Genomic DNA, 72089 nt, shown 5'->3' with positions numbered 1-72089 from the left:
TAAGTTCCCTATCAAACTTATACATTAATGTATTTTATATATTATTTATAAATATTTCAGTCATTCTCTGTGTTGTATTTTTACTTTTTTGTAGGATCATTTGATGCATGAATCATTTTAACTTTAGTATATTTATCTATTTTATTATTTGATCACTTGTGTTTTTGGAGTCATATCTATGAAACCATTGCCTACACCAAGATAACAAAGACCTTCATCTATGCTTTATTCTGTGTTTTATCTTTTTAGCTCTTACATTTAAGTCCATGATCCAGTTTGAGTTAATTTTTGTTTATGATGTATATAATGTTCTAAATTTATTATTTCACATCTGGATGTCCAGCTATCCCAGGGCCATATGTGGAAATGAATGTTCTTTCCCAGCTGAATTGTCTTGGCATCTCTACTGAAAATCAGTTGAACAGAAATAGACTAACAAATTATTTCTAATTTGTTAATTGTTTGGGGAAGTGAGAGCTGTCTGAGCAGAACACACATCCATGCAATTCACATAAGAAGATTTCTTTTATGAAATGAAGATGATGAAGTTCTTGTGTCCCAGTTAATTGAATTTTCTAGTTGAATGTGGAAAACCATTCTTGTCAAATATTTTAAAGGATTTTTCTATTAATTCATTTCCTCCTTATTACCTTTTTTGTTTGTTTTCATTAAATGAATATTTACCTGAATTTTTTCTTCAAAATAAACAATGCTATTTCTATTTTTTCAAAACACCATTATGGAAAGGTATAGAAGATTAAAAAATCATAACGTTTAAGCTAAATATCTATTAGAAATATTGAACTGAAAAACTTCACTACTAACACATTAATCCTTTGGAGATATAATCCATCTATCTATCTATCATCTATCAATAGATCATTTTTCTTAAGTTACAGGAACAAAACTAAATTACCTAGTGCTCAGAATTATCTTCTATTTGATTATATGAAAAAGCCTCATATGGAGTGGTTATAAATTGTTACAGTAATTAATTACACAAAAGCTGCTCATTTACAAGTTCATTGAAAAACATGTAAAGTACATCTTTAGTTTAGGCCAAACTTCTTTCCACATGCTAAGGTATAGAAATAAAATTGATTTTTTTTGTGTTAGTTTATTTGATATCCTGTAACCTTGTTTAATTTAGGAATATTAGAAATTTTTGTATTACATAGAATTTTTCTCATAGATAATTATGCCATCTGCAAATAGGGACAGTCTTTTTTTTTTTCATTACAATCTATATGACCTTTTTCTTTTTTTTCTTTTCTTTTTTTTTTTTTTTTTTTTTTTCTATTTCTTGGGCCGCTCCCGTGGCACACGGAGGTTCCCAGGCCAGGGGCCAAACCGGAGCTGTAGCCACCAGCCTAGGCCAGAGCCACAGCAATGCTGGATCTGAGCCACGTCTGCAACCTACACCACAGCTCATGGCAACGCCGGATCGTCAACCCACTGAGCAAGGGCAGGGACCAAACCCGCAACCCCATAGTTCCCAGTCGGACTCGTCAACCACTGCGCCACGACGGGAACTCCTATATGACCTTTTTCTTTGGCTCTTTTTGGTTTACCACACAATCTACATTGTGCAATAATTCTAATACACCATTGAATAAGAATAGTGAGATCAGACACCATTGCTTTGTGCCTGTTCTCACATGGAACACCTTTGATCTTTTACGCTTAAGTAAAAGTAAAACGATAAGTGTATACTTTTATAAGTGTATACTATACAGTATACAGTAGGTTAATTGTAATTTTTGTTGCACTTTTCCAAGTTGATAGTATTTTTCTATTCCCTTTTTGTCAAAGTTTTCTATTATGAATTCATGTTGAGTTTTGTCAAATGCTTTGCCGCCATCAAGTGATGTAATCATGATTTTTTTCTTTTGCTTTTTATATGGTAGATTATACTGATTGATTTTCATAATCATCCCTGTATCCCTGGAATAAACCCCAGGAGTCCTGATATACAGTATAATTATTATGTATTAATTAATTATATTTTCTAATATTTTAAATATTTTTCCCTATTAATGTGAAGGATAACAATGTCAATTTTCTTTTTCCTTTCCTTCATTCTTCTGCCTCCTCTCCTCACTCTGCCCCTTCCTTTTCTTTCTTTTCTCTCATGATGTCTGGTTTTGTCTTCATAAAATAAGTTGGGAAGTATTCTTTTCTCTTTTTCTGTTTTCTAGAAGAGATGGTATATTTCTGAGGGTTAGGGTTACATTATACATGCTGCTGTTAATTATTTTGAAGGGTTAGTTATAATTCTACAGTGGACTTATCTGGGCCTGAATATTTCTTTTTTTGAGAAGTTTATTAATTATAAAATCTATGTATTTAATAGTTGTAGAGCTATTCATATTATTCATTTCACATAGAATGAAATGTGATGGTTAGTGAATTTGGAATGGTTTTGCATTTTGGCTAGATGTCTTATATGTGTAGAAGTGTTCCTAGTATTCCCCATTATTATTTTGATGTCTAAAATCTGTACCTCCTGTTTTATTTCTGATATTTGTAGTAGGTGTTCTCGCTCTTTTCACTTTGTCAGTATTAGCAGTACGTCAATTTTATTGACATTTTCAAAGATTGGACATTTTGTTTCATTCATATTCTCAACTGTTTTTTCTGTTTACAATTTCATTAATTTCTGTTCTCCTTATTAATTATTTTACTCTCCTGACTTTGGATTTGTTTTACTCTACTTTTTTTCTGAGGTATTAAAATGTAAGTTATAATGATTGATTGAAAACCTTTTCTCTTTTCCCATGTAAGCATTTATTGTTATAAATTTCCCTCTCAGCACAGCTGTAGCTGTGTATCAGTTCTTGATATGTTGTATTTTCATTGCCATTCAGTTCATGTACTTTTTTTTTTATTTCCCTCTGACTCATGGGTTATTTAGAAGTGAGCTTTTATGTTTCCAAGCATTTCATGATTTTTCTCTTATCTGTTTTGTTTGCTAATTTGAACAATTATTGAAAGAACATACACTCTGTATGGTATTATTTTAAAAAATGTGTTGATAATTGTTTTATGACCCCAAATATTGTCTAAGTTAGTGTGTCTCCATGGATACTTGAAAATAATGACTATTACACTGTTGTTGGGTAAGGTAAGTACTCTATAAATGCTGATTATAGCCTGTTGGTGGTAATATTTTTGAGCTCATCTCTAACTTTACACATTTTCTTTCTAATTGTCTTAGCTCAGGTTGAGAGAGAAATATTGAAGTTTCCAATATTGTGGAGTTGTCTGTTTTTCTTTCAGCCCTATCAATTTCTACTTTATATATTTGGCAGTTATGTTTAGCCATACATACACACTTAGAATTTCTATGTCTTTTTGTTGGATTAATCCTCTTATTTTGTAATGTTTTTCTCTATGACAGTTTTTTAGCTGAAGTGTGTTTCATCTGATATTACTATCACTGCCTCTGCTTTTCTTGATTAATATACAAGATATTTAATTTTCCACCTATGTATATTGTCACAGTTGAAGTAAATGTCTAGTACATTTCTAGTAAGGGTCAGATTTTTAATCAACTCTATCAATACCTTTCAATTGTGTTATTGAGAATATTTAAATTTAATATAATTATTGGTAAGGCTTAAATCTATCTTTTTTTTTCATTTTCTCTTTTCTCTACGTTTTCCGTTTCTATGTTTTCCCTTTTCTCTCTACCTATGGATTTTCTTGAACACTTTTTAGAATTCTGTTTGGATTTACTGTTGTTGTGTGTATATCTCATTTCATACTTATTTTAGTGGTTTCTCCAGGTATTACTACATGTGTTGACTTGTCACAGTTTATTGGTTCCAATCTTTTACAAGTTAAGGTGAAGTTAGAAAAGTTAACTATCATTATATCTGTTATTTTTCTCCATTTAGAATACAATTGTCTAAAATATCTCCTGTGCATACTAAGTTCTTTGGCTTTGATTGTCAAACATAATTTAGGATATAAAAAGAAGAAGAAAATGTATTTGCTCATAGTTTTACACTTTTCATTGTTTTCCTTCCTTTCTAATACTCCAAAATCCCTTCTCTCATCATTTTTCTTATTTTTAGAAAAATTCCTATCATTAATCTTTTAAGATAAGTCTGCTGACTGGCCAAATAAACCTTAGATTTCCTTGGTTTGATAATCTCTTTAATTCTACTTACTGCTCAAGGATATTTTTGCTAGATTCAAAATTCTGTATTGAAATTTATTTTCTCTCAGAAGTTAAAAATGTTTGTGTCATTACTTAGTGGGTGGCTACTATGCTTTCTGACAAGAAATTAGTTGATACTCAAATTATTTTCCTTCTGTAAATAATGTTTGTTTCTCTTCACTCCTTTTTTTGGCTTTGCTTTCAGGAGTTTAACTAGGAAGTGCCTTGGTGTGGACTGATTTTTGTTTATCTTTTTTGGAGCTTTCCCAGTTTATTGAATCTGTAGCTCTATATCTTTTGCCAAAGCTATAAAGTTCTCATTCATTATCTAAGCACTTTTTTTTTAACACTGCCATCTTTCTCATCTTCTAGAATGTGTTGACAGAATTTTAGAATTTTTTTTGTTATAGTCTCACAGGTACCTGAGCCTTTGATGTTGTCTTTTTATTTTTTCTTTTTTCTGTCTTTAGTCTTTTTAGGGCTGCACCCACAGCATAGTTCCCAGGCTAGGGGTCTAATCAGAGCTGCAGCTGCCAGCCTATGCTACAGCACAACAAAGCAGAATCCAAGCTGTGTCTATAACCTACACCAGAGCTCACAGAAATGCTGGATCCTTAACCTACTGAGCAAGGCCAGGGATCCAACCCACATCCTCATGGATACTAGTCAGGTTCTTTAACCACTGAGCCAAGACAGGAACTCCTGCTATTTTCTTTTTTTTAAGTCTAGTTTCCATTGTTCAGATTAGGTAATTTTTATTATCCTATCTTGCAGTTCACTAATTCTCCCCTCTCTGCCATCCACTCTGCTTTTGAGGCGATCTACTGAGTTTCATAATTTAGATATTATATTTTGCATACAAAAAAGAACTTATACCCATTCTCCTTAAACTTTTTCAAAAGGTTGAAGAATAAGGAACACTCTAAAAGACACTCTGTGATGCCACCATTACCCTAATTCCAAAACCAGACAAAGATACCACCAAAAAAGAAAATTATAGGCCAATATCTTTGACGAATATAGAGGTAAAAATTCTCAACACAATTTTAGCCATCCGAATCCAACAACATATAGAAAAGATCATATACCATGACCAGGTGGGATTGAATCCAGTTGCACAAGATGGTTAAACAAACACAAGTCAATCAACATCATACACCACATTAACAAAAGAAAAGTCAAAAACCACATGATCATCTCAATAGATGCAGAGAAAGCATTTGACAAAGTCCAATATCCATTCATGATAAAAACTCTTACAAAGGTGGGTATAGAGGGAACATACCTTAACATAATCAAAGCCATTTATGACAAACCCACAGCAAATATAATACTCAATGGAGAAAAGCTGAAATCCATTTCACTAAAGTCTTTAACAAGACATGGATGTCCACTCTCACCACTGTTACTGAAAAAAATACTGGAAGTCCTAGCCACAGCAATAAGACAAACAAAATAAAATAAAAAAAAATGCACCAAATAGGAAGTGAAGAGATAAAACTGTCACTGTATGCAGATGACATGATGCTATATATAGAAAACCCTAAGGACTCAACCCAAAAACTACTTGAACTGATTAATAAATGCAGCAAAGTAGCAGGATATAAGATTAACATTCAGAAATCAGTTACACTTCTGTATACTAAAAATGAAATATTAGAAAAGGAATACAAAAATACGATACCTTTTAAAATTGCACCCCCAAAAAACAAATACCTGGGAATATAACTGACCAAGGGGGTAAAGGACTTATATGCCAAGAACTATATTAATGAAGGAAATTAAAGAAGATGCAAAGAAATGGAAAAATAATCCATGCTCATGGGTTGGAAAAATCAATGTTGTAAAAATGACCATACTACCCAAAGCCATCTACAAATTCAATGCAATCCCTGTCAAATGACCCATGACATTTTTCGCATAACTAACAAACAATCCAAAAATTTACATGGAACCACAAAAGACCCAGAATTGCCAAAGCCATCCTGAGAAACAAAAACCAAGTAGGAGGCATCACTCTCCCAGACTTCAGGCAATATTGCAGAACCACAGGAATCAAGATAGTGTGGTACTGGTACCAAAACAGACATACAGACCAATGGAACAGAATAGAGAACCCGGAAATAAACCCAGGCACCTATGGTCAATTAATCTTTGACAAAGGAGGCAAGAACATAACATGAGTAAAAGATAGTCTTTTTAGCAAGCATTGCTGGGAATCTTGGACAGCTGCATGCAAAGCAATGAAATTAGAACACACCCTCACACCATGCACAAAAATAAACTCAAATTGGCTGAAAGACTTAAATATATGACAGGACACCATCAAACTCCTGGAAGAGAACATAGGCAAAACATTCTCTGACATCAACGTCATGAATATTTTCTCAGATCAGTCTCCCAAAGCAATAGAAATTAGAACAAAAATAAACCAGTGGGAGCTAATCAAACTGAAAATCTTTTGGACAGCAAAGTAAACCATAAAGAAAACAAAAAGACAACTTACAGAATGGGAGAAAATAGTTTCAAATGATGCAACCGACAAGGGTTTAATCTCTAGAATATACAAGCAACTTATACAACCCAACAGCAAAAAAGCCAATCACCCGATGGAAAAATGGGCAAAAGACCTGAATAGACTGTTCTCCAAGGAAGATATACAGATTACCAGCAAACACATGAAGAAATGCTCAACATCGCTGATTATAGGAGAAATGCAAATCAAAACTACCATGAGATACCACCTCACTCCAGTCAGAATGGCCACCATTAATAAATCCACAAATAACAAGTGCTGGAGGGGCTGTGGAGAAAAGGGAACCCTCTTGCACTGCTGGTGGGAATGTAAACTGGTACAGCCACTGTGGAGAACAGAATGGAGGTACCTTAGAAATGTATACATAGAACTACTATATGACCCAGCAATCACACTCTTGGGCATCTACCCAGACAAAGCTCTACTTAAAAGAGACACATGCACCTTCATGTTCATTGCAGCACTATTCACAATAGCCAGGACATGGAATCAACCCAAATGTCCATCGACAGATGATTGGATTCGGAAGATGTGGTATATATACACAATGGAATACTACTCAGCCATAAAAAAGGATGACATAATGCCATTTGCAGCAACATGGATGGAACTAGAGAATCTCATACTGAGTGAAATGAGTCAGAAAGTCAAAGACAAATACCATATGATATCACTTATAACTGGAATCTAATATCCAGCACAAATGAACATCTCCTCAGAAAAGAAAATCTTGGACTTGGAGAAAAGACTTGTGGCTGCCTGACGGAGGGGGAGGGAGTGGGAGGGATCGGGAGCTTGGGCTTATCAGATACAAGTTGGAATAGATTTACAAGGAGATCCTGCTGAATAGCATTGAGAACTATGTCTAAATACTCATATTGCAACAGAACAAATTGTGTGGGGGAAAAAGATGTATACATGTAAGGATAACTTGATCCCCTTGCTGTACAGTGGGGAAAAATAAAATCAAATAAATAAATAAATAAATAAAATAAAACCTGGACATCTTGGACATTATGATTTGAAACTCTGGGTACTATTTAACTGTCTGTTGTAGCTAGCTTCCTCGGACACTCGTCTTATAGAAGAAGAGAGGGTGTTGCCTTATTTCTGCCAGGTGTAGACAGAAATATATCCTCCCTCTTTTCCATTAACACCTGATAGAGGTCCTGTTAATGCTGGGTAGCATTGAGCAATGGACTTCTGCTGATAACATTCTGATGGGAAGAGGACCAGTGCTGTGCTATTGGCCTCCATGTGGTCCCCACTAACATGGCCTGGTAGCCTCATAACTGTTGGGCATAATAAAAGTCCTGACTTTACACTAAGTTTTCTCTGACTCTATCCCAGTGGGAAGGTGGAAGCTTGCCTCACTGATCCTGGTGGGTGGAAATTCCAGGCTTCCCTGGTGGTCTCTATTGACACAGGGGTGGGGGAGGTCCTCATTATTGTCCAGTGCCATGAATAGCCCTGCTCCTAACTTGTTTAATCTGTCAACATCCCAGCAGATATGGTGGGATTCCTCATTAGGGCCTGGTGAGGGTGGAAGTGTAGATTCTCCACTAGGCCTCTGCTGATATGGCGGGATGTATGGCATTCAGTTTTGTCTATAATGTTTGCCTGGAATCGATCCATTATTTTAAAAATGTTTTCTGTCTTGCTAGGCTGACATTTTCCTGATCTTTTTTAGACAGAGCTGGCTTTTGTTATGCCTTTTTTTTTTGCCTGCAATTATTGGCATTTGTGGTTTTGGATTTTTTCAGCTCCCAGTCTGGAATACTAAAACAAAAACAAACACAAACAAACAAAAAAATAGAGCTTATCATTGTATTTTATTTTTTGGATTCTGAAGTCTCTTTAGAGTCTACCTATATTTTCCTACCATCATTCAATCTTCCTTTTTTTCCTGTAATAGAAAATTCAAGGTCTTAAATTCTACTTAGCAGAAAGAACAGGGGGAAAAAATCATGTCCACTCCATCTTTCCAGAAGCAGACTAATCTGTGATTCCTTAATCCATTTTTACAGGAAACTATTAGTTTCCAATAATTTAAAAATTTATTCTTGCATTAATCCATTTTCCCCTAAACATTTTTCTCTTTATATTGCTTGGTTGATTTCTTATTTGAAACTTGAAAGGAGATGTTCACATTTTATTAAGGTTCAATTATATCTTTAGATAGGTGAGTGTGGCAAAATCATAGAACAATGGACTAAATTTTAAAGCTAGAACATCAACCTAAAGCTAATTTTTGGAAAGAGTAAATGAAGATTTGTCTGTTTTTAATATTCTATATGAATGTATAAGAATGTGCATGCATTTATAGCTCTACTATGTATATGTGCCATTCAAATTAAATTAACTGTTTTTATTGTATTTGATAACTTATTCATTACCTGATAATCTAAAGACATTAAACATCAGACCAGTTTCCCAAAAAAAACCATTGATTAAATAATTTTTTGTTATTTTTCACCATGGCAATCCCAGGACCTGGCACCATGCCTGGTACACCTGATATACTGAGAAATTTTTAATGAATGAATAAATAAAGTGACTGCCACCATTATTCTTAAAATATAGCCATGTTATGCTCGTATAATTCTGAATTATAAAATGTGCTTAGGACATTGTATTACAGGACACCTGGAGAAAGGGCTAAGAGCACAGAGTCAAGAAAATAGGGCTCTTGAATGGTAGAGGAAAAATGCTGTATCACAATTACAGAATAATGAGTTGTAAGTACCTCTCACATTCTGCCCCAGGTTCCTGATTAAAAAAAAAATCATGTTAATATCAATTATCTTTAAAGGATTTTTGAATCAGTTGAGGATCTATCAAAGTGTTTCAAATTTTCAGGGCAGAAATGGAAGAGGAGAGTCACCTCTTCCAGTTATAGTGTGAACTCTTGGAGCACACATTGCTGAGACACCAAAAAATCCAAAGTTTCTAACACATGACAGATGCTTAGTCAATGGTTACTGATTAAATACTAAGATTTTCTATTTAGATATCATGCTCAAGTTTCCCTTTCTGTAGTCAAAGAATTGCTTCTAAGAGATACTGTTTATCTCATCTTAGATAACACAGCGCATATCCAGTCCTGTAATTTCTAGAAGACCTTGCTTATCACCTCTCTAGACTATGAGATGGTGTGTGTTTCAGTGAAGTTTACTATTGTTTCTATGCAATAGATATACCTAGCTCAACATTAAATGCCAAATAAATGTTGCAGAAAAGTAGCAGTTAATGCTCCCTGGAATAAAAAAACAATCTAGAAATAAAAAAAATAAACAGGACTTGGATTCTAAGGAATATGCCTACCTTCTTTCTTTCTGATTTCCTCAATCTTAATTTGCCACATTAAACCAAAGCGGTTTTAAATAAATAGAATGGTCTCCTAGGCTCTCCAGTGGAATGCTCAGAAGAAATAAAGATGTACATTCTAGAGTAAGTAGGATATTGATTAAATTTCAGCATTTGCCATCCTGTGTTCCAAAATTAAAGGAAGAAGAGCAGTTAAATTCTAAGGCAAGATTTAATAGCAGATAAAGTAGAGAACTCCAGCCATTCATCATGGGAGTCTGAAAATTTATCATTGCTAAATACAGAATTGCAATATCACAATAGCCACAGAGTTAAGTTTGATTAAATAAACAAACAGAAATGATAATACATCAATATAAATACCAGCTAAAATAATGACAACCCCAGTACATTTAAATTTTACAAGTCATTTAATTCTAAAACATAAAATGTTTCAAATAGCTTGAATTGGTTGTGGTACCAATTCCAAAGTATGAAGGAGGGGGTAAGTGGGTTCCCACACACCATCAAGCAATTCTGAGGTACCAGCTGTTCGTCCTGTAATTCAACTCAATTTGGACCCTGTCTACCAGGAAATAGCATCAAATTTCACAAGGTAGTGCTTAAGTCTACAAGCCCCTGCTACTCCACCTGACCCCCGCCACTTCAGATACTAGTTGTAAGTTCTAGTTATTACTTGTGCTTTGGAGCAACTGGCTATAGATTGGAGGTTCCCATGATCCCTGCTTGGACATCAAACATCAATCAAAGTCCAACTACTGGCTATAATTCAGAGGTTCAATTAATTTGCTAGAGCAGTGTACAGAACTCAGAGGAACATTTACTTAGCAGATCATTGGTTTACTATCAAAGGATTTAACACGAAGAGACAGATGAAAGAGATGCATATGACAAGGTGTGGGGAGAAAAAAAATAATTTTCAGAGTTAAAAATGTTAATTTTACTTAAAAATTTAAGATGAATATGACAATGGAAGAAGGATGCTATTGAAGAAGAAGCATTTAACACATTTGTGCTGTGTGATTTTGGCCAAATTTTCCAACTTCTATGCTTTTCTGTATCAGTGTTTCTAAAAGGAGTGATAGTCATAGCATAGACTATTATAAGAATTAAATTAGGGTCAGTAGAACTGTTAGTTACTATCTTAGAGCTTTTCCTACTTATTTTTTCCCCAACTCTTTCATATTGTTTCCCTGGAAAACCTACTCTGAGATGGAGTTTATCATGAATAGATTGTATTGAAAAATGCCATCAGAATCATCACCTACAGCTCAGCAATGAGGGCTTGACAGGCAGATGTTGGGCTGTAGTGTAGTCTCAACAAACCATTCAGCTGACACCACAATGACTTCTGAAGCTGAGATGACTATTCAGAATTGTCCCATCTTGGGGTGGGGCCTGGGCATGACAACACCACTGGCCCAATTATTGGTTATGGGCTTGAAACAGCAAGGCACAACCTTTAAAGAGTGACACAGCTATTGAGAAAAATAGGATATGGCAAAAACTAGTTAGAACAATTTAGCCCCAAATGGCAGAAAATTTGACTTCCAGCGGACCTTGAGCCTCATTATGCACTCATTGTAATACATTAGCATCTAAGTGACAAACCCACAGATACCACTGCCATTCTGGGCCCAACCATAAAGAGATGGTTCCCCAGTTCCTGGAAATCACCTCTTCTCCTCCAAGTAGTTGAATTAATCCTCCTATTCATTATCCTATGAAACCACCCAGTCCATGAAAACTAACCACCCCTGTTCTGGGGCTACTTTCAAGCCTTTCGAGATGGACCACATCCTGGATGGCTATCGCTCTCAATAAACCTGCTTTCACTTTTCTAATACTCATCCTTGAATTCTTTCCTGCATGAAGCCAGCGACCTCTCTTTGGCAGCCCATCCAAGGTGCACACTCAAGACTGGAGGCAGGACTACCCTCTTGCTCCCCATTTTCTTACACCAGGCTTCCTAGGAATCGGGATGCCTTTGAGCAAGCCCATTCCTTTCAGCTGAGGACATCTCAGTAGAATTACAATTATAAGTACTTTAGTCATATGAAGGTCATCTCACCTCACCAGCATCACTAACACTCTTTCTGATACTGAAAGTAAAAGACTTGAGCATTCTTGTCATCTTTTACAGTCAAGACATGGTCACTGCTTACATCATTGAACAATAAGATATATTTTGAGAAAAGTACAGCCAAAGCCCTGAAAATCACATATAATCCAGGCCTCTCTTGAATTGTTTTTTCTTCTAGAATATATATATATCTCCTACTACAAAGCAATCCTCAACACACAGTGTAGTATTCCATTGGTTAGGAAATGTGACACAGTCTTTAGCCATTTTGGAAAACTCAGGTTATCTTTAACAGAAAGAACAGTACTTTATTTACTTAAAAATTGGCTCAGTGATATTACTTCATAAATACACATATTCACATCTCATTTTCATGATGATCTCATGGGTACAACTGTCAGAGAGCATTACGGAAACACTTTCATATCAGAAAAACAGCAAAACTCAGGAGACTCAGTATAAAATTATTTTTATTTTAAGTGTTATTACTTTTATAGCTACATGAATGCCTGTGGTGTTTTGTAGAAAATAAAATACATGATATAAACTAAATGTATACAAAATATGAGAAATGAAGAGCTTACACTGCAAAGACTAGACTAGAAATGGACTCTTTCTAGGATAGTGCTTATAAAATGAGGGTGATGCTGATTTCAGAGGTATAGGAAGAAAGGGGAAAACAGGTAACCTAGTTCTGAAGTTTGGATGGTGTTTAAACAGCAGATTTATCCAACCGTATACCAGCCATTTAGAGCGTGGGAAATAGTCAAGCCATGAAAATCAAATTCAGTCTATCAAATGTAAGAAATGAAATGTACATTTTTAAAAAAGTCTCCAACACAACATCAGTGTAAGACATCAAAGAAAATGAACACAAATTTATTTTTGTCCCATGCTGCCCCAAGTCTCCCCAGTCTCTACTGCTTTCCTCCCAAATCTCTTTAGAGACTGTTTTTCATTCTCTTCCCTCTTCTTTCTTGCCCACACAGCTATGACAGGGTCCTTTATGATTTACAACTTTTCACATTTTCAGTGTCATTTCTTGGTGACTCTTCCACTAATATGCTGCCCTCAAGACATATCAAACTCCTAATAGTTGCCTAAAGGATATTTGAAATTCTAAATTCTTATTTCAGAACACAAACACACTATCTACTCCTTGGCTTCCCTCATTCTTCTCTAAGAAGACACAACTGCGTATATTACTGGTTCATCTCAAAACATCTGCCATTTCAGAAGAGCTCTGCTCTCCCAGGCTTGGGTAGCAGCAGATTTATTCAACCATTCCTCCTCTTTGTTTTCATAGTGCACTGTTCTCACTCACTGTCATATGTCTGATTGTTGGGTCATGGTCATGGTCCATCTATTTATTCCAATCCCACAGGAGCCCAGCTCCTTTTCTGTAGGGCTTATCTTCTATCCCACAAGTCCACCCCCATGCCCTCCATGGCCTTAGCTATTGTCTATGTAGACATTCCTAAACACAAACCCAGTTCCTCTTCAAGTTGGCAAACCTCAGTTAATTATCCCAACTTTTGCTTTTTCCTCATCATGTAAACGTTATCATAAAGACTACTTTCCATTCTATGGACTAACAGGTCCATTCTTATTATTATTTGTTTTATTTTTATTTTTATTTTTATTTTTTACTGCACCCATGGCATATGGAAGTTCCTGGGCCAGGGGATCAAATCCTAGCCACAGTTGTGACCTACACTACATCTGCAGCAATGCTGGATTATTGACCCACTGGGACATAGGAGGAATTCCCCAGGTCCATTCTTAACCAAGAATTTCTATCTTGCCTGATCATCTGTTCTCCCCTCTAGAAATAGGACATCTTATTGCTCCCAGAAATAAGAATATGGTGCATAGTGATTATTCAGGAAGTACACAGTCACAAGCAGAGGATAGGAAGTGAAGCCAGGAATGAGAAAGGGGTAACAGTGAGTGACTTGGTGGGTGGGTGAGCTTAATCCTACAGAGAAACTTGAAGGTCACATTAATACATACCTTGCTAAGGGACAAATGAGCAAATGGACAAAAGTATTTATCTCCCCATAGATGTCTTTTTTTTTTGTCTTTTTAGAGCTGCATCCAAGGTACATGGAAGTTGCCAGGCTAGGGGTCAAATTGGAGCTGTAGCCACCAGACTATGCCACAGCCACATCAAGACCATATCTGAGCTGCATCTGCGACCTATTCCCCTCAATCCTTAACCCACTGAGCAAGGCCAGGGGTCTAGCTCATGTCCTCATTGATACGTTAATGTTAATGTTGAGCCATAATGGGAATTCCCATTCATTGTTTAAGGGCTCCTCTCAGAAGGACATTTATTTAGGTACAATATATGCAGATACAAGTTTTGTCAACCAGGAATCTACTAGGTGGGAGACAGATGTAAGACTGGACTTGGAACATATGTGAGGAGGACCAAGCGCCAGCCCTGTGTTTCTAACTGATAAAGCTCTATCAGGAGAGTGAAGTGAAGTCCATGTGCACCCTTGCACTTGAAGTTGTCCATCTCTAATTAGGAACATCAAAGATGTGTCTTGAAATTATTGTGTGTAAAGGGAAAATCACTAATATGGGCCTTGTGCTGATCGTAGTTGTTTTTCCTGCTAAATTTAGTTTATGAAGAAATACATATTTCAGACTAAAACTCAAATAGAACTAAGGTTTCACAGTGAAAAGGGGAATCTTTTGCCCAAACCCTCCCCATTCCATGGTCTCACTCCCTGAAGGTAATTAAAAATTAAATCTTATTTTCAGGCATATATCCTCATATAGCTAAATTTTATATGTATATATATATATATAATGAATTAGGTTATTTCTTGATTTATAAATATTAGATGACACATAGTATGGTACTTGAGGGTTTATATCTTGTCTAGAGCCATCTATATAGGCCATTTTCCCAATATTGTTACATGCAACTAATTTTTGTTAAATCACTATGGTTTATATTCTATAATTTGTATATAACACATATAATATATGGCTTAGTCAATAATTCTGTTAGTGAACTGTTTTTCTTATACACATGTCTAAATATTTTCTTTGCATTTATACACACCAATTTAGGAGTTCCTGTTGTGGCTCAGCAATAACAAACCTGACTAGTATCCATGAGGATGCAAGTTCAATCTCTGACATTGCCATGAGTTGTGATGTAGGGCAGCAGCTGTAGCTTTGATTTGACCCCTATCCCAGGAAATTCCATATGCTGTACATGTGGCCCTAAAAAAACAAAAAGAAAAAAAAAAGAGTTGATTTAAAATTTTCATTTGATTAGTTTTATCAGTATCTGTCACTTTTTTTTCTCTTTTTTTGATTTTATACTTTCAGATTCTGTATACTTTTTTCAGTTGCTCAAATATGAAAATAAGGCACTAGTTTCATTACCTAATCTCTGGGGTCTTTTACACAGTACCCCACCACCCTCTTTTTCCCATCAGGCCAACATCTCTCTGCACATCATACATACCCATCCTGGATTTTTCTTTTCCATGCTGCTGTGCAGGAGCCTTCTTTTCCTAAATTACCTATCTACAACTTTTTTTTTTTTTTTTGGTCACCACCATGGCGTGTATGAGTTCCCAGGCCAGGGAGAGAGGATAAAACCCACATCACAGTTGCAACCTTCACCACAGCTGCAGCAATGCTAGATCCTTAACCCATTGTGTCACACAGGAACTTCCTCTACAACTTTCAAAGTTTATTTCCTTGTTTTCTTAAAGTATCATTTCTAGTAGCTTCTTAAATAAAGATTGGTATACATATTTTTGAAAGCTTAGAATTTTGAAAATATATTTAATCTATCTTTAAGGTTAATATTTGGCCAAGAGCAGAATCCTACACTCAAGAATTTTCCTTGAAATTTCAGAACACGGTGTCATTGTTGAAGAACCTGATGCTATCTGCCTTAGAAATTTCTGCTTATATATGATAATTACTTGGGTAACTCAGTGGGTTCATATGACCTTGCACCTGTGACACTCAGGTTTATCATCAAAATTTGTTATCATACACAGAAACACACCCTTACAAATAAACTCACTTATAAGAATCATAGATACTTTGTATGAATAAGTGTCAGAAGGCAGTGTTTTGGGAAGGAATATTCAGAAACAATGATCACAGTAGTTAAGAGCTTGCATTCGTGGCTCCTCCACTTACTAGATGCATGAGCTTGGTAACTCACATCTCTGAGCTTGAGATTTATGAATTTTAAAATAAAAATAATTTTCAGCATTGTAGAATTTTTTCTTTCATTTTTTAAAGGTTAAGTCAATATTCAAAAATTACTTTTGCCCTCTAATTTAAGTGAGCCTATTTCACTTAAATGGATAAATTTGAATTTTTTTCAAGCTGGTGTCATAAAAAACTAAATTTATTTTGATATAGATATTTATTTTGACATTGATGTGCAAGCCAGCAATTATATGAAAAACAATTTATAAAACATGATAAAATACATTTTTAAAAAACATGCAATGTTTTCACCTCAAACAAAACACAAAAATCAATTGCTTGAAGCAAACCTCAGTAAACCTGATAGTTAAGTATACACAATTTGAAGTGGAAAATAAAACATAACACCAAAGAAAAATAATACAAGTCAAAATGGAGGAGCACATTCATTTCTCTCATTAAAAATCAAAGAAATTATTTCCTCCCTTTTATATAAGTAAATTAATATGTGTGGAAGAACAAAAAAAGCAATACATCATATTTCAATCAAAGGACTAGAAATGAAAGAACACAAATTAAGTCACTCATTATAATGTCAATTATTTGCATTAGACAACCAACTTTTAAATTATACCTTGCAACCATGGCTGGAAATTCCCTTCAGGTATGCAAATGTGCTCACAGTTAATTCCATTTCCCTAATACACAATCTAACACTTGTGGCTTTTCCCCTCTCTTTCTCCTTTGGCAGTTTAGGCCCACCTCCTGCATTTCCTAAGTAGTCATCTCACTATCAAGAAAGATTAAAGATTTAGACCAGCTGGTAATCCCATTATCTTGCTTGATAAAAGCAAAAGTAACTTTGGTCACTGCTAGAGAACTCCAGGGATTTATCACAAGTATAAAATCCAATTAATTTCAGTTTTTTCTTAGCAGTGATGTGGATTATTAGTTTATTCACTTGAATGCTTATATTTATCACTATTTTACTAGGGGATTTTCCACAATAGAAAGAAAGTGGATTTGATTTGATTTGACTTGGTTCAAGCTAAAATTACTTGGAATAACCTTGGTTTATGTGAATATATTCTGAAGATTTCCATATTACCATATGGAAAAAAGAAGACCAGACCATTCATTTTATTAAAATAAATGGGTTGGACTCACATTTTATTTTAGAAGTCTTCTTTCAAGACCTGAGCTAACAGGGTGTATTTTTCAGAACAAATCCAAAATTTACATGTTAAGGGGAAAAATACATTCTCCCATCTCCTATCAAGATTTCCCTTATAGGAGTTCCCATTGTAGTTCAGTGGTTAACAAATCCGACTAGGAACCATGAGGTTGCGAGTTCGATTCCTGGCCTTGCTTGGTGGGTTAAGGATCCATCGTTGCCATGCCATGAGCTGTGGTGTAGGTCGCAGATGCGGCTCGGATCCTGCATTGCTGTGGCTCTGGCATAGGCTGGCGGCTACAGCTCCGATTCGACCCCTAGCCTGGGAAACTCCATATGCCACAGGAATGGCCCAAGAAGTGGAAGAAAGACAGAAAAAAAAAAGGATTTCCCTTATACACACACACACACACAGTTCTCAAAATTTGAACAAATATTATGTGACTTAGTGAACAGGGATATATGGGCCAATTATCAAAGGCTTGGGTTTAAATAGCAAAGTCATAATGCTAAGGAGAGGTTTAGATAATGAGATAATATTTTGTAAGTTGCTAAACTTCCTAAGGGATGATAATTTCAATAAATGCTTACAATTATTATTACTTTACTAGCGTTATTCACAAATGACCCTATTTTTTTTATTGCCTTGGGGACATGCAATTGATAGATGAGAATTCTATATGGAATACAGGATATAATGTTTTAGGGTACTTTATGGTACTGTGTAAGTGAAAGTGAAAAATTGAAAACATGGGGCTTATTTCTAGCTGCTAAAAATAAGAGACAGACTTTACCTTTTTCTTCTTGTAGAATTTCTTTCTCTGTTATTTTCAAATTTATTTAAATCTTTTTAATGGCTAAGGGAGCCTTTTTTTGCTCTTTCTTTGTTTATTGTTGGAGTTATTACTTTTTATGTTTTATTTTTTATTGTAGTTGATTTCCAATATTTGTCAATTTCTGCTGTACAGCAAAGTGACCCAGACACGCATGTATATATACATATATATATATATATATATATTCCCTTTCTTATATTTTCTCCCATCATGTTCAATCAGAAGTGATTATATACATTTCACTATGCTATTCAGCAGGATCTCATTGCTTATCCGCTCCAAATGCTTTACAAAAGCTCTTTAAGAAAATGCTACCATCATTACTTTTTTCATAAGTATAAAAGAAAAAATGTGCAATAGACATTTGTTAAAATGATAAGACATATTTTTTTCAAGCTATAGCAGTAGGGGAGAGAGACTTCCAAGATAGAAATGAGTTAAATTCTGAATACAAAAAAAAAAAGATAGCTAAAGATTAGAGTCAACAAGCAAAGTGAGGGGGTAAGTGGATTAGAAGGAAAATTACTAATTAGAAATAAAAGGTAAGGATATCTTTGCTAAATGGGCCTAAAATGTATTATTGTTAAAGTCAAGACAAGACTGGGTGGAGGGTGAGACATAGTTGTAAAGAGGACTCATGAGAGTCTGACAAGAGATTGTTAAAAGAAGGAACGTTTGTCCTAGTTTCTACTATGTTGAATACTAACAAACTACCAACATTTTGTCTGAAGTGGGCAGATGTGGGAAGCAGAGAGTAAATTAGAATAGGGGTCTGGGAGAAAAAAAATAATTGCTGTTAATAGTCACCAAAATCAAAATATAAGAATTTTAAAGTTACATGTTACTTGGTTAGAACACATGAATATGTTAAAGATGACAAAAATTAAGAAAACAGTTACTTTAGTAAGTCCCTTAGGAATTATAAATATTTATTATAGCTGCATCTTAGTGTATATATACATATTCAACAATTCAAATTTAGTAGCATTTATTACCAGCTTGCCATATGAAGCAAGGTGCTATGCTAAAAATTTATAGCTCAGAAAATCAAATGAATCTATGTGTATTACTTCAAAAAATAGAATATACTGGCATATCTTGGAGGTATTTCTGGTTTGGGTTAAGACTATGCAATGAAGTGAATATCATGATTAATTGAGTCACACAATCTTTTTTTTTTTTTTTTTTTTTTTGGTTTCCAGTGCATATAAAATTAGGTTTATACTTCTATTAAGTGTGAAATGGCATTATGTCTAAAAATACAATGCATACATTAATTAAAAATACTTTATGGCCAAAAAATGCTTAGCATCACCTGAGCTTTGAACAAGTCATATTATTTTTGCTGGTAGAGGGCTTTATATACTGAAAGAATTACCAAAGTGTGACACAGAGACATGAATTAAGCAAATGTTGGAAAAATGGAGCCAATAGACTTTTGCATTCAGGTTGTCACAAAACTTCAATTTATTAAAAAAAAAAAAAAAAAAAAAAAAAAAAACAGTATCTACAAGCCAAAGTAAAACAAGGTATTCCTAGAATGAAAAGTCTGTATACTTTAAAATTCAAAGAATTGAAACCCAGATAAGATATGTAATCTTCCCAGCATAGCAGTACAAGTTATTTGACTAAATTCCATTATTTTTCTTCCAAGTAATTGCAAAAGATAGTTTATGTAATGAATATTGAATTAGTTTCTGTGGAGTGATGGAAAAACTGAAAAATCAGAATTCTCTTCCAGAACTTCTTAGAAAACAAAACAAAACAATAAACAACATGAAAATAGCCCTGTGCAAACTGGAAAGAAAAAAAATTCCAGAGACAAAGATGCAAGCATGCTTGTGCACAGCCTTCACCTCTACATCAGGATAACTTAAGAGACCTTAACAAGTTGTGACCTTAAATTGAATAAATGGCTAGTGTAAAATACACTTTTAGTTTGCATTCACTCTCTAATTTGCATGTGCCGTGAAAATAAGTGGCTGGCAAATGTTTTGGTAAAGGACTGGGTAACTTCATTTATACCTGCTAATTTTAGAATGAGAAAAAATTTGATTTAAATTGACACCTTTGCTGTGATCCATTTTCTCTATTGTAGTGTCTTTGTTCCTTTGTCATTTTATTTATTTATTTATTTATTTATTATTTATTTTGCTTTTTAGGGCAGTACCTGCAGCATATGGAATTTCACTGGCTAGGGCTGAATCAGAGGTGTAGATGCTAGCCTACACCACAACACAGAAATGCCAGATCTGAGCTGCATCTTTGACTTAACACCACAGCTCACAACAACACCAGACCCTTAACCCACTGAGCAGGGCCAGGGATCATACCTGCTATGTCTTCATGGATACTAGTGGGTTCATTACTGCTAAGCCACAACAGGAACTCCTCTGTTCCCTTTTCAAAAATCAGTTGTGTGAAGTTAAGTGAGCCATTTCTGGGCTCTTTATGTTGGTCCATTGATTTATTTGTCTGGTTTTAGTGTTAGGATAATGCTGGCCTCTGGCCTCATTGACACAGTTAGAAGTATTCTTTCTGCTTCTATCTTCTAGAAGAGATTCTAGAAAATTGGTATAGTTTCTTCCTTAAATATTTGATAGAACTCAGCAGTTAACCCATTGAGAATGGTGTTTCTGATTTTGGAAGATTATTAATTACTGATCACACTTCTTTAAAAGATATAGGCATATTCATATTTTCTACTTATGTGCGAATTTTGGCACTATGTGTCTTTCAAGGAATGGACTATTTAATCTATGTTGTCAAATTTGTGGGCAAAAAGTTGCTCACAGTATTTCTTTATTGTCTTTTTAATGTCCTTAGGGTCAATGGTGATGTCCTCTCTCTCATTTCTGAGATTTTATCACACATTATTTTGAAAATGAGAAAAATAAGACAAGGCTTTTCCCACCCCTACCCTGAAATGTTCTTGTGAATTTATCAGAAAACTTCTGCATTTTTGCATTTTTTTCTGTCTTTTTTTGTATGTGGGGTGGGGGGATGCCTGTGGCATATAGAAGTTCCCAGGCTAAAGCTTGAATTAGAGCTGCAGCTGCTGACCTTCACCACAGCCACAGCAATGCAGGATCTGAGCCACATCTGCAATCTATGCCACAGATCAGGGAAATGCTGGACCCTTAACCCACTGAATTAGCCCAGGGATCGAACCCATGTCCTCATGGATACTAGTGAGGTTTGTTATAACTGAGCCATAACAGGAACTCCCTTCATATTTTTCAGAACATCTGTCTATTACATTTATATTTCTACTTAAAACTGAGTACATTATGGTGGCCTGAGCTAAAAAGGTAGAAAGTGTTATACAGTTTCATAAAGAATTATTTTAATTCAGTTAATTCAATAAGCATTTATTCACACCATTCTTGACACTAGTAAGTGAAGAAAGAGATATAAATTAAAAAATTAAATTGTCAAAGATTTTACATGTAAATAGAAATAATTATAGTGCAAGAATGAAGTAGTAGGGGGTAGGGAGATCAAGATGGTAGAGCAGAAGGATCCTGAGCTCACCTCCTGTCTTGAACACATAAAAAAATGTGGTTACATGTGAAGAAACTCTAACTGAAACAAACTAGAGACAGATGAAAAGAAGGCTACAACTAAGGTTTCAAAGAAAGATTCACAGGAAGTTGGGTAGGAAGGGATGAGAAGCAATCAGATTAGAACCTGCACCCATGAAGAGGGACATAAAAAGGGAGGAGGATATCACAAGATTGCTGATAATCTCTGTTATTGAAGGGTTCAAGCCACATATTAGGTGACCCAGATATGATATTCAATACCAGGAAAACAATTTTCCTGAGTTTGAAAGCCAGTTGGACTGACATCAGGACTGTAAGAAACCTAGAACTCACTTATAGAGTGGGCACATGCTTGCTTACTCCCAAGAACAAGGCAGTAGAAGCAGAATGAAAACAGCCTGGGTTCTGGCTGGTTTCCTATGAAAACCCCAGCAAATGCCCAGCCTACACCTGGCTCCTGTCCCACCCTCTTGCTCCAACACAGTTCTGAATAGGGGAGAGGTGCTTGTGCCAAGCGGAGTGTGCATACCTCATGAGAAGGGAGCTGACCTGGATCGAGCTCTGCCTCTGAACAGGGAGAGAGTGACCATTGCAGACTAGGAACTGCATGGGACTCTGACTGGCTTGATGTTACTGTCTCAGGTGCACCCGGCCTGTGCCAGGTGCCTGCTCCAGCCCTTCTTGCCTTGGTGCTTTTCTTTATTGAGGCAGTGAGGCCACTGCCAGGGTAGTGCAGGCAGTAAGATGACATGGAACCAGCTCAAACCTAACCCTGAGTTTATGCTCCAGCAACTTGCACCCTGGCCCTAGCCCTGACAGAGTTGTAAATGCCATGGACCACAGGAGAAGTCCTGGATCACACCTGGCTCTGCCTCTAGCCCCTCCATCTCCAGCCCTAACCCTCACCAAAAGGTGGTAGTTGTCAGCCCACCCTGGAGGAAATGAGAATTGTGCTCACTGCAGATCTAAGTTTCCCTCCAAAGTCACATTGCTCACAGACTGCATAGGGCCACGACCACACAAGGACACCCCTACAAGACTGGGATAGGGAACTGTTTCATTTAATGTCATGGAGACAGAGAAAGTGTTAAAACTGAGAATATGAAAAAAATGAGAATACATAGAAATATATTTCAAATAAAAAGAACAAGAAAAAAATCCTTAAAAAAAAAACTAAAGAGACAGAAATTAATACTTTACCACGTAGAGTTCAAAGCACTAGTAATTAATTTATAACTGAACTTGGGGGGGGGAGATGAACATGGTGAGAATTTTAGTTAATAGAAAACTTGAAAATATAAGAAGAACCAGTCAGAGTTTAAGAATACAATAACAGAAGCGAAAACTACACTAGAAGGAATTAACATCAGATTAAGTGATATAGAAGCATGTACAAATGATATGGAATAATAGAAATTACCCAGTCAGAACAGCAAAAAGGAAAGCAATTTTTTTAAATGAGGATAAACTCTGGGACCATGTGGAATATATAAACTTACAATATAGGATTCTCAGAAGGAGAAAAGACAAAAAAAAAGGAGTATAAAATAAATTTTATGCAATTATGGCTGAAAATTTTCTGAAGGTGAGGAAGAAAACAGATTTCTGGGTCCAGAAAACATAGAGAATCCCAAAGAAGATGAAAGCAAAGAGATTCACACCAAGATAAACTACAATTAAAATGGCAAATTTAGAGAGTATTTTAGCAGCATCATGAGGGGGGGAAAAAGTGTTGTGTACAAAAAAAAAAAAAAAACCCATGAGCCTCTCAGTAAATTTTTTCTGCAGAAATTTGTAGGCCATAAAGGAGTGATATGACGTAGTTAAAGTGCTGAAAAGGACAGTCTACAACCTAGGATATTCTACACAATAGGTATATCATTCAAAATTGAAGAAGATGTAAATAACTTCTCAGACAAAAACAAATTAAAAGAGAACATCAATACTAAGCCATTCTTACAAGAAGTGATATAGAGTCTTATTTAAGTGGAAAAGAAGAGGCTATAAAAAGAAGTAAGAATTTATAAGAAATAAAAGATCCCACTAGTAAAGGAAAATGTTTAGCAAAGGCTATGGCTCAACCACTTAAAAAGTTAGCATAGAGAAAAAAAAAAGACAAAAATTTTAAAATCAACTGTACATAAAATAAACAGTAAGAAACAAGACAAGTATGCTCACTCTCACCACATTTATATAAAATAGTATTGAAATTCCTAGCTATAGCAATCAGACAAGAAAAATAAATCAAAGAATCCAAATTGGAAAAGAAGTAAAACTGTCACTATTTGCAGATGACATATTATATATAGAATACCCTAAATTCTCCAATAAAATAACTACTGGAATTAATAAAAATGAATTCAGTAAAGTTGTAAGATTAATGTGTAAAAATTTATTTTTATTCTATACAATAAGAAATAATCAGAAAGAAAAAGCAAGAAAATAATCCTTTTAAAAAATCACATCAAAAACTAAAATACATAGGAATAAACTTAACCAAGAAGATGAAGAACATATACTCTGAAAATGATAAAATACTGATGAAGTAAATTGAAAATTCTATAAAGAAATGGAAAGGTATCTCATGCTCATAGTTTGGAAAAATCAATATTTTTAAAATATCCAAACTACTCAAATAAATCTACAGATTTAATATAATCTCCATGAAAATGCCCATGTCATTTTTCAAGAAAAGTACAAAAAGCCCTAAAGTTTTTATGGCTCCACAAAAGACCATTAAAAGCCAAAGCAATATTGAGAGAAAAGAACAAAGCTGGACTTATCACACTCCCTGTGTTCAGACTATGCTGCAAAACTATGGTCATGAAAACAGTGTGGTCCTGGCACAAAAAGTAACATATGGTTCAATGAAACAAAATACAGTTCCTGGAAATAATTCCATGCACAGATGGTAAATTAGTCTATGACAAATTAGGCAAAAATATACAATGGGAAAAAAGTATCTTCAAAAATGGTATTGGAAAAACTGGACAGCCACATGTAAAAGAATGAAATTAGAATGTTTTCTCACACTGTATACAAAAATAAACCTGAAATGAATTAGTTAAATGTAAGATCAGAAATCATAAAACTTCTGGTAGGAAACATATACAGAAAATTTATTTTAGTTTTTTGTCTTTTTAGGGCCACACCCATGGCAAATGGAAGGTCCCAGGCTTCCTACAACTGCCAGCCTACACCACAGCCACAGCCGCAGTGACACAGGATCTGAGCCACTTCTGTGACCTACACCACAGCTCTTTGCAATGCTGGATCCTTAACCCACTAGGCGAGGTCAGGGATGGAACCCATGTCCTCATGGATACTAGTCGGTTTCGTTACCACTGAGCCATCATAGGAACTTCTACAGAACATTTTTTAAAATAAATCGTAGCAATAATTTTTGGATCTGTCTCCTCAGGCAAAGGAAATAAAAGCAGAAATATGTAAACAGGGCTTAATTAACCTTAAAAGATTTTGAACAGCAGAGAAAATCATCTACAAAATGAAATGAAAAACGATGGAATGGGAGAAAATATTTATAAATTATGTGACTTAAAATGGGGTTAATACAGTTCGTACAACTCAATATAAAATATAAAAAAAGAAACAACCCAATTTTAAAATGTACGGAAGACTTGAATAAGAATTTTGCAAAGAAGACATACAATGGCCAACAAAGACATGAAAAGATGTTCAAATCATCAGGTAAATGCAAATCAAAATCAAAATGCAATATCACCTCACACCTGTGAGAATAACTATTGTCAAAAAGACCACAAGTTACAAAGGTTGGCAAGATATGGAGAAAAGGGAACTCTCTTACACTGCTGGTGATAATATAAACTGGTCAACCACTATGGAAAACAATAGGGAGGATCCTCAAAAACTGAAAATTGAACTACCAAATGATACAACAAATGAAACAGAAGAAAGTTATATACACTATAACAGAACATAAAAGCCAAGAAAATTTAAGTGTTTTAATGAGTGTTTTGTGTGTATCCTGAAGAAATCAATGAGGAATATATAAAGAAAATTAAGTGACCCAGAGGAGAAAGTGAGAAGGTATAGATGCCATTTGCATATGTCCCAGAGTCAAGTTTTCATACACACATATAAAGTTGAATTTATGTTTTTGCTTTTTAAGGCCACACCTGCAGCATACGGAAGTTCCCAGGCTAGGGGTCAAATCAGAGCTACAGCTTCTGGTCTATGCCTCAACCAAGATTAATTGGGTATCTTAGCTACAACCTACACCATAGCTCATGGCAACACTGGACTCCCAACCCACTGATTGAGGCCAGGGATTGAACCTACATCCTCATGGATACTAGTTGGATTTGTTTCCACTGCACCCCAGTGGGAACTCCCTAAAATTCCATTTTATCACAGCGATCAACAACTGATATTTTTCAATGTCAATTCACAGGTGAGAAAAATGACAAAAGTGCTTTAGTCACACAGTTGGGAGGAGGTCGATTTAGGATTTGAATCAAGATCTATGATACTTTTCTTAAAATTCATTCTCTTCTCTGATGCCTGAAGGCTGTGTCAGTAGCCACTGTAATTGGAAGTCAAGTTTGCTAAGCAAGACTGAAATAAGTAAGACTTTTTCTTTGCTTTCTGACCGAGAGCTGGATTATATCTGTTGGGGCTGATACTCCTACAAAATTAGTATGATCAGTTTGTTAGAAATTCATGGCCTTGGTTGAGTTATGAATCCATCATTTTTGTGATTTACATTCCATCAAATAATTGGCCTCAAAGTCTTGCATAAACACTACCTAGGGGTTTGTGATGTGGCTCAGCAGGTTAAGAACCTGACATAGTGTTGGTAAAGATGTGGGTTAGATTTCTGGCCTTGCTCCATAGGTTAAGGATCCGATGTTGCTGTGCCTATGGGCATAGGCCAACAGCTTCAGCTCTGATTCAAACACTGGTCTGGGAACTTCCATATATTGCAGGCGCAGCCCTAAAAATCAAAAGCAAAAAACTACCTACAATAAGCACCTCTACAAAAATTCCTTTTACATTATGGACTCACATAAGTTAATGCAAAAAAGAGAATACTGACTTGTAAAATACTATGGTTGAGGTAATTTCAATAACTTATTGAATGGAACATGGTTCCTTTAGACATAAACAGACTCTGAAGTTTTTGCCTGAATCCTTGGCTCCAAATGAAATATCACACCAATGTAGCCTAGATCCATCAAAATAATAGATAATCTAAATAGAATTTCTATTGTTTTAGGAATAAAAATTTAATTTTTATTTATTTTACTATTATTTTGGGTGTTATGTATTTACTTTTTTCCATAATAAAATGTAAGTAAACAATAAACAAGGAAATGTATTATTAATATTCTATATTCTCCAAAAAATGCATATCGCTAAATTGCTTGCTTAGGTGTTTGATATAATTTATTTTCTTTACCCAGATATTATATTTTGAGGAAAACACATAACTACTTGGGGCCCATCAATGTGGTAATCCATGGATTTAGCCCCTCCTGTATCCTTTTCACATTTCACTAGATCTCTTACTTTTTTGTACCAAAAGACCGTGCTCACAGATTTCCTTCCGCTTTATTGAGATTCTGACCTGGTTCTGCAATTTTGTATCAGGGAGCTTTTCACTGTGAAACTGTATATCTTCATTCTTACCTCCTAACTAATGATGGTCTCAATTTGAAGTGAGTGGGAAGCATAATGGCTAAAAACAGCCTCAGGCCACATAAAGCTTATAGCTTACTTTTCAGAAATTGCTTAGCTTAGATCTTTATATACATTCTTTTAAATGCAAACCTCTTTTTATAAAACTACAGAAAATAGGAATCTGAGAAGCAACTATGCTACTGACATCTCCTGATCAGAAGGGCAAAGGCTTGTATACCAAGGACTTGTGCCCCTTTCTGAAGGTCACTTGGAAAAATTAGTGCTCACACAGTCTCCTGTTGCAAGGGCTGGCTTCACCCTCATAATCCATCAGATCAGAAACTGTGCAAATTACAAAGTCAGCCTGACACAGAAACTATCTCTTTAACTTCTGACCTGGAGAACGTCCCCAAATTGTTAACCATTGATAATGAAATTAGTACCCTCTTCTGTGCTCTTTCTCTTACACACACACACACACACACACACACACACACACTCACACACTTTCTCGAAACTAGACCTGTGTTGAAGACAAATAACGCATGGCAATGTATTTTATTCCCTAATTTTAAGAATTTCCAAATAATTAATAGTACTTAGTAGTAAGCAGTAATATTCACTACTATTAGGAAAATATAAATTACAGATATTCCTTGAAGCCATACCTTAATAAATGAAAACATATTTCTGCAACATTAAACAATTTTATAACATCATGTGAATATTCTTCTGTTAATAATATTCTCCTAATAATAAATAATAAAAACAAAAAAACTTCAATATTGAGCATTTATTTTGAGCTCAATTTGTACGAGGGAAATTCCCAGAGTCCATACTAATACCATAAATTACTGAAGTCATAAATGGTTGAAATTTATGATTGTCAGTAGAAACATAGTCTTACACAGTTGAGCTGATATCCTGCAGTTCATTTGGTGGAATACATTTAACCTGACTGAATGACTGAATTTGCTACTTATATTAATCAAAATTGATTTCCATTGAAATGGTTGAACCAGTGGCCTTGTGAAGTGAAACTGCCAAAAATAACTTTGTTAAGTGGTTCTTACCCTATAAACTCTATCTACCACCTAATTTACTCTTCATGACAGCCCATGTGGTAAACAGCAGTATTTCGCGTATGTGTTTGTGTGTCTGTCTGAGATAACCTCAGAGAAGTCATGTAACTCATGGGTACAAGTCTCTCCTTCCATTACACGACAATAATGATTCTTTCCAAGTTTCTGCTAACATGTTTTCTCAGTCCAGTCAGGATCATTCAGAGGTGCAGTAGGCAGTCTTGCTGGGGGAGAGTCAGCAATACTCAAACTCAAAAGGAGAGAGGCCCTTCTCTGTGTGACTGTGATGTGTATTCTATCCACATGCTTTCATTTGTGCAATAACTCTTTCATTCTTTTGATGGGTCTTGACAGAATGTCTTCTTTGTGTCAAACACGGTTTGCTGCTGGGGTTACAATGATGCATAAGATGCAAACCCTTATTTCAGGCTCATTAAAGTTTAGTCCATGAAATAGACAAACATGCATATTAATTAAAGCGGTGACCAACACTCCATGATAATAACAAGCCCATGATCATGAGTAGAGTCCCACAAACTGATGAGTTCTCCTCAAGAGAAGGCTGAAGGCTTCTAGATGCATAAATCAAAGTGTAAAGTAGCCAGCAGTTCAGGGAGAATATTATACCATGTACCCCTTTAAGTTCTTTGATGCACCTGACAGTAATTGAAGGTAAGGATAGGGGGAAAATATTATCAGAATTTATTTGAGAAATTTCTTTGAGAACTTCTATTTCTCTGATTTAGCATAGATAGCAGATCAGAATGTGGAAATACTGGGATTGTGCAAATTAGGAGGAACTGATGGTGAGCTGAAGTAAGGTAGGAATTATGTGAATTGGAGGAGAACCTATGAAGATGCGAGATATAATGATTAATATCTGAAGCAGGGGTGATTTGAATAGAGGACCAGGTAAGAATGCACCTCAGGTTTTCATAGGTCATGATGATGAATGAAAGAATGAAGGAAGAGTTGCCAGCTGTGTGAAGAATGTACATGTGTTGGGGGGTGGGTGAGAGGGAGACAGCACAGGATTCACTTTTTACACATCGAGCCTGTGCTGTCCATGAAATAGTTTAGGAAAGGTATTGAGTCACTAATGGGAGGTTGAGGTCATGAGTTCAGACTAAAGTTGTGAGTGCTGCCAACTTGTTGGTGGCTGTGAAAACAACCAGAGAAGTTGGATTCACCTAAAAAGAGTGTCTGTGGGAATGATTTCAGTTTTATTTTAAGGAATACAAAGAAGCACCTAAATAAATGTATTCATGTGTTTTGAAAATTTTTTATGGTGGACTTCAGAGATCAGGTGAAATTGAAGAAGGAAATTTTTCTATTTATCCAAAAAAAAAAAAAAGCATGCTATTGGTCAACAATTTCTTTAGTGAAATTGTATCAAAAATCAAATGTGGTGAGTGGTTGGGTTGAAAGGCAGTTGGTGATTAGGATATTTTTGACATATTTTATGTGATCTGTCTGGCTTTCATCCTCTCAAGTTTCATATGCAAAGCTCAGCATGCAGGCAGTCATGGCCTGTGGTACATGAATAGCTACTGGAAATTTAAATTTTGATTCCTAAGCACACTTTCCTAAATTTGCAATGTCAGGAAAATTAATTAGCCCTTCTGTATTTCATGATCTCTTCAGGAGATCATTAAATATAATAATTATTATCTCAGAGGGCCATTGTGAAGAAGAAATGAAGTAATATATGAGAAAGCACTTATAAATTCTAAAGATTTCTAAATAGCATGTACATTTGAAATTATCAGTAACATGTAGATAAATGTTATCCTTTAACACTCAGAGTTTTTTGGCTTTTTGTTTTTCTTTTGGCCCTACACAGGCATGTGGAAGTTCTGAGCCACAGAAGTGACAGCTCGGAATCCTTAACTACTAAGCTGCAAAGGAACTCCAAGTTTTGCTTTGCTTTCAGATCTCTTTGTTGTAGTTCTTTGTTTTCTGCTATTGCAATGGAGATGTAAAGATTAGTATTTTATTTCTATTTTAGTCCCTAATTTCTAAGCAGATTCCCATATGATAAAAGGAAGGAAAATATGCCATGATCCCAGTAGTACTGATAATACCACAAGCTATTACTGAAGTTCTGCTATTCAGTGAACAGGTAGAATGGATCTGATCTCTTCTTCCAGGTCTTTTTCATGTTGTCCTCAAGACTTAAACATTTTTAAATCAGGTACATTTGTCCGTGGCTGGGAGCCTGGTAAGGCTCAATAATAAGGGCAGCATTCAAATTCAGGAGATTTTATGCAAACAGTGTTGCCCTTTTCCAAGGCATCTGGGGCTGCAGTGTCTGGTGGCTTCCATTCAGCTGTCGTTTATATGTCATTGACATGTGTCCACTTTCTTCTATTTGTTAATTATCTTCTATTTGTTAATTATCCATAGTCTTCCCTCAATTATCATATGGGTATTCCTGAAAGATCTAGACAAATTATCAAAAGCATTTTTGTGTACTAATGTAATATAAAGTTAAGTCCTAAATTCAAATAATTATAAAATGGTTTTCATGTATGTGAATTTCTACTAAGACCTTGAAAAAGCTGTGTGTGTAGAAAAGATGTTTAGAGATTCACTGAAAGAAAAAATCACTTCTTTCTCAGAGCAGAGCTAGACCAGTTTTCTAGCCTCTTTTGCAGAAATAAGGTGTGCTTATTTTATTCAAGTTTAAAACAAACAAACAAACAAACAAACTTCTGTCTTGTGTATCATTCATGTTTCCTACAGGAAATAAATAATATGCTCACACTCAGTGATTGAAGGAGAATTTAATGATGTCACTGTAGAAGTGAAGGCAGGATATAAGATGGCATAAAGGATAAGATAGATCCAAGGGCTGGTAGCAGGGAGCTCACCAGACTCTATCAGCCCAGAAAAAGATGTATGCTATGAATTAGTCTCCAATTGAATTTTGATACTGGGGACAGTAGCCTTGTAACTTGGGGAATTTCTTAGGCAAATTCTCCAACCTCACCAAGAACTGATTAATTAGAAACTGCAGAGGTGAGACCCAGATTTTGTAATTTTAATAAGCCCTCCCCTTGACCACAATGCCAGCTAGAGTTTCAGAACCACTGCTGAAGAAATGTAGCCACATGCTGAAAGGGTTCTTGGAGAAAGGAAATCATCTATTGAAAGGACTATCCCACGATGCTGAGTTACTAACTACATACTTTTTTTGTCTAAGTTTCTGGAGTCTATTTTCAGCCTAAATAATGCAAGAGGGAGGCAGAGATGTACTTTGTTTTATGTAGCACTTTCCTTCAGCTTGCTAAACACCTAGAACCCCTGGCTTTGTTCAGTATTGTAAGAATAACCCCTGAATTTCAGAATGGGGGACTGAGGTGACTTTCCTTAGTAAGAATTTGTTTTAGGGACCAGTAAGAGCAAAGGCATTCAATTTAGTAGGAATGGCTTAGGTTTAGGGGAGAGAGGACAATTATAATCTTTGCCTTTCTACAAACATATTCACTAACCTGCTTGCATTTTTCCTCATACAGTCTTTGTTTCCTCCTATGGCAACAGGAGAAATATGCATTCTTCTTTCCAAGATTTTCTCTATTATCTCTTGTAATCCTCTGGGCTCCAAGCTACACTGTTGACTTCTAACAGGTTTAAATTTTACAGATTTCTTCTATCCTCCCTGGAGGTATGACCCATTAAATGGCCAAACCCTAAACCAAGAGGTAGCGGTATCTTTTTTGGCTATTCTACTTGGTGGTGCAGCAAAGTCACATTGCAAAAGGCATGAATGTATGATTTCATTATAAGGAAATGACACATAATTAAATATCATAATTCAATCTATTCCAGGTAATGTCATATCAATGACATATTTACAGGCTGAACAAAATGACCCAGGAGGGTCATCAGGCTCACTCATAAAATCCTGATGGGCCAAGTCCACTGGTTAATTCCCCATCCATTCCTTATTTGAGCTCGTATACACTTTTCGTGGTGGATCGATCTTGATTCTTGACAGTACTTGCCCTCCAGTAATGGCCATCATACCCTCTAGCTATGCTGCTCCATTTCTAGTTCTCTTTTTCAGTCTGTTCCTCTGGGTGCTCGTCCTTTTCTCCAATCTCAGGACCCTTCTGTTTTCTGCCCACATTCTCTCTCTCAGTGGTGTCTTTCAGTCACATGGCTTTAAGCGCCATGGGTGTCCCAATGTCTTCACAGTCCACATATTCAGCCCCTCCCCTGTGCCCCAGAAAGGAAAATGACTGCTTACAAGGCATCTCTGCCTGAATATCTAATGGGGATCTGACATTTGACATGGGAAAAAACAAACTGCCCCCCCCAAAAAAAAGTCCTGGTTGTCTTTCTGTCTTTGTTCCTAACACCATCATCCCCTCACTATTTCAGGTCAAAATCTAAGCATTCTCCTCTCCTGTGTTCAGTCTAATCATCACCATATCCAATTCAGCAAGTCCAGCATGACTCCCTCTGAATACTATGGAGCTGGACCATTTCTTATCATCCATTTGCTCCCCCTCAGCCCTTGCCTGTGGAAACTTCTCTCTAGCTGTGAGCCTCCCCCATTTCCCTCATACATACTGTGTGCAGAGGGGCTTTGGGACAAACATAACTTTGGTCTACAGACCATTTGCTCTCCCCTCTTCCTGGAATATCTTCTAAGTAGTCTTTATGTGGCTAGCTCCTTTTCAGCACCTGACTCTTAAGTCCTCAGGGACCATCCTTGGCCATACCAGATAAAGTAGAACCCTCCCTTCTCCACTTAAGAGCAGTCATATTACCCTGTTTTATTTTCCCAATGAGACCTCCCATTACCTGAATTTATTATTTACTTAATTGCTTATGTATTTTTTATCTACTTTTTATTGATTGGAATATGAGCATAGAAGTGACATGATTAAAAAAATAGCAAATCATGGACGGTGAACTGAATGAATGAAATAAAATATGTGCATTTTTATTTAAAATAACTCCACCCCATATAGGAATATTGGTTGAACTGGTCAGAGTCCCAAACCAAGAAAATAATAAAGACTTATACCTTTCCTATCTTTCCACTACTCTAAGCGATGCAATATAGTAAGCAATTTTAAGATTGGAAGTACATCTCTTGACAGTGCAATGATATATTGTTTTCATATGTTATCAGATAAACCCCTAATTTTTTCCTAAGAAATAACATTTTCTGTGTTAAATTGCAGTTTTTTTCAGAGAGGTAATACATAGGTTTGAAATTTTAATTAAATGAAGCAGAATTTAACAGAACAATACTTGACTCAGCAAATGTATTCGATGTTGACTCTAATCTCACAGAGTGTGAAGTTGTGAGTTGGCCAAAAGAAAAATGCATTTTGGAAATAGTGTATTGCAGTGATTATCATGTCAATCAAATCAGCAGGGGAGAAAGATGCAGCTTGATTGGTTTATTATCAGAAAAAAATATGTGCTATGTATGGAGATACTGTTTCCATTAGAGACTGCATCTTCTTGTGAAAATAAAAATAAAACAAGGTCACCATCATTCTCAAGTCACTGAAGGACAGCCAAACAAACCAACACAATCCCAAATTACAACAAAACCCAGAATACATTCTCTTGAACCTTTGTTCTTGTTCCACCTATTTGCACATTAAATATATCATTTGATTATTATATTCTGGTACAGAAGGAAATTGATTTATTGAATACCAGTTATGGGCTAGCTTAGAAAAATTACCATGTGAAATATTATTGTTGTATTTATCAGACAGTCATCAAGTGAGGGAGCTTGTGACTTCTATTTTCATACCGCATCAGCAAAATAACTGTTGGAGGCTTGCCAGATGTGCATGTGTACAGGCCATAGTGAATCAAAGAAACTAGATGGTGCTTGAAGAATGACACTAATCTAGGTTTGCAAAATATATAAGACTTTCCCAAACCCCTGGGGGAAAGGGAGTGAGACGGGGAATGTACATCACAGGAATGGCTGTTGAAAGCAAGTTGCCAAATACTCTAGGTGTCATCGATGGAAAGCCATTGACATTCTTGTTCTCATGACGAGAACCCTAAGGGAGTTGGAGGAAAGGGATTAATAGCCTTAAGCATAAACAATATAATCTTTCTCTGGAGGGTTAATCATTTATAGCATCTATGAATACAAAGGGTCTGTGCCTTGCATATCTGTAGCCTTGATCCGTAACATTGTAAATGACATATGTGATTCTATAAGTACAAGGAAGTAGAAAGTAGCAAGTAAAAATCATGACTTGGCTCAGAGGGTTGCTATTGCCTCTCGAAGGCAGTAGCCCCCTGATCCGTACCCTATTTCTTTGTCTCTTCTTTCTTAAATCTGCAGCACCACTGACTTTGGGACCTGAGTTTGGCACATATTATTATGAACCTGGCACCATGCTAAGCATCTTACAGGCATAACAGAACTGATCCCTTATGATAAACACATGTTGTACCACTCTTCTGAGACAACTAAAATTTCACAATATCAAGTACATCACTGTTATTTACAGAGATCAGAATTAAAACACAGGCCCACCCAAAACAGCCCTGTAGCATTGCCACGAGGCATTGGTGCTCTCTCCACAAAGCTCCCCAGCAAAGCACACCACAAAAACCCTCCATCCAGTGTGGTCATCTCCTTTTCAGGTTTCCTTTCCAATACTCCCTGAATCCTGGCTGCCAGTGAATGGAGTGGGTTTGTCAAACAACATGAAGTGTCTCAGATTTGGGATTGGAGTTGGGCATACTGAGAGGGGAGGAGAAGAAGCTGGTGGGAATGTGTGGCAGTAGAGTCTGATGAACCTCTACAGTGAGAACTGAGTCAGTTACAATCCCAGAACTCACTTTTTTCTGTGATAGAATACATTTATTTATAAAATAACAGTTTGAGAAATGTCTGTTGGCTGAATATGTTTCAGTCCTGAACGTATAATATGGAAAACACATACAATATTTTCTTTCTTCTCAAACTTGTGTTCACCAGGGACCAGAGCTCGGTCAGTCATATTGTGATTAATGCAGACAAAATAAGTTAAAATCTCCAATGTATATTTTCAAATTAATGTTAAAGACAATAGTCCAGGATGATGTTTAGCTTTTCATTTCAGATGAGATATAAGAAATAAGAATTAATTAGTGACTATAATGGAACCCAAGAAAATAATATGGTACATTTAAAAAGAAATCTGAGCATGGAGTTCTAAAATTTGACTTTGCATATGAGTTATCAAATTTACAGAGCATAAAAAGACTTTGTCTCTGAATTATCCAGGCAATTTAATCAAGCTTACTTACAAATCCTAAGAAATTCTGTGCATCCATTATAGATATATAATGTCCAGCATCATTTATCTCAATCTAATAGATATATCTGGCTGACACTGTGTACATTCCAATATGCACAATTTTTTTTTCATTTTTAAAGTTTAACTGATTAAGCTAAACTAAACCAAATTGTACAGTTGATTTACAATGTTGTGATAATTTCTGCTGTACAACAAAGTGATTCAGCTATACATATACACACATACATTCTCTTCAGGTTATCAGAGGATATTGGGTAGAGTTCCCTGTCCTTTATAGCAGGTCCCCCTTGCCTATCATTCCGTATACCTCAGTGTGCATGTGCCAATCCCAAACCCCAGTACATTCCCCCTCTACCTGTCCACTTTGGTAACCATAAGTTTGTTTTTAAAGTCTCTGAGTCTGTTTCTGTTCTGCAAAGGAGTTCATTTGTATCCTTTTTTAGATTTCACATATAAGTGATATCATATGATTGTTTCTCACTGGCTCACTTCACTCAGTATGATCATCTCTAGGTCCATCCCAATATGCACATGTCATGACACCATTTCCCACAAACCCAAGGGTAGGGTTTGGAGAAGAGGAAGAATCATTTGTGAACATAAGCAAATTTCTGGGTGGAAAAGGCCATGGCAGATGGGAGTGACAGGAAGAAAGTGTTGGAGTAGAACAGAAAGTCTTGGTGAGAAGGATGAAAAGTCAAAAGTCCATGTAATCTGATCAATGGAGGACACGGCCATCTGGAAGTTTCAAAACAGATAAAAGGCACCTAGAGAATGCCTACCTAGCAGACTTGATGACAAAGAGGCAGGTGATGGAGAGCTCAGTCTCTGTGGACAGAGGCTGAAATGAACTTGCTTAGGAACACGGATGACAAAAAAGATGACAGGAGGAGAGGTGGGGCTGGAAGACTGGCTATTAGGAGAAGGAGAATTTGAAGTAAAAGGCAATTTTGAGAGTAAGGGTTTGAGGATCAGGGAGAATGATGTGGCCAGTAACTGAAGGAAGATCTCTTCAAGAGACAGTCAGACCACATGCTCACACACAGATACACACATGTGTGTGAACACACAGAGTAATTTATTTTCCCAGATATAGTAGATGATGACCACATGCATGAAAACAGTGAGTTGACACTGACCCAAACATTCTTGTGAAGAAATACAGATTGTTATATATTTGGATATTTTTCCTTAAATTTGGAAATGTCTTTGATCATAAGTACCATATTCTGGACCAATGATTTAGTTTTGAAAAGTAACTTTCCCTTTTGGAATAAAAGCCATGTACAAGGTATCAATATTATTATTACTATAATTTTAAATATATTTCTTATAAATAATTGATGGTGGTTATTTACTCATCGTTGAATTAGAAATTAGAATTTCTATTCCTATGCTATCCAAAGATATGTGGAAAAAATCACAAGAACTTATGACTGAATGATTGTCTTAATATTCATAATATGGCCACTCCGTGTTTGAAATCCTCTAGAAGATCACATTAAAAATGGAGCACCAGCAATAACAGCAACTTAACAAAGCAACTAACAAAACATTCATTTTCTTGACAACTATAATGTCAGTTATAGTTAAACCTAAAAAAAAAAAAACAACAAAATACAAAAAACAGGGTTCTAATATTTTTTCTCAACAATTACCTCTCTGAAATTATGGCATAAAATCTAGAAACACAAAGAATATGTACATTCTAAATTATTTGGTAAGAATTTGGCCCAAACTAATGTCTAACTCCAAACCACTTATTTGTGATAAAACAGTGAAGAGAACACATTCTGTTGTCAGTTTTTGGTGCCTTTAACCTGAAGGTATAGAGGACAGCCACACTCAAATTCTTTTCTCCTGAACTATTTGCTAATACCACCCAGTATGTCATCCCATGAACTAAGAGGAACATGCAAAGGAACTTCTTACTGAGGTAATTAAATATTCAGTGGAAGGCAGGACTGTAGAAATTAGGATGTCTCACCATTAATTTGTCGAATGACTTTGAAAAAGTCTTTGGAACTTCATTTTTCTCACTATCAAAATGGAGCTAATAATAGTGCCTGAGTGTTAAAGGGTTTGGGGTACAGCCAATTAGGTCCATATGGGAGTCCAGCTCTTAGAAATATTACTGTTCTTATTATCACTAAGGAGCCATTTTTATTTTGTTCTCCTACAAATACGAGCTGCATATTTGCTTTTGGCAAACCAAGGCATAGGCCTGACGTTTCCTTACCAGGTTATTTCTGGTCTCCAGACATGGTTCACTTGGCATTTCTGACATTCTACCCCTGACAGAATGTAAAGAAAGAAGTGAATTTCAATAAAGAAGAGGATCTTCAACTAAATTTGATTCTATTCAATGGGAACTCTTCAAGAAGTGGCCACAAAATTACCTAAAGCCCTTGATCTTATGAGATTCTTCCTTTTATTGGGGGTGGGGTGGGGTGAGGAAGTAAGACTGGGAGGGCAGAAGCTTTGAATAAAAACCTTGAGCTTAGGATGCATCCAACAATTGGTGGACAGTTGTTAATTTAGTTGTGAATGGCTTGACCTCATATTCCCTGAACATATACTGGAAGAGGTTCGAAGGAGTGCGAAGTACAAAATCATGCAGGTAAAAAGCTTAAAGGGTGGCACAGAGCAGATTGAAGTTCCCAAACTTCAACACGCAGAAGAATCACCAGGATTCTTGGTGGCCAAGTAACAGTGGAGAGCTCATGTCCTGCCACGGGTACACTGACATTACAACTGTTTACAGGCTGCCAGAAAAGATTACAGCCAAAGATACAAAGAGGCTACATGGCAGATAGGAAGAGCAGAGATGGGATATACTCCAGACTTCTACTGCAGGGTGGGCAGCCTGCTGACGGAGCAATTACAAGGGCAGAGGCTCCCCAGCCCAGGTCCTGTACCAGGAAGACCAGTCTTCAGAAATTTGCTTATCTGGGGGACATCCAGAGAGCTATGGGAAATAGAGCCTCCACTCTTAAAGGGTGCACCCCATCCCACACTCTGGGATGTGGGGCAGAGCAGTCATTTGAAAAGAGACTGGGTCAGACCCACTGCCTCCTGGAGACAGAAAGGAGGAAACAACCATTTGTTCTGGGGACACAGACACTATCAGTAGCCACATTAGGGCTTATTCCATCACAAGACATTGATACTGGCCAGTGCCCTTTGGAATTCTCCCTCTAGTTAATTAGCACTGTCTGGAGGTCTGTCATTATCAGTACAGGGCAGCTCAAGCCAAGAACCTGGCCTGGCAGAGACACATTTCTGCCCACAAGCTCACTTAAGACCCTGTGAGCCACAGCTTCCCCAGGACCCATCCTTATTCACAGAGGGCCCATGACCTGGATCCACCCACCAGTGGGCAAGACTAGCCCTGGGACCCCAGGACCCTGCAGCCAGAGACTTCGTCACACGTTTCCTTCCACAGAGGGCCAGGACTAGCCCCAGAACAGCCTCACTGATGTGCGTGAAGATACCAGCCACAGGTCCTCTGGGCACTGAATTCACCCACCAGTGGGCATATACACTAACTCTGGGCCCCTCATGCCCTGTAGCCAGAGACTATGGGACCCAGCATAGCCAACCTTTAGCCTGGCAGTAGTCTAGGACTTGGCTTCACCCACCAGTGGCTGACACTAGCCACAGGACAGTGGTAGACCCATAATCTGCATGTCAGCAGTCTGGCACCAATCCCAGGTGCCCTTGACTCTGGCCCTGCCCATAAGCAGACCACCACCAGCTCTGGGACACCATGGGCTCCTCTCAGCAGTGGACATCATATGCTTCAGGACACCCAGAACCCACAGCCAGCCAGGTCAGGAAGCAGCCTTACCCACCATCACCAGTGGCCAACACAAGCTCCAGGAACCCTGGGATCTGCAACCAGAGACTCAGAGCATGGCCAGTGACAGACCCAGGACACTACCCTGGCCCTGACCCTGCACATCAGCTGTTCACACCATCTTTGAGATGACTTGGGACATAGCCCCACTCACTAGCAGGTGGAAACCTGCTCAGGAGCCGCCCAGACCCCATAGCCAGCTGTGCCAGGAACCACCAAGCAGCAAACAACACCACATACAGGACTTCCCATCCCAGCACCTGGCTCTGTCTAAACCGAGTCAGACAGTAAGGACAAGGGGCAACCATGGGCTCAGTGGTGGTTGGGGAGCTTCCTTGCTGTCAGAGTGCTTTCCTGAAACTATGTATTCCCACATGTGTACAGCCATTAAATGTGGTAATCAGATCAGGCCCCAGCCACGTGGGTGGGTACACAGGTGGAGGCACTGGCTGCAGGGAAGATGGCAGTGCAGGCCAGGGGTTGAATATGGGGCCTGACCCACCCAAATCCTTGTAGGGACCATGGCTGCTCCTGTCTGCTCCTGGGACTTCAGAGCCACCCTCCATGTGTGTATAGTGAAGAGGAAGCATGGGAAGGGTGTCAGACTGGCAGACTGCAAGTGTATCTGGACTGGGCTTGAGCAAACAGGTGGTGAGGGCTCAGCAGCAGAATCCCAGGCTGGCTCTTGGCACTCATGCAGCTGCAGAGGCCTGATCTGGCTGCAGTGTGTTTCTAGTCTCCAGTGCAGGTGGAGAAGGGAGCAGGGAAGAGCTTGGGGGCTGGCTTCAGTGATGCAAACATATGTGGGCTGAAGAATTTGAGATACATGGCACTGTGTCAGCTAAGAGCATCTCCAGTGCAAAATCTGCCCATGTATCTGCAGAGTGGGTCACTCTGGATGGGGACCACTCCCACTGCTTAGGGGCCATCAGCAGCCCCTGCTTTTCTTATTTCTAGCCATTTCTATACATCTCAGCTTTGCCCACCTGGGCAGGCTGAAACTGAAGGGGGATTTCATGTGCTGCTCACAATACTGGGGATCTTATATTTCTTTACTGGTGAAGTGAACTCTTTCGAGTTGGTCATTTCTTGGCACTGGGCCATGCTGGCTATGGACTGTGATGACACACACATTGAAGCTGTCTGCCTTCTTACCTTGTATGGTTATTCTCAGGGGTTTTCTTTTGCTGGCTTGCTCAATTTTCTTCAGTAGACCCCAAAGTCTCACAGAGATGTTTTTTTTTTTCATAGATGGTGGTCTAACTGTCGATCTTTTGGCAGGTCTGGTAGCTGGGATCTCCTATGTTATCATTGTGGTAACATCACTCCAGAAAATGACTTTTGAGTTAAAATAATGGGGATTTGATACTCATTTCTACCTTAGGTATTTCCCTTGGGTGAACTATCTTAGTCTCTCATCTTAAATTTCATTTTTTCATCACAAATATGGTACTACTATTCTTACATAAGTTGCTGTGAAAGTTAATGAGATAACAGCTGGAGTGCCTGGGGGAGTTCATGAACTTGACATTTAGTAATGGTGGCTAATGTTGTTATTATTAGTATTATTAGTATTATTATTACTAGTATTATTATTTTCAGTTAGCCTCATATTCATGCCATTCTTATTCTGCATTCTCGTTTGCACTCTGACTCCACCTATTTGTGTTCCTGAGCTAGACTCCTGGCAGACCTCATACTTTTAATCTCATCTGTTTTCAATTCCTAGTACACTCATTTTAAAACATATTTGGTGCGAGTAGTTATGTACTTAAGGATGGAAAGTGTGATGCCACTAACTTTCACGAGCAACTATGCTTAGAAAACATGCTTAGCATGCTCCCGTCATTTCCATTATTTGTTAAAAGGCTAGAAAGAGAAACTTTCCATTTCTTTGTTAGAAGAAGATACCAAATTTAGGTAAATTAATCAATGTTTACACTAATGCAGATAGAGGAGAGATAATAAAAAGGTGACATCTGACTTATGATTATAGGATATGACACAAATTCCTTAGGGATTTGTAGGTGTGTCTTAATCCAAGCCAACTCCATTGTTATTATTATTCCCTTGGATCACTGATGACCCAGGGATAAATCCAAATGTTTCTGTGCTTTAGAAAATGCTGATTTTTCCTGTTAGTATGTCTCTCCAACCCTTTCCCTGAATATCTTTTATTCTTTTAAGATACAGCTTTAAGAGAACCCTCTTTGGGAGTTCCTGCTGGGCACAAGGGGTTAAGAATCTTACTGCAGCAGCTTGGATTATTGCAAAGGTGCAGGTTCAATACCAGGCCCAGAACAGTGGGTTAAGGAGTAAACTGTATTCATAAACCTGTGTAAAATACACAAAATTGAAGCACAATGGGATCAGCAGCTTCTTGGGAGTGCTGGGACACAGGTTTGATTCCCAGCTCAGCACAGTCAGTTAAGGATCTGGCATTTCAATAGCTTGGGTGCAGGTCAAAACTGCAGCTCAGTATGATCCCTGGCCCTGGAACCTCATATGCTGTGGCGCTGCCAAAAAAGAAAAAAATACACGAAATTATTAATAATGACTATTGAGGCTCAGGGAGGTGAGTTGGGAAGAAGAGAAAGCTTGGAATATGCTGCTGGAGAGGAAGCACTTATGGCAGCTTTGGATATGCTACTGATATTTAGTTTTCCTTCTTTAAATTTTTATTGGGTTACTAAAAAACCCTTTCTGGGCACCTCTTTTTTTTGTGTGTGAAGAGTTTGGAAAGCCCTAGAATCTGCAGACTCTGCCTTCACTGGACCTTAGCTTCACCTGGTGCACAGGATGCCCTTGCTACATATTTCATCCTCTTAATTAATAATCAATTTATCCAGCCTGGGTGAAATAAAAATTGAATTGTATTTTTTTTCTCAACAACAAAAAAAATGGTTAATCTTTCTAGTTTGGGGGATACTGACTAGCTCAAACATCAAGAGCAGGAATTTATCAATATGGATGCCACACTGAGTTAGGAGAGTAGACATTGGTCTTTAATAAAACTGGTTTTATTTTTCTCTAAAGTACACATCTCTGTGGTAAATGGCAATGCATACATGTTAATAAATATACACATGCTTACAGGTCCATAAACACTTTTCACCTGCTAATTAATATATGGCTTCCTAGTAGTGGTCTGTGATTCTTGAATATCAAAATTAAATCCATTATTTTCATTAGTAAAGAGATCATGTTTTCAGATTAAGTTCAGTATGACAGCATACCTTTATCTTAGTGTATTTTGCCAATGCTGAGTTCTCTCTGAAAATAATGAGACATCTCCACATGGTAGTCTCCTGGGGAAGTGATTTGGCCCTAGTGAGAGGAAGAAAGTAAATAAGCTGCATGGATGATACTAGAAAAAGTCAAAGATTCAGCTCAACAGTATATTAATCTGAAGGTTCCTTTTTTCTCCTCATGCAAGCTTGTAATGATGATGTGGTGACTGATGGATTTATCATATTTTAATGGGATACTCCTTTTTTAAGCCTTCACTATTCTCTTCATTCCTGATGACTTCATGCTGAATTTCCATACAGTGTGCTTCATTATAATATGATATTTTGGTTCCTGGCACTTCTTGAGTAAATGGTAAGAAATCGAATTAGGAATGCTGAAGTTGAAGAGGAAAACTTAACTATTATTGTCTTGTGCCAAGCAATGTGAATTTTTTTTCTAAAGTAAGAAAGACTGACAGAATTAAGAGCTATAAATAATGAGAGAGAGAAAAACGAAAGAAGGCAATCGTTTGATGTTGGTTAAAAAGAAGTGCATTAGTGTGTTTATCCCAGGGCAGTTATACAAAATGAAGCTTGAAATAGATCACAATCCCTACAGCTAAAATTCAAACACATATTTCTATTCCCTCCTTAACTGCAGAAACCAATAATGTTCTCCAAGTTAGACCTAATATACTTTTCACTAAATTCAAATAATCAAAATTAATGTTGCAATTACTTGAAAAGGGAGAGTTATAAGAAGTTGGTGCAGGTATCATTAACACTGGAGTCATTTTTCCAGAAACAGTTATGGAGTTTTCATGTTGTGATGGTGATGAGTATTGTTAATGAGGTTGGACTTGACTGAAGAAAAAATATAACTGTAGGAAAAGCATGGTTTTACAAATGTCTTACATGTATCATGAAGTTTGGTGCTCTTACTCCTGGCATGGTATTATTGCAGTGGTGGTGAGTTTCTAGTTTCATTCACACCTTAGTGTCTCCACATTTAGACCACATCAACAAATACAAGGCATTGGAGTCTATACTATTCATCATTAGGCATCGTGGACCTCTCTAATGAGGCATAGCGCTATTCTCTATTGAGGTAAAATTCAATACTTCAAGTTTTGGCGACACAGGTAGCTGCTATCAGCTAATTATGTGTGGTAGTGAAATAAAATGCATTTGCTATCTAGAGCCTATACAGTAACTCCTTAAGGTCACACTGTGTAGTCTTTAACCTGTATAATGAGCTTCTGCGGATGATGATGTCGATGATAATGGTAATGATGGTGGTGATGAAGATAACAGTACCCATAGTTAATTGAAAATCTATATTATAACAGGTATTAAGTAAGCTGAAGGAATTACAAAAATAACTTACGATTGTTGTCCTTATGGAATAGGTAAATCTGACTAAAGAGAAATTATATATATGTATATAATTTAATTGTATCAAATATTATAAAGTAAAACTTTTCAAGTGACTAAAGAAATAGAAAATTATAAGACCTGCTATAAAGCACATAATGCTAATCTAAGATCTTAAATTGTCTAACAATAACTGTGATTAACCATACACATTCCTAGAAAGGCACAGCTATAAAAACTTACACGCAAAGAAATAGAAAATCTAAATTGATATATAACAAATAAGAAGATTAAATTGGCAATTTAATTAATTGCCATATGGAGTTCCCTGGCCAGGAATCAATCATAGCCATAATTGCCACCTAAGCCACATCTGTGGCAACAATGGAGCCTTAGCCCACTGTGCTCCCAAGACACTGCCAATCCTATTGGACAACACTGGGAACTCCTGAATTGACTATTTTAAAACTCTCCAGACTCAGATGATTTTTTTTGGTAATTTCTACCAAATTCAAAGGTGAATCAATGGCAATTTTCACAAATAGTTCCAAAAATTGGAAAAAGAGGATACACATCACAACTCAGTCTATAAAACAGTATAATTCTGTTATCAAATCCACAAAAGTGTAAGAAAACTACAGATCAATATTCCCTATAAATGTAGATGCAAAAATATTCTACAAAACAGTAGCAAACATAATCCAGGCAGCATGTTAAAAAAGATACACAATGTAATCAAGTAGGCTTTACCTCAAGTATGCAATGTTGGTTTAACATCTAAAAATCAGTCAACATCACAAATTATATCAGTATAATAAAGGACAAAGATAATACCATAATTGTCAAATAGATGAAAAAAATCATTTGACAAAATTGAAATTCAATAAACTAAAAATAGAAGAAAAACTTGATCAAATTGATAAAAGACCTCTATGAAAGACTCACAGACAATATTATATTTAGTGGTCTAAGTCAAAATATTTTATCCATATATGTCAGAAACAAGGTATCAACTCTCACTGCTTCTATTCAACACAGTCCTGGAGGTTCTATGCATAGTAATTAGGCAAGAAAAATGATTTTGAAAATGATTTAGATTGTAAAAAAAAAAAGTAAGTTAACTATTTGCAAGTGACATAATCTGTAAACAATAAAAAATTCTAAGTACAAAGAAACATTAGACCTAATAAATGAATTAATCCTGGTGCCAAAATGCAAGATCAATATACAAAATTAACTCTATATCTATATAACAGCAATTAACAGCCTAAAAATAAAATTAGGAATTCCTTTTGCAATAGTGTCAAAACTTATTTAGAAATATATTTAATAAAAGAAGTGCAAGTCTTGTGTACTAAATATCATATATCATTGTAGAAAGAAATTAAAGGAAATCTAAATAAATGAACAGAAATACTATGTCCATGGATTAGAATACTTCATATTGTTAAGAGTCAGAGAAACAGTAAAACAAATTTCCCCGAAATTTCATTCATAATACAGAAAAAATGCAACACTTTTGATTGCATTTAACGGGATCAGTAATACCTTGATATCAAGCTTATATATTTCATATATACAGATATATATATGAAAACTGGATAGTATATAAGAAATTTAGAGACATATTTCACATACAGAAGAAAAAAATTAGCCAAATATTAGCAGTTCAAACCCATGAATATATGTAACAAAAAATTCATTATAATTTAGTAGAGTTAAGCTGAGGGATTCAAGGCCAATTTAAAAACAAGCCACCACATTAAGAGATTAAAAAAGAAAAATCATATGATTATATTAAAATAGGTAGAAAACAACAATTAACAAAATCAACACACATTCATGACACAAAAATTAATGTTTTGGAAAGAAGGGATGTTCTTCAACCTCATAAAAATTGACATATGTTAAAAATATCTACCAACTAAAATCATGATTTTATATTAATGTCAGGTATAAGAGTAAACATTCTTGCTACTTTTTAGCATTAGAGGTTATAACCAATTTTATAAATAAAGGTACTCATATTGCAAGACAAGAAATGAAGCTCCATTCACAGCTAATACATTATTCGAGTAAAGACTAAGAAATTTATTTAAAATCTACTAGAAATATTAAGTGAATTTAGCAGATGTATAAATTGCCTATGTTGCATCACAAAATTAGCAGCTTAACAAGATACTTATTTTATTTCAGTTACTTTAGGTCAGAGGTACAGGAGGGTTAGGTTGACTTCACAAAGTTTAGCTGGGTCTTCTGCGTGCAGTTTTATGAAGCTGAAATTAAGGAGTCAGCCAAGACTGACTTTATCAATGTTTTATAAAGGGAGGCAGCCCCTTTATCATTCATGTGATTATTGGTAGTTTTCTTCTCCTGTAGTTGAAGGACTTCTTCAAAGCTGTCAAGGGAGTCAGCTAAAGATGAGTCAGCTAGCAAGTCTTATACCATCTCACCTAATCATGGGACTGGAACTTTTCCTTTTTGCCATATCCTATTTGTTAAAAGCAATTCACAGGGCCAACCTACATTAGAAAATCAAAAATCATTTTCAGCCTGTCTTCTCAAAAATCATACAGTTTGACAACTTAGATGAAATTGACCATTTCTTGATGTATACATACCAAACTCGCTAGAGAAGAAATAAACTAAGTAGTCCTGCATCTATTAAAGACATTGAACTTGTAGTTTCAAACTATTCCAACAGAAAACTCCCAGATTATATAGTCACTGAAAAATTCTACCAAATATTTAAGGAAAGAATACCATTAATTCTATATAAATTCTTTGAGAAAATAGACAAAAAGGTAAAATTTCCAAAATGTTTGAGGCCAGCAAAAAATTAGCACTAAATTACCACAAAAATATAACATAAGAAAAATTCAGGTCAATATTCTTCATTAATATAGATGAAAATAATTTAAATTAATATATTACAAATCAAGTCAAAGTATTTATAGAAATGATAATATGTAATAACCAAGCAGGACTTACTCCAAGAATGCAAGAGTTTCAATTTCAAAAATCAAACAATTTAATATTCTGCATTAGTGATTAAAAGAAAAATGTCATATAAGCATGTCAGTAAGTACAAAAAAAGACATTTGATAAAAGCCAGCACCTTATTACAACAAAACTTTTCAAAAATTAAAAATAGAAGAGGCTTTCCTTAATGCGATGAAGAGCATCTGCAGAAACTTACATCTAACACCATGCTGAATAATAGTGCAACATTAAATATTTTGCCTTATTGATCAGAATAAATGCAAGAATATCTGCTCTTAATACTTTATTTTACATTTGTCCTGAAGGTTCTGCTGTAATAAGATACAAGTTAAAAATAATAGGACAAATAATTGAAGGGGAAAAGTTTCTTTATTTTCAGATAACATGAATGTGTTCATAAAGATACATAACAATTGACAAAGAACCAATACAACTAATAAGCTAATTTAGGTCACAGGATACTGGACAATTAAATCACATCAATTGCATTTTCTAAATACTAGCATTCAAGTTTTGGAAATTTAATTCAAATGTGCATTTTAAAAGCATAAAAAATTTTAAATTCTGAGGAATAATTCTAACAAAACCTCCACTAGACATTTTTTTGCCAGAGATTCCCTCTATCAGTTTTACTAGTTTTCATACCAGTGTCAAGATGACTTTTAAATCTCAGCTCAACTGCCTCCTCTTCTAGGAAGACTTCCTTAATTCATCTCAATTACATTGGGTGCCACTTCATCGATAGAGTCTTATGATCAGAGCATCTGCCTCCTTCTATAACTGCTTTCTTGTCTGACTCCCCCACTACACTATCAAGTCCTTGAGGGCAGGAAATCTGCCTTATTTATCTCTGTATTCCTCTGCCCATCTTGGAGCATCACTGACACATCTAACACTGTAGTCAGAGAAAAACAGTTCAAAAGAGTGATATATATGTATATATTTCTCATATACATATTCATATTATATATATATATATGTGAATAACTTTGCTGTACACCTTAAACTAACCCAACATTGCAAATCAACTATACTTTAATATAAAATAAAAATTCAATTTAAAAAGAGCGGTGATGCACACACCCAAAAAAGTAGACGTTTAGGAAATGCATTCACTTACCTATAAGATTTTCAGTCATTCTATAAGTCAATTTATATGTATTTCTCTAAAGCCTCTTTTATAAAATACCCACCCTGAGGGCTCCATTCTCATAACCTGATAACCTCTTCAAGTTCTCACCTCCAAACACTATCACTTTGGGGATTAGGTTTCAACATATAAATTTGAGGGGGCAAAAGCATTCAGTCTACAGCAAGGGCTTACCATGGTTGTGCGTTGGTTCTTAATCATATTTGCTAATTTTACAAGATAATTCATACTTGGTTGTCTTCATCAAATCAGTGACCTATGGAGTGAAAATAACTAATAATGGATTAGATAAGAAGAAATTTTTGTGAATTTATTTAGTTTTGCTTTTGTCTCATTCTGCTTTATCTGCAAATTTTATATAAAACATATGCATTAAAAACTTGGATATTAATAAAAAAGACATTTTTCTATAAAACATGAATCTGACACACACAGTCACCATTAATACTACATTGTACAGTATTTCATATGTAATATGTGGCAGTGTATTATATATACAGTTACTTTTAATCAATTAATTTATCATGTAAGAATTTTCTTGTGCCATTAAGATATTACACTGATGTAAGAATTATTTGGCACTTACATTCTTCATAAAAAAATTCATGGTTATGAATTAGCATATACCTCTATCTTATTGTATAAGAATGCTTTAGAATATATTTCCAGATGTGAAATCAGCACATCCAGATTCAGAACATATTAAAGAGCTTTGATGCATATTGGTAAATGGATTCCAAGAGCTAATATAATGGCCTCTGGTATGACTATTTTCATTTAAGTCTATGAATCGATTCTTGTATTAACCTGGCATAGCTTCTGAGGAGCTCAATGATTTCAATACGGGATCATCATGACTCACTCTTAATTTGTTCATTTGAGTCATGTTGTGGGATATCAGAAAAATGCAGTGAACTCCTTCACTGCACGGAGGTTGGCAACTGCCACATGGTTCTTGGGAGGAGGTGTGGAGACCTGGTTCCTGGTTGTTGGTGAGGATGCAGTTCTTGTTCTAGATTTACTAAGGATGAAACTTGTGCAAATTACTTAACTTCTGGGAGACTTTTTCCCCATTTATTAGAAGTTTCGTCATCATTCATCCATCCATTAAGCCATTCACAAAATAATTTATTGAAAAGTATGTGTTGAGTTGCTTCTCTGCTCCAGGCACAGTCCTAGGCGCTAGGGGTAGAGTGGTAAACAAAACATTCAGATCTTCATTCATGGAGCTTACATTGCTTTGGAAGACTTGCTTTTTGGGCCCAGAGTTGAGGCATTTGGAAGTTCCCAGGCTAGGGGTCAAATCAGAGCTGCAGCTGCTGGCCTACGCCGTAGACACAGCAATGCAGAATCCGAGCCATATTTGTGATCTACACCATAGCTTATGGCAACACCAGATCCCTGAACCATTGAGCAAGGCCAGGAATAAAACCCACATCCTCGTGGATACTCTTCAGATTTGTTTCCGCTGAGCCACAATGGGAACTTCAAAGAAATTTTTGAAATGGGGGGGAGATAAAGAGGCCTGAGGTGCTTTTATAAATGGTAGTGAGGGAAGGTGTTGTGAAGGGGTTAGATCTACGTGAATGAGATGAGGAAATATGACTAAGGGCATATCTAGGGTATTTCCTTTCCCAGCTCTGGGATTTGTATTTTGCTATAGTTTGGGTTGCCAACTGAAGAAACTCTTGGAGCAAAGTGTTGTTTACTTAGATCACTGGCCTTTGTGAGAGACTCAGCATAAACTGGTGGAATTTTCTCTCAAGATATTCATTTTCCTTTCTCTGCTGGTGCCCCAAATTTCTGGAAAACAGCTAGATGAGTTAAATGAATAGTCACTGAAACTCATGTGTCTGAATTTAGTTTATCCACTGATGAGGATTTGATTTAGAGTAAGTGAGCTCTCCTTTTGTCATCTTATTTCTGACATCTGTATAATGGTGTCAGCGACCTCCATTTTTCATGATTGCTGTGGAGATTAAATGAAATATTAAGTGCTGGGCGCATGGTGAATGATAAAGGGGTGGTAGCCACTGTGATCGTTGCTATGAATGAACTGTCCCCAGTCTTTCTTTCTTATTGTGATCCCCCTGAGATCCTTTTTGGTCATGAAGAGACTGGGATTTGAAGCCCTGGACACTGTCCAGAGAAACCACCCCTTTCCCTTTTGACAGCACCAGTTTCAGGGGTGGTCATGGCCACCTGAGTGCCTGGGTGTCTCCTTCTTGATGCCACTACCACCCAAGACTGTCACATTCCCAGGAGGCCCTTACCCTTCATAATTACATCTTCCCTTGGTATTCCCATATACAACATCCATTTTTTTTTTTTTATGGCCACACCCTAACCCTTAACCCACTGAGTAACAAAGGGAACTCCTTCCAAACTTTTTTTTTAAATCCCGTGCTTCTTTCAAAATTGAGTACACAATGAATCATGGAATTAAGTGTTAAATGCATAAAAATGTTGAAAAGAACAAAAAAAACACAGGAAAAACAGGGGACAATCTTCTGGATCTAGGGCTATACAAAAATTCGATGCCAAAAGCTATGATTCATACAAGGAAAATTTATATTTTGTTGCATAAATCTTAAAATTAACCTTTGTGTAAGACTGTATTAAGAGAGAAAAAGACCAGCTATAGACTGGGAGAACATATTTACAAACCATGAATACAACAAAACACTAGAATCTAGAATACATAATGAACTTTTTTTTTTTAAGTACTTTTTACAGTCTTCTTTTTTTTCTTTTTATGGATGCACCTGCAGCATATGAACGTTGCCAGGCTAGGGGTCAAATCAGAGCTGCAGCTGCCGGCCTACACCACAGCAATGCAGATCTGAACCATATTTGTGATCTATATCATAGCTCACAGCAATCCCAGATCCTTAACCCATGGAGTAGGCCAGGGATCAAACCTGCATCTAGTTGGGTTCTTAACCTGCTGAACCACAACAGGAACTCCCATAATGAATTCTTAATACAAACTCCAGTTTAAAAAAAAAAAGTCTAACTAGAAGATGTGCAGAGGGACCTAAAATGCCATTTTACCAATGAGGTTGTACAGATGGCAAATAAACACAAGAAAAAAATATTCAACATAATTAGCTATTAAAGAAATGCAAATTGAAAGTATAATGAGATATAACCAAACGCCTGTAAGAATGGCCAAAATAAAACTTTTAAAAAGGTGTTAAAACAAACGAAGTATGTGAAGAAACAATCACTAATACATTGTCGGTGGGAAGGTAAAATGTTACAGCTGCTTTGCAAAACTGGCAGTTGCACAGAAAACTAAACATACTACTACAATAGGACCCAGCAATAGCAGTTCTGGGCATTTGTCCCAAAGAAATAAAGACTTATGTAAAACTTCCAAAATTTAAATGTCTAATTTATAGTTAAAACACTGGAATTTGCTCAGGCTGACAGCTTTACCTCTGCATATGCTTTCTGTCAGGATGCTTAAGAGTTCCTTCTTGCCACCTTTTGATCCTAATTATGGCCAGCTGTAAACTAATTAACCTCTCTGGGCATCTCCCAGGAGGGTAAAGTGCTTGGCAGCTGGGGCAATGGCTGCAGTGCAGCTGGGAATAAATGATAACAAGGCATATTGATTCCCCAGGCCTGCTACCCACGTGGGCATCTCCTTGCAGCCTTCTTGCTAGCAGAGATAACAAAAGCAATCAAGAGCAGAACCTTGATGACTGTGAGGGCTTCAACCTTCTCATTGTTTTAACTTTGTTCTGCAGTTTAGTATCTAAGCAGAGTGAATTGCAAATGAATGGAATGATGAATTATAAATAAGTGAATGAATGAACACGTGTGAGTGATAAAAATTCAAAGTCATGTTGTAAAATCAAGTAATCAACTCGAAGGTATTGTGTTTTAGTCATCTATCCTATTGCAAGGGCTCTTCTCGTCCTGGGTGGTTGGAGCTAAGTAGATACAAGGCATATAGTGAGGGCTGCCGCAAGAGGAACTAAAATCCAGTGGGTGGGATAAGAGCATCATTCCACTTACAAACTTGTAAACTTTCTCTGTTTTTTTTTTTTTTTTTTTTTAATGCTTTTTTGTCTGTTTTTGGCCATGCCCATGGCATGTGGAAGTTCCCAGGCCAGGGACTGAACCTGTACCACAGCAGAGAAAACACCAGATCCTTAACCCACTGAGCCACGAGGGAACTTCTTGTTGTTTTTTAATTTATGCTTTTCTCTGTTTCTGTGTGTGTCTGCCTATATGTATACATATAAATAAATGCATATGTTATATGTGAGTGTGTATTATATATATATATATATATAATATATATATGTGTGTATATATCTGTTTTCTTTCTAATTGGGGTTTCTCACCCAGCAGCTGCTTCTGGGAGGTCATGCTTTCTGTAACACTGCATATCCAGTGACCTTTATTAGGATTGTCCCATTAAATGTATTTAGACTGTACGGGTGGTTAAATAATTTTTTAAAGAATTCCCTTTCTACCGAATGTAAGAAATGAATGGCTATTAGAATGAATGGATAGCTGGAAAAAAATCTTAAAGAAAGAGAGTCTGACTACACTTCTTTTTTGTAGACAAAAAGACAAAAAAAAATTGTTTTTTGCCCTCAGTTTCCATATTTGAAATAACAGCCATGTCCATTCTTGCCTCTTTCCCATCTTGGAAGAACATGGAAACTGAAGGGATAATTGAAAATCCCTACTTCAGTCACCTCCAATTCTCCAGGCATCACTTTATCTTCCCATCTGCACAGGAGACAAGACCCAGTGATTAAAGAGAGTTGTCCAAATCACTAGGCTCTGTGGCAGAGCAATTTTCTCAGATCTAATCTTCTTTGTAGTATTGTGAAAGTGGAACCTCTTATACTATTCAATTTAACAAATAATGAGAATTTGTTGTCTTGCTTTGGTTGAACACAGTGGTTAAATATTATTTTGGGCTGGGCATATTATTTCAGAACAGTTTCAAAACTGCAAAGGTCATAATGCTTTGTAAATATTTTAATCATATAAATTATTATTGTAAGGCTAGCATTTCAGAATCTGTCTCCTAGATGTGCTGTTCTAGTAAAATATTGTTACCCAATATCTTAACTATAGTTAGACTGTCCATGACTAGTTGTCCCAAATGGTGATTCTATTCTACCATGTTTAAAAAATATAGAAAAAAAATAAATATTAAAGTATGTAATTTATCACACTCCTTTAATGTAATGCAAACTTAGCAGTTAACTGTTTCTTTTTTTTCTTTTTTTTTCTTTTTGCCTTTTCTTGAGCTGCTCCTATGGCATATGGAGGTTCCCAAGCTAGGGGTCTAATCAGAGCTATAGCACCAGCCCACGCCACAGCCACAGCTATGTGGGATCTGAGCCGTGTCTGTGACCTACACCACAGCTCACGGCAATGCCAGATCCTTAACCCACCAAGCAAGGCCAGGGAATAAACCCGCAACCTCATGGTTCCCAGTCGGATTTGTTAACCACTGCGCCATGATGGGAACACCAACAATTTCTTAAATTTATTTAATAACCTTAGATCAGGGTTTATTTTTGTTTGCAGGCTTATTCTAACACATATTTTTCAAGTGAAGCAGCTCTTAAAAAACTAGGTTTCCCCAAAACATAGGTCCCCAAATCGTATATTTAAGATTAAACATATTCAAAGTCAGAGATACCAAATTAAGACATGCTGGGTTACACAAAGTCAGAGATACCAAATTTAAGACAGTCTGAGTTACACAAAGTCAGAGATTCTAAATTTAAGACATGCCAGACATACAAATTTAAACAAGCCTATTTTCTGTCTGATTGCTAGATCTTTAATCTGATTATTGGTGTTCTGAAACCTTAAAAGGTTATCTTAGGCTAGGACCTCCAAACTTGTTTGACCAGACTGAGTTCTCTCTCTTGCCTTTGCATATGTAACAGCGTTAATAATTTCACCCTCCAAAAATGTTATAAATTAGTGTTAAAAAACCAAACAAACAATAGACTTCAAATGGAGTCACTGATGCTAAACCCACGTTACCAAAGCAATACTTGATGCAGATGTGACTGCAGTTTCAGCCTCTGTTTGGAATGTCATTTTACATAGTCAGTCTTGGCCAGCAATGGTGAAGGAAGGTGACCTTCCCAGAAATAACCCTTTCTCTTGTCTATGACCTTATTTACAACTCTTCTGCTTTTAAAACCTTTCTTTTTCTGTAGCGCTTTGGAGCTGGACTAAACAGGATGCTGCCTGGTTCATGAGCTGTTGGGTAAGGCCAATTTGATCTTCAGATTTATGCAGTTAATTTTTTTTTTTAACACTAAGAGAAGCTGCCCCAAATATTCCTGTGGTCTTCTGGCAGTCTGAAGCTTTAATTCTCCAATCAGGCTTCCAGAATTGATCTTGTGCGGCTTTCCTTTACTCTGCTGAAGTAAGAAGGTGATGGTGACATTCCTGCCCTCTGTCCTCTATGTCACACACATGGTGGAATGTAATGTCTCTCCCTCAGTGAAAGATGGTCTTATTTAAATGTCCTGGCATTCTCAGGAGAAACCTGTGACATAGCCCTTCCTATAAAGTCAATCAAATAACTTTCCAGAGTTCCTAAGTTGTTTTCTTTTCTTCTCCATGGAAGAAGAGTAAAATACAAGAGGAATGACAGTACCATCAACAACATAGCTTTCCTCTGACTTTTACGCAACATTCACCACATGGTTCCTCTAACACTTAGCCCTGGGCAGCTTGTCCAAACCTTCCCAGACTGATTTGTAAACACTGCCTGCACGTACCACTGAATGGACATTGAGGCTTTCCATTTCTGAGAAGACCTGCTTTCTGGTAGAGGCTACTTGGACCTAAGGAGGCTTGGCCTTAGTAAAATTCCAGGCTAACCTAGATCTTTTCATGAAATCCATACAAAAATAAGCATCCATGAGTTAGATAAAAATGTCTTGCTTTTCCATTATGAAAGAATGTTTTTAAGCATTCTCTTCCTATATTTTTGAGGTGTTTTATTTATTTTTAAGCACCATATCTTATGATACTGGCATGAAAATGTATTTTGGGGGGAATGTGTTAATATACATAAATGTTTAACTATTTAAAATAAGTATGGAATAATGTTTACTTTGAATCATCAAATATTGTCAAATAAATATAATTTTATTATTTCTAAGCACATTTCTATTGTCTAGTGCCTAAAATTGTTCAATAAGCAAAGGCCTCACAATTTTTTTTTTTTTTTTGTCTTTTTGCCATTTCTAGGGCTGCTCCTGTGGCATACGGAGGTTCCCAGCTAGGGGTCTAATTGGAACTGTGGCCTCCATCCTACACCAGAGCCACAGCAATGCCAGATCTAAGCTATGTCTGTGACCTACACCACAGCTCACGGCAGTGCCGGATCCTTAACCCACTGAGCAAGGCCAGGGATCGAACCCGCAACCTCATGGTTCCTAGTTGGATTCATCAACCACTGAGCCATGACAGGAACTCCAAGCCCTCACAAATATTGCTGCAAAATATAAACACAGTGTATTTATTTATTTGTTTATTTATTTATTTGTCTTTTCAGGGCAGCACCCATGGCATATGGAGATTCCCAGGCTAGGGGTCTAATTGGAGCTGTAGCCTCCATCCTACACCAGAGCCACAGCAATGCCAGATCCAAGCTGTGTCTGTGACCTACACCACAGCTCGTGGCAATACCGGATCCTTAACCCACTGAGCAAGACCAGGGATCACTCCCAAAACCTCATGTAAACACAGTGTATTTAATTGGCATGTATTTGCATGGAAATTGTTTTGTAAGTTTTGTTGTGGTTTCCTACCTTAGATAAATCTTTTTTACTGTTTTTCATACCTTATTAATTTACCTTATTAATTTAGTAAGTCCTTTTGTATAAAAAGTGCTGAAATATACCTCAGCATGCTCTAAAGCTTGATTTATTCTGATCCTCAAAAGCATAGTATTCGAGGATTTCACTGGTGGTGCAGTGGGTTAAGATCTGGTTTTGTCATTGCAGTGGCTTAGATCACTTCTGAAGCACAGGTTCAATCCCTGCTCTAGGAACTTTTGCATACCACAGGCATGGTCAAAAAAAGAGCAAAATCTCAATATTTGTGTTGTACTCAACCAAAAAGTGTAATTAGGTCTCATAAAATGGTGCTGGAAGTTATACCTCAAACTGAGGACAGTTACTTGACATAAAGAAGAAAAAAAATTAATTGTAATAGAATTAATTGTTTTTCCAAGCACTTCGAAGACATTGCAGTTTTACTGAATTTATACAAAATTTTACTGAACATCTGTTGAATTTTACTGAACATGATTTATGCAAGCAAAGGTCTTAAAAACTTTCTTTGACAGATCTCATACCTCTTAAAAATACATAGAGGGTATACTTTTCTTTGATTTGCACAGCTCTGATTTCAATATATGGGATGCTATAATCTAGAGACGGACCAGAGGAAAGGTCTTAGGAAAGTTTTTGATATTTTATATCAGAAGCTGCAGCAAAGATCTCCCCATGGGTCTTTCAAATTTGACATTATCTGAAAAACATGCTGGGCCAGAACTATGCTATGGTCAAGTTTTGTGTATTCATGCTATCAATAATTTTCTCAAAGGATTATACTAGAAATAAATGCCTAGGTTTCCAAAATATGGATTTTTTTACCTTTAGGCAATGTTATTATATTTATGTATTGTGATAGTATTAAAAATATAAACAAAAAGGGGATTATCAGATGATCCATATCAAGACTTTCAGTCAAAAACATGGATATGCTGAGGGAACAGGCTGGTGAGCTAATGTGGGACTTGGCTGAGAGTAAGCATTTCTCATATATAAGCCAAATCTGAACCTGAATATTCAGAGGCTATTTTCAATTCTCTCTCTAGAGAGAGAGATATATATAGAGAGAGAGATATTGTAGATCTCTCTCTCTCTCTCTATATATATATATATATAGAGAGAGAGATCTACACATATATATATAACATACACATACATATATATAAAACATATAAAATAATTTCCACACAAATGCATGCCAATTAAAGACACTATGTTTATATTTTGCATCTACATTGGTGAGGCCTTTACTTATTGAATAATTTTAGGCACTTGACAATAATATATTCAGTACACATAAGCTTATATGTATGTACATATTCAGTGTATGTGTATGTATCGCTAGCTAGCTATGACTAAGGAATGGTTTTCAATTGAAATATGGCCTGAGAGATGAAAGACAGAATAGTGATAGAGAAAGAAAGACATTCCAAACCCCAAACTTAAGAGTTATTCAAAACTATTGAATCTCCATTTTCGAAAGGAGTTACTGGAAGGCAACCTTCCTACATTAAATTTCTAAGTATACTTAATATTTCAAATATAAGACTCACTTGAGCCTCCATATGAACATAAAATCAGACTTCAATTTATTACTGCCAGTTAAATTGAAAGAATCAAAATGGAAATTAGTAACATTTTTAATGACCCATATGCCAAAGCTAAAGTTGCATCTTCACTGAGAAAGACATTCTGACTTATTAATTACCTTTACCATGATGCACATAAATAGAGAGGAATTGGTAAGCCACAAGACCTTGGTAAATGGATATGATTCTACAGTACTATCCTGCCAGCCCAGATAAGTTAAATTTAATCTCATACTTACTTCATGACTGATAGTTTTCTACAAGGTTTAGTTGAGGATGCAAAGGGAGTAAGGCTGAGTTATTAAATTACTTGAAACTGTAGAGATGCTATAATGTGATTCAAATTTGGGGAGAAATGCAAATCATAAACCTAATGAGATACTAATATCCAGAATATATGTAAAACTAAAACTTAGCAACAAAAAAATGCTACTCTATTAAAAAAAATGGGCAAAGGATTTGAATAGACATTTATCCAAAGAGATATATAATGGTTAATAAGCACATGAAAAAACGCTCAACGTCACTACTTATTAGAGAAATGCAAATCAAAACTACAGTGAGATACCACCTCACACCCATTAGAATGGCTACTCTCTATCTATATCTATCTATTGATCATTTAAAACAAATAGGCCTGAGAATGCAGAGAAGTTGGACCCCTTGTGCACTGTTAGTGGGAATGTAAAATGTTAAGCCTTAATGGAAAATAGTATGTCAATTCCATTAAAAAATAGAATTATCATATGATTTAGTAATTCCTCTTCTGAATATATGCCTAAAAGAATTGAAAGAGGTATTTGCACACCTATGTTCATAGCAGTGTTATTCACAACAGCTGAAACATGAAAGCAACCCTAGTATCCTTTGAAAAATTAACAGATAAGCAAAATGTGGCAGATAAGTCATCCCTCCATATCCATGGGATACTGATTTCAGGAGGCCCAGCACATACCAAAATCTGCAGATGCTCAAGTCTTTAGTATAAAATGGCTTAGTTGCCATAGAGGCAAAACTCATATATTAGGAGAACTGACTGTATATTTATTGGAAAAAAAATCGGCATATAAGTGGGCCCATGCAGTCCAAACCCATGTTGTTTAAATGGAATATTTACATATAATGGAAAATTATTCATACTTAAAAAGGAAGGAAATTCTGACATACATTACAAGATAAATGAATCCTGAACATATTATGCTAAGTAAAATAAGCCAGTCACAAAAAGACAAAGTGTGATTCTGCTCATATGTAGTACTTAGAGAAGTCAAAATCATAGAGACAGAAAAATTTGTGGTTACCAGGGCCTGGGTAAGGAGGATGAAAGGTATTTTTCATTGGATATAGAGTTTCAGTTGGCAGGGTAAAAAGAGATGATAGTCATGGTTGCACAACATCATGAATGCATTTTTTTTTTTTTTTGTCTTTTTGCCATTTCTTGGGCCACTCCTGCGGCATATGGAGGTTCCCACGCTAGGGGTCGAATTGGAGCTGCAGCCGCTGGCCTATATCAGAGCCACAGCAACGTGGGATCGGAGCCGCGTCTGCAATCTACACCACAGCTCACGACAACGCTGGATCCTTAACCCACTGAGCAAGGCCAGGGATCGAACCTGCAACCTCATGGTTCCTAGTCAGATTTGTTAACCACTGCGCCATGATGGGAACTCCCATGAATGCATTTAACATAACTGAACTATACTCATTACAATGGTTAAGATGGTGCATTTTATGTTGTGTGTATTTTACCACAACAGATTTTTAGAAATGGAAATCCCATAGGGTTCAACCTATGGGAATACATTTTAACAATTATTACTAATTTTATTCACCAAGTAACTAGAATATAAACAAATATTTCACATGATCAACTATAAAACTGAGAATCAAAGATATGAAATAGTTTGAATATTTACTGACATGGGGCAAGTGTTGGCATATATCAAATGGTTGAGCGCACATTATCAGGAGCAGCACTTAAGCTCAAACGGTGTACCTGCCTCACCTGGGTTGTTTTCAGAATGCAGATTATTACCCAGTAGGGTTTGAGATTTCACATTTCAACCAGTTCCAAAGGACACCCACATTGTTCACAGAGGCCCAAATTGAACACCAGGAACAGAGGGGCAGTAATTCTGACCTAACAGGAGAAAGGTGACCACAACCTACACTCAGCTTAGCCAAAATAGGAGATAGAAAGCAGATGGAGCAAGAAGGCAGGCAAAGGAACTCTGCAGGGTCCAGAGGAGCTTTCCTTCATATGGTCTATGCCCAAGAGGGAGCAGTGCACTCACCTAGCTAGGTCATAATGGGTACTGAGTACTTTAGGGGACCCAAACACATTGGGAGCCAGTGGAGGACCAAGGCTTTCTGAAGCCAGAGGTTTAATTTTCTGAGGAGGAAGTAGCTCTTAAAAGAATATACAGGATTCCTGTGTGGCTCAGCAGGTTAAGGAGCTTACATAATGTCCAGGAGGATGTGGGTTGGATACCTGGCCTCCCTCAGTGGGTTAAGGATCTGGTGTTGCTGCAAGCTGCAGTGTAGGTCACAGAGGTAGCTCAGATCTGGCATTGTTCTAGTTGTGGTGTAGGCTGTAGCTGCAGCTCAAATTTGACTATAGGAACTTTCATATGCTGCAGGTGGGGCCATAAAAATTAATTAAAAATATATATACACATTTATTTATATAAATATATATACATGAGTATATCAAATTAGAATTAAAAAACCAACATTCACAAATTTTAAAAGCTGTTAAATATCATAAATATCACAATATAAAAACAACATAATTTTAGGAAACCGAGGCATGTAAATCTTCATATACACATTATTAACATATATAATTTTTTTTTCCATTCACAGCTGTTCCAAAACTACAGCACACATGGAGAAGACTAATGTAGGGGGTGTTGGGGTCCAGACATTGTGGCTGTGTGGAACTTCCATGGGCAGTATATCTTACTCTGGCAAATTTTACTGGCCACATGGCCATGTGGACACAGCTAGTGGTGCCTCCCCTGGGCATCCGTGTGCTGCCTCCTCAACTAGCCTCTCCCTGCCCTACCCCCTGACCAATCCAGAGGAAATCAGGGCTGGTGGACAACTTGGAAGAGCAAGGTGCTGGGCTGATGGTTGTGATGACTGTGTACATGATAAGAAAATATCTCTGTAATATGTTCTTTGCTCAACTGGTGTGAAAAAATTCATTGGAGGAGTTTCCCGGTGGCCTAGGGGCTAAGGAGCCATCATTATCACTGCAGTGGCTCAGGTCTCTGCTGTGGCTGCATGGCTGGGGTTTGATTCTTGGCCCTTGGAACTTCTCCATGCCATAAGTGGGGACAAAAAAAACTCCTGGGAATTTGATTTAAAGGATCACAAAGAGGAGTTCCTACTGTAGCACAGAGAGTTAAGAATCCTACTGCAGAGGGTCAGGTAGCTGTGGAGGGGCAAGTTCAATCCCTTGCCAGGCACAGCAGGTTAAGGATCTGGCATTGCTGTGACTGTGGTGTAGGTTGCAGCTGTATCTTGGATTCAATCCCTGGCCTGAGAACTTCCATATGCCATGGGTGTGGCCATAAAATGTAAATAAATAAATAAATAAATCAGGACAGAAAGGACTAAAATTCATGGTGAGTTGAGTTGGAGAAACCAGCAGAAAAGATGAGGGGTGATTTCCAACATGAAGTTAACTTACCTTGCCTTTTAAAATGATATTTTTATACATTCTGTCTAATCATTTCTGTGTTTTATGAATGAACAGAATAATGGAATAGATGATATGTTTGCAAATAAATGCTTAACCCCTTCAACTATCACTAAAACTATGTCATATTTATTTACCTATCTACCTATGTCTATCAGCACTTTTGTTTATTTTTTTACTTTTTTATCTCCATAAGATGGTCTCTATACTGAGTGTGTTTTGATATGATGCCCTTGTACAAAAGAGTTAATCAAATAAGTGTGTGTATGTGTGCGTGTGTCTGCATATATGTGAGTGCATGTATGTGTGTGTGTGTTTAAGAGAAAAAGATTGGATGGGTGGCTCTCTGCATAGTTGTTCAGTCTTCAGTTCATTTTCTAGCCAGACTTGTGTGTGGTGATTTATTGTGAGTTGCATCATAAATAATTTGTTACCAATATTATTTAAGTACCAAAGCTTGGGGATACATTTTTTTTCAATGTGAGAGGTTTTCTAATTGCATTACTGCCATTTACTTGCACTGAAATGTATTTTCTTTAATAAAGAAAAAGGGGTGAATTTAGAAATACCATGCCTAGCTTTTTGAGTGGGGTCGTGGGAGCTACTTGAGCACGTGAATACAATTTCTCAAATGAGCCATCACACAGAGGGACTATTTTATATAACTTAGAGGATTTAGCCACTGTGCCTGGAAAACCAACTTAAGGGATTCCAAGGAAATATTTTTTAAACTAGGAAGTTATTATACAAAGGAAGGATATTAATTTCTTAGGAGCTGATTTTTTTTAATTATTTTTTATTTTTTTTCCTTCTGTCTTTTTATGGCCCCACCTGCGGCATATGTAGGTTCCCAGGCTAGGGGTCTAATCAGAGCTGTAGCCACTGGCCTATACCACAGCCACAGCCACAGCCACGCCAGATCCAAGCTGTGTCTAAGACCTACACCACAGCTCATGACAATGCCGATCCCAGTCGGGTTTGTTTCTGCTATGCCACAATGGGAACTCCAGGAGGTGAATTTTAGTTCAGCCCTTTACATCTGTCACTTTCTCAGATTTTCAAAGACACCCTCTCAAGTACAGTTCTGGTCAAACTCTGGTTGCCATAGATGGTTCTGCTAGTCAGTAGAGTCTTCATGTCTTTCTTTCAGTCTCACCTGACTTCTCTTAACATTTCCTTGGGGGAAGTATTGATGCTATAGACTTTTTGCCATACCTGTCTTGGTACTGATGAATAAGACAAAGAGGTTGCAATCTGCTTAGAAGACCAACAAGCAAGAAGCATGTCTGGGAGTGAATATCATGCTTTGAAAAAGAAAAAAATCAGCTCCCCTTATGGTTCCTTTTCCCCCAAAGCAGGTTATTTAATACACTTTTGAAATTTTTACCATACTTGTGTTGAGTGTTTTGGCAGAATCCCTCAATAGACATTTAGTGAGAGGCCATCACTGGCCAGACTCTAAGGTAGGAGCTGAGTAATCAGGGATAATTGGGATGTTGGCCATGAGGATTTGCATTCCAGTGGAGAGACAGGTACAGACTGTATATCTTTAATGCAGTCTATCAATAGCACAGTCTGAGCTATCTACAGAGTGTGACATGATCACAACTGGAAAAGTACTAGCCACCCAGAGAGCACTAGGTGAGAACTTCCCAGTAGAGGTAACAGTATCTTAACAAGGCTGTTGTGGGGGAAGTGAGGGCAACAGGAAAGAAAGTGGCATTAAAGAGTAGCTGGACAGGGGGTGAGGAACAAAAGCATTACATAAATACAAACCATTTCAGAGACTTTGGAATTAATTCAAAAGTATGGGAATATAAAAAGGATTTAGGTAGGAGCATTAACATATTTATTTCATTAACTTCAGAACCTGATTTAGGTGGAATTGTTTTGCCTGGAGTTAAGAGAAGGGAATGCAGGGGTTTGGTTTAGAGATTGTAGTCATGAGGTTGGTGAGGAATGGACATAGTCTATACAAATTGGGCAGATAGAACCAACAGGATTAGGTACCAAATTGGGTGTGAAAAGCAGAAAATGTTGAAAAATCAAAAAAGAGTAGTATAGTTATGGTTTAAATAACTATTAGAAAAATGGTACTGTTTTCAGATCTATAGGATAGGAATATCTTGATAGGGTTCAGTGTTTTACATAAAGTGTGAGGTGCTTGTGTCATTCAAGTGAAGAAGAAAACTTTGATTCTTATTATTCACAGTAGTCTGTCCTATCATCTTGCCACAAACATTGAATTCACCAATACTGAACTACTACCCCTAGGATAAATACAGGGTTGGCTTCCTGCCAGCCTCCAGGCATATGTTCATCAACCTGTCAAATGTACTTTTTAAAAAAAAATGTGTTTCTGCTTGAAAGCACATCATAACCTTTTTGTACTTAGGAACACAAGAGAGCACTTAAGTACTACTTTTGGTAGGTCATTTTAAACAGAGAAATCACAAACAAAAAGCATAAAAATGGGGGGGGGACCTGGCACTAAGTAGATTTAAAAAAGGAAAGTTGTTTACAGATAAGAGCTGAAGCAGGAAGACAGCATTGCCCTGTTTGATCTCAGCTGGGATGGTACTTGTAGGATGAAAACCAAAATTTTGAGGATCTGCGCATGTCCAAAAATGGCCACAAAAGTGTCACAAGTGTAAATTTGGTGGTTAAAAATGGACAAATTTCTGGAAACATACAGCTTCAGAAGGAGTAGACAATCTGAACAGATTGATCAATAGTAGTAAAATTGAATTTGTAAGAAAAAAACTCTAGCAAAATAAAAATCGAGGACTGGACTTCTTCAAAGAGAATTCTCCCAAACATATAAAGAAGAGCCAATACTTATCCTTCTCAAACTACTCTAAAAGAATTTAGGAGGGGGGGAACACTATCAACCTCATTCTGTGAGTACACCATTATTACATGGATAACAAAACCAAAATACATTACAAAAAAAAAAGAAAATTATAGGTCCATATCTATGATAAATATAGATGCAAAAATTCTTAACAAAATATTAGCAAACTGAATTCAACAACACATAAACAGATCATATACCATCATCAAGTGGGATTTATTCCAGGAATGCACATATGGTTCAATATTCACAAATTGGTTAGTGTGATACATCATATTAACAAAAGGATCATCTCAATAGACACAGAAAAAGCATTTGATGAAATTTAAAATCCATTCATGATAAAAATTCTCATCAAAGAGGGTTTAGAGGGAACATATCTCAACATAATCAAGACTACTTGCAGCAAACCAAAAGCTAAGGTCATATTCAGCAGTGAAAAACTGAAAGCCTTTCCTCTGAATTCAGGAATGAGACCAGGATGCCCAGTCTTGCCACTTGTATTTAACATAACATTGGAAGTCCTGGCCACAGCAATCAGATAAGAAAAATAAATAAAATGTATCTAAATTGGAAGGTAAGAGTTAAAAATGCTGCATAAGCTTAATATGAGTTCTAACTAGGATATTTAGGGTATAATAAAGAAAAAAAAACTAAATACCTGACTTGAAGATAGAACTTTGACATTTAATCTCATACTTGTTATTTTACTAACTATAAATCACTGCAGAGTTATCAAGTGTTTCTAAGATCCAGTTTCTTAACACACAAAAAATTAGTATAACAGCATCTATTATAGAAATGTGTTCTGTGGATTAATTATACTTTATAACTAGCACAGATGTTCCTAGCAAGGAAACAGACATGTTGAACATGGTTTAAAAAGTTACTTTTACTGTTTTTTCTTGCTCAGCTAAGACGGCTGAGCACGACTTTACTTACTTTGCACACTTTTTGGGTTGGCATCTAGCCTTTCCACTGCTTAAGTTTCTCTCTGTCAAGGAGATATATGATGAAAAAATTCTTACAAGGGAAATTAGATCTTCTTAGTGAAAGATGGACTTTGCTATGGGTGTATACAAAAACCTTTATTCTGATGATATTTCTCATGCTTTGAGAGAAAAAAAGAATCGCTATTGTTGCACAACTGAAACAGCTACTGGCAGAAATGGAACTAATTGTGAAGATGCTTGAAGATCCAGAAACTACTAGGCAAATGAAACCAACCAGGGATGGTTGGATGCTGTTTGATTACCTGGCAGACAAGCATGGTTTTGGCAGGAATATTTAGATACACTCTACAGGTATGTAAAATTCTAGTACGCATGTGGAAATTATTCTGGAGCAGCAGAATATCTTCACATCTTTATAAGTTGCTTGTATATTCTAGAGATTAAGCCCTTGTCAGTCACATCATTTGAAACTATTTTCTCCCATTCTGTAAGTTGTCTTTTTGTTTTCTTTTTGGTTTCCTTTGATGTGCAAAAGCTTCTCAGTTTGATTAGTCCCACTGGTTTATTTTTGCTTTTATTTCTGTTGCTTTGAGAGACCAACCTGAGAAAATATTCATAAGGTTGATGCCAGATAATGTTTCACCTATATTCTCTTTCAGGAGTTTGATGGTGTCTTGTCTTATATTTAAGTCTTTCAGCCATTTTGAGTTTATTTTCCTGCATGGTGTGAGGGTGTGTCTAGTTTCATTGATTTATATGCAGCTGTCCAGAATTCCCAGCAATTCTTGCAACAAGGATAGAACTAAAGACTCTCATACTGAGTGAAATAAGTCAGAAAAGAGAAAGACAAATACCATATGATATCACTCATATCTGGTATTTAATATACAGCACAAAGGCACCTTTCCACAGAAAAGAAAATCACGGACTTGGAGAATAGACTTGTGGTTGCCCAGGGGGAGGGGAGGGAGTGGGATGGATTGGGAGCTTGGGATAATGGATGCAAACTATTGCTTTTGGAATGGATTAGCAATGAGATCCTGCTGTGTAGCACTGAGAAATATGTCCAGATACTTAAAGGGAGCATGAATATGGGAGAAAAATTATGTATACATGTATGTGTATCTGGGTCCCCATGCTGTACAGTGGGAAAAAAAGAGTGTTGGGGAAATAACAATAATTAAAAAAAAGAATATGTTCACATCTTTAGAGTGTTGGTTCCAGCAACAGATAGAAATGCTTTGAGATCACTCTGGGGAAAACTGGCTTCTGAAATCTTAATGCAGAATTAGGTTGCAGCCATAGAAGACCTTAACCAACTAAAAGAGACCATAAATAATAATTCTGTAAGTTATCCACTTCAGTCTCTTCAGCAATGAACATGGCTTATTCACCCATCTCTGTTTTTTTTCTTCAGTCACCTCAAAGGATGTGATGGCATTATTAATCTCTTCCTTTACCAGCCATAGTATCTGAATGCAATTCAGATGATATGTTCTCATGCACTCTGCTATTTGACCACAGGAGTCATAATAAAGATGTTTGAAAATGCTGGTAGGTGCTGAAAGATCTGGTCAAAATGATCCAACAGAAATCTTACACATATAGAAACCCGATTACAGAGTTTGTTGAATGCTTATGTGTTAATCTTGACATTGATGGGGCTCAGAAAAAACTGAGGGAATGTGAACAAGTGCTAGTGGATGATTTCTTTTTGGTGGCTTATCTTGAGGACTTCATTGAAAAATGCTCATCTTTTCACACTTGAGACTTTTTTCACATCCTTCTGAAAGATGTATTGTAAATTTGATTAGAAATGCAAGACTGGATGCTAAGATTGATTCTAAATCAGGTCATGTGGTTGTGGGTAACAACGCAGTCTTACCCTATCCACCAGCAACTGACTGAAAAGACCAAAAGCTTTTCTTTCAGAAGCTAGATGTTGCTCATGAATATTAAGAAGAAACTTAATCAGAAGAGTTTGGGGCTAGTAGATGCAAACAATTGCATATGGAATGATAAGCAATGAGATCCTACTGTATAGCACAGGAAACTATGTCTGATCATTTGTGATGGAACATGGTGAGGATAATGTGACAAAAAGAATGTATGTAAATCCATAACTGGGTTTTACATACACTGGATTTTTGCTGTACAGCCAAAATTGGTGGAACATTTTAAGTCACTATAATAAAAAAATTAAATAATAGTAGGTTGGAGGCTCCTAATAGTCAACTCAGCACTCTGGATTCTATTGAAGAACTGTAAAGAAAGTGTAAAAACTGTAAAAGAAAGATGAAATAATAAAGCCATTATTTAAAGGTGAAATATTTTAGAAACAACATATTGAGTATAAATTTTGGAGAATTTGAATAAAATTGGCTGTGTTTGATTTTCAAAAAAGCTGCTATTACTACAAAGAAGTTAACATTCTCTTCACCTTTCAGTAGCTTATGTGAGCCTGATAAGAATAGAGAAGTTTTACTAGATGGTTTATAACAAAGGAGAAAGAGAAACATTTGTTTGATGACTCTCATTATAATTGCTTTATATGTATTATTTCATCATTTTATTTCACAAAAACTCCCATAAAATAGTAAGTGTCCTAATTTGACATTATGTAGAAGCTAAGATTTGAAGATACTAATTACCTTATCCATAGACATAGAACTATTGATTATAATTTGTTTGCTTAGTATCAATGGTTCATGCTTTTTCTAATGTATTTCATATATTTTCTTGACAATGAAGATGTTCTTCATTATTTATTATCTACTATCAGAACCAGTTCACTACTATGCAGAAAACTGCACAAATTTAAGTGATATCCATAATGTCAAGTGTTTCTTGGATAACCTGACCCCCTTGCTGTACAGTGGGAAAATAAAATAAAAAAATATATTAACATGTTGTTTATTAACACACTCAGCAAATAATTGCTGGTATCTGGATCCACTAGGATTCAATTTGGTTTTGAATAGCAGAAAAACTAGCATTCAGTGGCTTAAACAATTAAAAGATTTATTCTTTTAAAGTATTAGAAAGTTTTGAGGTGAGCAGTCAGCCTATCTGTTGCAGCTTTCTCCTAATCATCTAACAATTACATCCTCATAGTGTTTCTTGATCACCTGCTCATGACTGCAGCATAGGTGCAAATGCAAATTTGCAATTAACAGAGGGAGAGGGGATAGACAGAGGTAAGTCATGTGCAGTGCCATTCCCACTTCTGGTACGGACAAAGTAGTTTCCAGAAGAGGGATCCTGGGAAGAAGAACAGCTAAAAAACAGATTTAAAAAAACAAAAACAAAATACCCCTTAATTTTGGAACATTTTTAGGTTTACAGAAAACCTGTGATGATAGTGTGAAAAGCTCCCAAATGCCCCATTTGCCAATTCCCTTATTACTATCTTCCCTTAATTAAAATAAGGAATAAATATTGATATATTATTAAGTGAAGTTCATTCTCTATTCAGATTTCCTTAGTTTTCCCCCTTATTTTCTGCTCTAAGAGCCTATCCATATTACTACATTATATTTGATTGTCATTATCTCACAGGCTTCTCTTGCCTAGGACTGTTTCTCAGATTTTCTTTGTTTGAGATGAACTTGACAGTGTGGGCAGAGCTTATCAGGTATTGTGTAGAAAACTCCTTGGTTGAGATGCTGCTGTTGTTTTTCCTCATGGTTAGGCTGGGGTTATAATGTTCTGGAAGAAGACTACCAAAGTAAAATGCATTTGCATCACATCTTATCAAGGGTACTTACTGTAAATATGACTTATGGGTAATAACCTTGCCTGAGGGAGTGTTTATCAGTTGTGTATGTTTGTTACATTCCCATTCCTTGAGAGTGAGATACCTACATCAATTATTTGGAATTCTTCATGATAAATTTGTCTCTTGTCCCCTATTTGTTTATTATTCAATTGTTTATTTATATCAATATGAATTCATGGATATTTATTTTTAAATTTGGATTCTAATCCAATACTACTTTATTTTATTTTTAATTTTTTTCCATAAAAGGCTGAAAATAATTTTAACATAGCCTCCTTGATAAGATAAGCAGATAAATATTTGCTAAAGACTTAGAAGATTTGAACAAGAATAACAAATCTGTGTAATTCATATACACAGAACTTTGCATCCAACTATTAGAGAGTATACATTATTTTTAAGATTGCATACATCATTTATCAAAATTTTCCTATAGGAATTGTAAAGCAAATCTCAGCAATTTCAGGAAACTGAAATAATCCAATTTATGTTTTCTGACCATAGTATGAAATTAAGTTAGTAATTAAAAGTAAAAATACTAGCAAAAACAGATAGTAAGAAAAATTACTAACCATTTCAAAGTTAAACAAAATGACCCTCAATAAACAGTTGTTTAAAAATTTACCTATTTTTTAAATATGGGTTGTATATAGAGATCTTCTTTCAAAGAGTTAAGTCTGAAAAATGCAGGGAGAGGGTGGGAGGTAACGTTACAGTGGAATAACCTGACAGCACTACATTAGCCAGGTGATCAAGTTCAATATCAACAGGCACAGGTGCTGCTGATGGCTTATACCGATGATACATGATGAGATCCATGTTACTTCTGTGATCTTCTATCCCAAAATGCCTAACCCCACTTTAATTGTAAGAAAAAACTCTTTTTTTAAAAATAGAGAATGTAGAGTGAACAAGAAAAATATATTAAAAAAAATGTGTCAAGAACTGATTTCCAAGGGTTTGTTGAATTTTTTCTTTCCTTTGTTATTCTTTACAAAAGAAAGAGAGAATTTACCTTGGGATCGGTAAGTTCTATGAGAACAGTGATTTTTTTTTTCTACTTTCTTATCTCTAGTGATGAACATGCTACACATACTTTTTAAAAATTTGAATGAATTAGTGCATGAATGAACAAATGGTTATATTAATCATCTGTCAAGAGGCAAGGAGACTGTCAAGAAGCTTCTAGGACTTTAGCTATGGTGAGATTGCAATATTCACAATAATGACCTATTAGCTCCTATATGGCCATATTAAACATTTTTGTTCAGCAGATAGAAAAAAAAAGGCCCTTAGTTATACACTTTCAAGAGTCAGCCTGTGGAGCTCAGCAGGTTAAAGATCAGGTGTTGCCACTCCAGTGGCTTGGTTTACTACTGTGGCGTGGGTTCGATCACTGGCCCAGAAACTTCCACATGCCAAGGTAGAGCCAACCAAAAACCAAAAATCTGAGCCCATGAATAACACTTTCTACATTCTTTCTGACAGAAACATTATGCCCTGCTTTCACTTTTTGTACATCCCAGGTCTGCTTCCAGCATAGCTGCTTCCTGAGGTATCACAAAAGCATAGAACTATGTTCCTACCCCATTGATTAGCATCTTTTTGTTCTCAACAATTTCCTTGGTTTGCTTTCCTTTTCACTGAGAAAATTCTCCCAGGGTTTCTTAATAACGTACCATTTCAACCCAATATTTGCTAGTGTTTGCATTCCCATCACTGAATTTATGCTTTGCAGTAGCCGCAAGTTGCTGAAATCTCAAGACCTAACTGGTAGGTTCTACAGGTCCCAAAGTGGGACATTTTAGCTAATTTTTTTCACATAAAATTGAGGAATATCTTCTTTCCAAGTGTCTAAAGTAAACACAATTGAAATATTAAATAACTGGAATAGGCTTCCAAGACTTGGGTTATTTACATTACAGAGCTGAAGAGATAAAGGAAAAAAGGTAGATGTTTAAATAGGTTGCTTTATATCTGGAGTATTGTGCCTCTTTCCCAGGCACTCAGTTGCCTTTCTTACAAGTCAGAAGTCCATGAGCAATGAAATTTTAGAGGCTGTGGCAATAACAGAGGTTTAAAGAATCAGAATGAAAAAGAAGTGGACAGTCAGGTTCTCCTATTCTGTGCTTGTCCTCGTGGGCATCAGGATCTTTTGCAGCCTGTAAAAATCGCAACATCTTGTTATACCCTTAATAATAATAAATATGGCTTATTGATTGGCCCAGATTTAATTATAAGAATTCTAGAAAGTAGGCACTATTTATTTATTTATTACTTAGGAAAAAAAGAGGCAGAAAGCAGTTAATGAGATGGCCTTAGGCTATACAACTCCTAATTAGTGCAGCCTATGTGGCCCTCTTATGGTGATTCTTTTCTCAGAGGGAAGGACTTCTGAAGTTTTATATCTGAGTATAAAACCAAGTCTTTGCTTTCATCTTGAAAATGATTACAAAGGATATTCTTTCTGCTCCTAAACACACAAGAGCCTTTAGTCTTATACCTTCTGGCAACCCATCTCTCTTGTGTGCAGTGGCTTCCTAGTGCCATGATCATGCCATAGAGTGGAAGAGGCTTCCTGCCAGGCTGGCTGTGTCATGGCAAAGCCTGGGAGAACTGCCACAGGCATGAGTTCTTCAGCAGGTACCTTAGAGATAGTGTCATGCATTATGCCCTTTTGGTTTTCTTTTCTCATCATATTTAGCCCAGGTTTTAAAGTTAAACACAATTGAAGAATTAGTTAAATCTATCATAAGTTTAGAATGATAAAGGTTTGGGGCTGGCCTCATTGTGGAATTGTTAAAGATAGGCCATAAAAATAGCTCACAACTTCCCAGCAATG

General features: G+C 36.4%; 1 pseudogene; it reads left to right on the top strand.

Moving 5' to 3' along the window:
* On the top strand, positions 36773-69721 carry LOC100518808 (annotated as a pseudogene).

Source organism: Sus scrofa, chromosome 15 (assembly GCF_000003025.6).
Source record: "Sus scrofa isolate TJ Tabasco breed Duroc chromosome 15, Sscrofa11.1, whole genome shotgun sequence".
NCBI lineage: Eukaryota > Metazoa > Chordata > Mammalia > Artiodactyla > Suidae > Sus > Sus scrofa.
The sequence above is the reverse complement of the archived record's forward strand: the minus strand, read 5'-3'. Positions and strand labels throughout refer to the sequence as shown.